The sequence below is a fragment of the Macaca thibetana genome, chromosome 1 (genome assembly GCF_024542745.1).
Source record: "Macaca thibetana thibetana isolate TM-01 chromosome 1, ASM2454274v1, whole genome shotgun sequence".
Taxonomy (NCBI): Eukaryota; Metazoa; Chordata; class Mammalia; order Primates; family Cercopithecidae; genus Macaca; species Macaca thibetana.
In genome coordinates, this window is record NC_065578.1 from 122,013,104 (window position 1) to 122,083,509 (window position 70,406).

Consider the following 70,406-nt stretch of genomic DNA (forward strand, 5'->3'; position numbering starts at 1 on the left):
GCTTATCAGTGTGGGAAACAAACTGAAAAAATGAACATTATTAGATCCTTGGAAAACCCTCATTCTGAAAATCTGAGTGATTCTGTGATACCCTTTTGAGTCTTGTATGACATTCTCTTTCTGGAGCATATAAAAGTGAGTAAATCATTTCTTTTTATCCATTTTCATTAAGAGCTGAACTTACTTGATGTTCTGGAGATTATTAAATTTGATTTGTGGCCAGGCGCAGTGGCTTACACCTGTAATCCTAGCACTTTGGGAGGCCAAGGTGGGTAGATCACTTGAGTTCAGAAGTTCGAGGCCAGCCTGGCCAACATGGCAAAACCCTATCTCTACTAAAAATACAAAAATTAGCCAGGCATGGTGTCGCATCCCTGTAATCCCAGCTACTCAGGAGGCTGATGCACAAGAATCGCTTGAACCCAGGAGGCCAAGGCTGCAGTAAGCCAAGATCGTGCCACTGAGCTCCAGACTTGGTGACAGAGCGTGACTCTGTCTTAAGCAAAAAAAAATATTTTGATTTGTATAGTTGTGAGAAGTGCTTATATTGCTGACTCCATTGTTTATCTGTGATCATATAAATCTCTTTTCTCCTGTCTGTAGTGTGATTTAAACTTAATCCTTAAAGGACATGTATTTCAGCTGGTTAGAGTTTTTTAGCTAGTAGAAACCTGAGTACACGAATCAAAGAAAAGTGCTCCTTACATGCCACAGACTTAGTTTTCTTTCAGTACTAAGACTTCTTTTAGTATAGTAATTTGTCAAAGTCAAGAGCTTGTATGGAATGAGGTTAGGTGGGAGGGGGGCACTGAGTAGTAAGATCATCTTTATAATAGAGATGCCACTCTTGCAGGTATTGACAGCTATTGGGCCCCAAAAATTGTTACCAAACATTGAAAAGACAAGATATGAGCAACTTCTGATTACTGCAGTCTCAAATATCAAGAAATACCATTATCCTCAGGACAATGAATAGACCATCAAAAAAGACTCACAGACTAGATTAGCTGTCATGTATCACCAAACAGGGACTGGATCCTTGTCAAACACCACCCAACAGAGATTGTCCCCAGAAATTCACTTCATAACATCAAAACCAGAAACCCACACTGATGCCACTGATGGCAGAAAACAATGATGCAAAAATGAGAGAGAGAGAAAGAGAGAGAGGGAGATAGAGGAAGGACCTGCCCAGTTACTATGCTTAGTATATAAAAGCAAAAGAGATCAAGTTTTGCTCATGAACACAGAAGAACCGAGGGAACAAGAGCCAATAGCTCTAACGATCCAGGTCTGCACCAGTGTCCTGAGGATTCTGTTGGCTCCAATGATGGGTCTCAGATGGGCTAATTTTTATGGACATAGTCTCTGAAAAAAAATCAGTCAAGAAATAATATAGAGACACTTATCTGCATGCTCATTCTCCATTACTATAGAAGGGAAACTGGCATTAGATGGTTTTCATCAAATAAAATTAAAATCAAGATTTATAAAGAAAAGAGGAAAGGGGAGGAGAAACAAATGACTGGGACCATTGTGACTTTGCTCCCTTTGGATAAGCAACTTGGCAGAAAGCTATCAAAGAGGTCACTGTGACCTGTCTTCTCAGGACCAATGTGACTTGGTCACCACAGGAAACAATTACAGGCTGGGCACAGCGGCTCATGCCTGTAATACCAGCACTTTGGGAGGCAGAGGCGGGCATATCACTTGAGCTCACGAGTTGGAGAGCAGCCTAGGCAACATGATGAAACTCTGTCTGTACAAAAAATACAAAATTTAGCCGGGCATGGTGGTGTATGCTAGTAGTTCCAGCTACTCAAGAGGCTGAGGTGGGAGGATCACCTGAGCCTGGGGAGGTTGAGGCTGCAGTGAGCCATGATTACACCACTGTACTCCAGGTTGGGTGACAGAGTGAGACCATGTCTCAAAACAAATAAATTAAATTTGAAATAGAAACAGGGCCAGGCACAGTGGCTCACAGATATAATCCCAGCACTCTGGGAGGCCATATGGGAATATCACTTGAGCTCAGGAGTTCGAGACCAGCCTAGGCAACATAGTGAGGCCTCATCTCTAAAACAAATATATATATATAAATATATATAATATATAATCAAATATATACATATATTATTATACATAATATATAATTATATATATTTATGTTCATATAATTATAATAAAAATATGTATATATTTGATTATATATAAAATACAATAAAAAAGAAATAATTACAGATGTTGGAGGACCCTAAAAATATCTCAGCCAGGTACAGTGGTTCAGGCTGGTAATCCGAGCACTTTGGGAGACTGAGGCAGGAGGATCACTTGAGCCCAGGAGGCTGAGGCTACTATGATCGTGTTACTGCACTGCCACCTGGGTAGCAGAGCAAGACCCTATCTCAAAAAGTAAAATAAAATGTCTTAGAAGTTTAGCTGTCCATCCTATGCAGCTGAATATCTGTGTGTAATGTCCACTATGTCCTCCTTTTGTACCTCCCCCTTTCTTAAGCCAGGAAGGCACTTGTCCCCTTATTAGAATATCATTGGCACATGGCCGGGCATGGTGGCTCATGACTGTAATACCAGCATGTTGGGAGGCTGGTCAGCAGTTTGAGACCAGCCTGGCCAACATGATGAAACGTTTTCTCTACTAAAAATACAAAAATTAGCCAGGTGTGGTGGTGCAGGGTTGTAAGCTGAGATCACTCCACCGCACTCCAGCCTGGGTGACAGAACAAGACTGTATCTCAAAAAAAAAAAAAAAAAAAAAAAAAAAAGGAAAGAAAAGAATATTATGGGCACATGTATAGAAAGTTTGTTAGGCCAGGTGCGGTGGTTCACACCTGGAATCCCAGCACTTTGGGAGGCTCAGGCAGGTGAATCTCCTGAGCCCAGAAGTTGGAGCTCCTGGGGCCAACTTAGGCAACATTGCAAGACCCTCTCTCTAAAAAAAAAAAAAAAAAAAAAAAAAAGTTGGATTTGATGGTGCACACCTGTAGTTCCAGTAGTTCCAGCTATTCTGGAGGATCACTAGAGCCAGGGTGGCAGGGGCAGGCAGTGAGTTTGCAGTGAGCTAAGATCACACCACTGCACTCCATCCTGGGTAACAGAGTAACACATAGTCTCAAAACAAAAAGGGAGGGGGGGAGAAAATTTGTTGTGTCGGCAAGTAAATGAAGAAAAGGACATTATTAGAGTTGAGAAATAAATTAGAATATGATTTGGTACCTTTCCCACAGAAGATAAGTTTGCTAATGTGCTGAAATTAGAAGCATTATATAAGTCACGGTGCAGTGGCTCATGCCTGCAATCCTAGCACTTTGGGAGACCTCAGAGGTGCCTGAGCCCAGGAATTTGGGGACCAGCCTGGGCAACATAATGAAACCCCTTCTCCACAAAAAATACAAAAGTTAGCTAGGCCTTTCGGATGCGACAACTGATTATTCCACAGAGACACAACCTTAGTGGCTTAGGACTCTGGGAAGATATAATCTCCCATTTATCTAGTGATCAATAACGCATGAACACTTTAAAAGCTAGAGCAGGCAGCTGGGCGTGGTGGCTCACATCTGTAATCCAGCACTTTGGGAGGCCAAGGCGGGCGGATCACAAGGTCAGCTCATCGAGACCATCCTGGCCAACAAGGTGAAACCTCCCTCTCTACTAAAATACAAAAATTAGCCGGGTGTGGTGGTGTGCGCCTGTTGTCCCAGCTACTCAGGAGGGTGAGGCAGGGGAATAGCTTGAACCTAGGAGGCGGAGGTTGCAGTGAGCTGAGATTGCACCACAGCGCTTCAGCCTAGGCGACAGAGTAAGACTCCATCTCAAAAAATAAAATAAAATAAATTAAAAAAAAATAACGTAATGAACTTTTTCATGTCTTTATATATTAAATATTTACATTATTTAAATTGTTCAAAAGCATCAAAGATTCTTCTCTGCTATCAACTTCATTTCATTTATTTTATTGTACCAAACTATCAAGACCATTAATTTAATCTGCAGCTAAATCTATTATTTTTTCATGTTAAAAATTCAACAAGAAAATTTTTCCCTAATGAAACTTCATATTTCAAGTATAAGTAGGCTGGGCGAGGTGGCTCACACCTGTAATCCCAGCACTTTGGGAGGCCGAGACAGGTGCATAACTTGAGGTCAGGAGTTTGAGACCAGCCTGGCAAACATGGTGAAACCCCATCTCTACTAAAACTATAAAAATTAGCTGGGCATGATGGCGTGCACCTGTAATCCCAGTTACTCTGGAGGCTGAGGAAGGGAAATAGCTTCAACCTGGGAGGCGGAGCTTGCAGTGATCTGAGATCACACCACTGCACTCCAGCCTGGGCCACAGAGCAAGACTCTGTCTCAAAAGTAAATAAATAAATAAGCATAAGTAGTAAAAAACAAAATAAAATAAAAAATAAGGCACAGTGTCTTCCTCTGTTATCCAGGCTAGAATGCAGAAGGGCAATCATAGGAGACCAACTTGGAACTTCTGTGCTGAGGCAATCCTCCTGGCTCAGCTTGCCTTGTATTTTTTTAGAGATGAGGTCTTGCCCTGTTGCCCAGGCTGGTCTCCAACTTCTGGCCTAAAGCAATCCTTCCACCTCAGCCTGTTGAGTTTCTGGGAGTAGAGGCACAAGACATGCAGCCTAGCATTGTAGTAAAACAGCTTTCAACAAATTCTTAATTTTCTTTCTTTTTCTTTTTATTTTTTCTTTTTTTTTGAGTTGAGAGTCTTACTCTGTCACCCAGGCTGGAGGGCAGTGGTGCAATCATAGTTCACTGCAGCCTGCCTCAGTCTCCCTAGTAGCTGAGATTACAGTCATGCATTATCATGCCCGGCCAACTTTTAAAAATTAGCTAATACTTAAAAATTTGTAGAGACAGGGGTTTCACTATGTTGCCCAGGCTGGTCTCCAACTCCTAACCTCAACTGATCCTCCCTCCTCAGCCTTCTAAAGTGCTGGGATTGCAGATATGAGTCACCATACCTGGCTTAATTTTCTTATTTTAATTTTATATAAGTGATTATCATTGTTCCTAAGATAATTGGGGCAGTGACTCCTTTAATATTTTAGAGACCTAATTTGTCTATTCACTTCACTGAAAGAGTATGACAGTTTGTTTCATGAGAAAATATCCTATATTTATAAAGCAGGAGAATTCCTTCCACCAAACTAGGGAGCATTATAAAGAAACGAACTGCGCTAAGTATCATCACTTAAGGTGAAAATAGAGGCAATGGTATCTATTAACAATGTTTATCAGTGAAGGAAATAAACTGAAAATATTAGCATCATTAGATCCTTGGAGGGCCGTCATTGCTGAAAATCTGAGTGATTTTGTGATACCTTTTTGAATCCGGCAGGACATTCTCTTTCCAGGGCATAGAACAGTGGGTGAATAACTTCTTTTCATTTATTTTCATTAAGGAATGAACTTCCTTAATGTTCTGGAGATTATTACATTTGATTTGTATCATTGTGAAAAGTGCTCATATTGCTGATTCTATTGCTTATATGTGATCATATAAATCTTTTCTCTCCTTTCTGTAGTGTGGTTTAAACTTAATATTTAAAGGACATGTATTTGAATTTTTCAGCTGGTTAGAAACCTGAATATACCAATCAAAGAAAACTGCTCCTTATATGCTACAGATTTAGTTTTTTTCCTGGACTAAGATGTCTTTTAGATATAGCAAATTTGTTAAAGCCAAGAGCTCCTACGGAATGAAGTTTGGTGGTGAGGGTGCTGGAGATTGAGTAGTAAGGGGGGGACATTGAGTAGTAAGTAGTAGTAAGTAGTAAGGACAAGTAGTAGTAAGGACATTGTAATAGAGATGCCCTCTTGCAGATATTGACAATTACTGGGCCCATAAAATTGTTACCAAACATTGGAAAGACAAGATATGAACAACTTATCATTGCTGCATCTCAAATATCAGGAAATACCATTATTCTCAGGACAATAAATAGACAACAAAAAAGACTCATAGACCACATTAGCTGTCCAAACAGGGACTGGATCCTTGTCAACACGACGCAACAGAGATTGTCCCCAGAAATTCACTTCATAACATCAAAACAAAAAACCCACACTGATGGCAAAAAAAAAAAAAAGATGCAAAAATGAGAGAGAGAGAGAGAGAGAGAGAAAGAGAGAGAGAGAGAGAGAGAGAGACCTGTCCTATAGCCATACTTAGTGGGTAAAAGCTAAAGAGTTCAATTTCTGCTCATGATACTTAATAGAACATAGGGAACATGAGCCAATAGCTCAGTGGGTTCAGATCTGCACCAAGTGCCTGTTGGATGCAGGATTCTACTGTCTCCAATAATATGTCTCAGACGGGCTAATTTTTTTTTTTTTTTTTTTTTTTTTTTTTTTGAGACAGAGTCTCGCTCTGTCGCCCAGGCTGGGATGTAATGGCGCGATCTCGGCTCATTGCAACCTCTGCCTCTCGGGTTCACACACACCACCACGCCCGGCTTTTGTTTGTTTGTTTGTTTAGTAGAGACGGAGTTTCGCCATGTTGGTCAGTCTGGTCTCGAACTCCCGACCTCAGTTGATCAGAAGTAGGTGAGGTCAGAAAACATACCCTGGGAGAGGCTGGCACAATGCCCAGAACCGCCATCGCTAGGCCTGGGGTTTTCTTCTGTAGTGGATACTAGTATTCACGTAGTACAAGGACAAAACCAATTAGATACTTCTGGGAGTTAAAAAGAGATGAATTTACAGTGCCATTTGAGAAGAGGTTTTAAGGAATTTGCCAGGGTACTGACGCGTGTCAGGTGTAAACCGCAGGTTGAGAGAGAGCTAAGTATTTTCTGTCCATGAAGGTGATAAGCGAGGGCCTGAAGAAAGAGGGAAGGGGGGGAGGACGCTGGCGCCAGAAATGGGAAAGGGCTGCTTGGGGGCGGGAAGGATGGGTGGGAGTGCTATCTAGAAAGCTGCCTGGCAATGGATGTAGGATGTGGAAGCGAGACATCAAACAAGAAGCTGTCACTTGAATAAAGTCTGAAGAAAGACTAGATATGTAAACGGCAGGAGACAGCAGGGAAACAGGACCCGGCTCCTCGTAAAACTTCCCGCCTTATATTTCAGGGCGGATCGCAGCGCATTTCCGCCAAGACAAGTGAGACTGCGGGTCTGACCTGCGGGCCTCAATGAATATGCACTAGGGACCTGGGCGCTGGGAGAGCCGTTCCCCTACACAAAGTAAGCGTGTTATGTATACAATCCAGCGGTGACACTAAGAGCCCCAAAGGCCCTGTTTTCTTCCCAAAGAACAGCGCCCGTCTGCGTAGTTTGTACCTGGCTCTATGAAGTGAGAACGCATTCCCCCCTAGCACAGAAATCCTACAAACTACTGTGGGGGCTGCAGTTAAGCAGAAGCTGTATAAAAGGTGACTGGGGGCTAGGGAACAACACGAAGATTTTTACAGATCGTGAGAACCCAAGACACTGGAGACCGTGGACCAATCTCTGCAGAAGGCAGCCCCGCATAGAAAGGGAAGAGCTGTGCAGCCTTCTCGGTAGTTACCTTATATTGCAAGGGCTGAAAGTTCTTATTTCTCCTCTGACAGAGAATCGATATGTTACTTACCATTCTTCGGCCTTCCACAATAAAAATAACATTTACACGCCACACAAAACACAAACCTAGTACACAACCTATTCTTTTAACTAAAAAACTCAGGGGAAAGCGCGAACGCAGTCCCCCACTACCACAAATTATGCAGTCGAGTTTCCCACATTTGGGGAAATCGCAGGGGTCAGCACATCCGGAGTGCAATGGATAAGCCTCGCCCTGGGAAAACCACCTTCGTGATCATGGTATCTCCCCTGCCAGGTAAGTATGAGCTCCGGCACCTCTGCCCAGCCACAGCCTCATACGTCTCACCCTTTACACACAAGGTCACTTGCCCGGTGCACTCCCGAGCCCTTCTAGCCCTGGCACACAGCTGGGACTCTCAGGTCCGACCAGCGGTCCTGAACCCGCTCCCACAGCACGGCAACTCCTTCGTGGGAAGCAGCAGCCCCTGCGCTGCCTCATCTACATAGAAGTCGCCCTATCTGTGATGTCACCGACAGTGCCTTTCCCAGTCCCTGCCTTTCTGCCACTCAGCAGACCAACCCGCTGCGAAGCCAGCAAAAGGAAGTGACGTCTGCCTCTTTTTCCCTCCGCCCCCGCATCTGCGCTCTCTCAAAAAAGCTGGTCGTTAGCCTGTGTTGTGAAGCAACCTTTCGGCGGCCAGATGGAGGTTGGGAACCCTTCTTCAAATAATGGCTTTTAATTCGCAGACTAGAACGTTTAGGATTACAAAAGAAACCGGTTCTCTTCACATCCTTATCCTTGGGATGTAGCATTCGCTTGAAATTGGAAGCAGTTTAATATCAGAGAGAAACCATATTTATGAAAGTAAAGAGACTGCTCAGATGACTGCAAACCAGCCTTCCTTACTGATTTTATCACTGGTAATGTTATAAAGACAGTTGTCCAGTTTCATGAATCTTGTAGTTATTTTTTTTATGTTTTTTTTGTTTTTTTCCAAATTCAGTATTGTAGAAAAATACGCTGCCCCAGAAGAGATTATTGGATACTCTCAAACGTGGTGTTGGACTTTGTCATCTCTTGCACAGCCATCTCCAGACCTTAGTGCTTACTTCATGTTAGTATTTTATATTCTGCAAAGACAAAAACTAAAATAATCCAAATTTGACACAAATACCTGGGATACATCTTATTTGAGATGTTTAACAAATGTCTGGATCATCTTTTCTTATATTGGATTATGGCGCAAGAAACACTGTGAAGTAAGCAAAGTTGGCATGCCCAAGTCAAAGACCATTTTAATATTTCCAAGTAGATTTGAGACAGAAATAATACAGGGTGGTCACAGGATAACAAATTCTAGGCAGCAGATTTACCTGACTTAAGGCTATGAGCTCATAAGACGCTGAAAAACCAGTGTGGACCAAGCTATCTAAGACTGACTGGACACAATGTGGTGCTGGATTTGACGTAGGTTTTACCTAGGCCCTCATTTTATGCTCATTAACATAGTAAATCACACACCCACCAGTGCCATAACAGTTCTGAGACCAATGTTTGATGTAAAAATGGATGGCACCACAGTTCCGAGACATCTCCACCTTTATCCAGGAATTGTCATGAATATTCCACTCCTTGGTTAAAGTAATCCATCAAGATGAAACCCCAGAACCCATTGTTCTCTCTCGGGTATGCCCAAAATCCCCTTTCCTGAGTGTGTACTTTTTGCTTTGCAATAAATCTCTTCTTTCAGTGTTTGCGGACTCATCCTTGACTTCATTCTTGAGATGGTGTCAAGAGCCTGGACACCACAGCTGGGGTCGAGATCCCACCAGTGTCCGGGGACCTCCCCTAGCCCACCAGTATCACATTCTATTCCATCGCTCAAATCACAAAATATCGAGTGGAGAGTTCTCCTTGGAGACCATAAAGTAAAGATTCTGTGGCATGGTGGCCAGTCAGGCCACTGGAAGTCATGGAAAAATATTGAAAATGAGGGATTAGGTGACAGTATAGTAACTGCTGAATACTAAATACTAAAGCCAGGCCCCATTCCCTGGAGACTGACAGGGAGACACACGGTCCACGTAATAGTGGAGAAATACTTTCTGGGTATCTGACCAGCCTTTGTGGAAAGAACTGGCACCATCCTGCAGATGTAACTGCCTGATGGGTTCTTCCTGCCCACTGTACACACAAAATCAATTCGTGGAGACCATGGCATTGCAGTAAAGAGTTTCATTTGACACAGGCCAGCCACAACCTGTGGGAGACAGAGTTACTACTCAAATCGATCTCACTGAAGGCTTGGAGGTAAAGGGTTTTTCAAAGATAGTTTGGTAGGGTGGGGGCTAGGGTTTGGGCAGTGCTGATTGTTGGAGATGAAATCACAGGGGTGTGGAAAATGGCCCTCCCGCATTGAGTCAGCTTCTGGGTGGGGGCTAAGGGACTGGTTGATTTTCGGGCCAAATGGTGCCATCCAGTAGTCAGACATGCAAAAGCCTGAAAAGACATCTCAAGAGGCCAATCTTAGGTTCTACAATAGTGATGTTCTTCACAGCAGTAATTGGGGAAGCTGCAAATCTTGCGACCTCTGGAATAACGGCTGATAATTATTTAACAAGGCATACATCTTAGTAGAATTCAGGCCCCTTTCATCCTTCTAACTTGGTGGCCTTTCATTAGTTTTACAGGGGTAATTTAGTTTTGGGGAAGGTTATCATTTAAACCAACCTTTTTGGCTGTCCCCAACCTTTTTGGCACCAGGGACTGGTTTCATGGAAGACAATTTTTTCATGGAAGGGGATGGTGGATGGTTTCCCGATGAAACTGTTGCACCTCAGGTCATCAGGCATTAGTTACAGTCTCGTAAGGAGTGTGCAATCTGGAATCCCTCACATGTGCAGTTCCCAATAGGGTCCGAGCTCCGATGAGAATCTAATGCCAATGCTGATCTGACAAGAGGTGGAGCTCAGGGGGTAATGCTCCAAAGCCTGCAGCTCACTTCCTGCTGCTCGGCTGAGTTCCTAACAGGCCATGGACCAGTACCTGTCTTGTGGCCCTGGGGGTTGCAGACCCCTGATTTAAACTATAAACACAATTTTTCCCAAAGAGAGCTTGGGAGAAATTGCACAGGAATGAGCAAAGACAGCCAGCCTGTGAGGCTAGAACCAAGATGGAGTCAGCCATGTCAGCTTTCTCTTGTCAGAATTTTGCAAAGGCAGTTTCTGAGGGACTACACTGGACAGTTGTTAAAAACATCAGACAGATTTTATTGTATGTACTACAGTAGGCAACACATTTTATTGTATGTACTACAGTAGGCAAGAGAGACCAGCAGAGAACTGAGCTCAACCTCAAATACAGCAGGAAGAGTTGAAGATTATAGCCAATTGGCAAGATAAGAAAGTTAGTGGATGGAAAATTACTAAGAGGAACTTGATTAGCTATCAAAGGTGGTTGGGAGGACTCTTGCTAAACTAGACTCAACAGTACTCTTTTCTAAAACTGGACTTGGCAAGCAAAGAACTAATAGAGAAAAGGGCTCAGAGGAATCTACTAAGGTTTGGTCAAAGATGGAGTCCTTGTCAACTGTACATTGAAGCTTCTGCAAATAAAGACCAATCAAATGAAAAAAAGCAAAGGCTATTTATTCTGAGTTTGCTATAGGAGGGAGTCAGTCACTGTTACTTGTGTTTTGGCAGAGACTTGAAGGCAGTCAGAAGGGTGGGAAAGCTTTTTAAAAAGAAAAGCTTTAGGTATGCTTGGACTGGAGGCTGTCAGCATGGTGAAGCTGTAGATAGATGAAGAAAATCAAAATATTTTACCCCAGAATATATTTCTTTGGCATATTTTAAGATGGCTGTCAGCCAGCAAACAGAAGTAACTCTGCAAAACTATCTTTTGTAGGGGAAATTTTCACCTGGAGAGAATCTGCATTAATCCAGCCTTCCCTTGTCAGGATTGAGAAATAAAAATAAGCCCTAGGCCCTACAACCAACTGAACCGACCCCCTCTTGGCTGACAGGACCGCAGAGAAACCTTGAAAGCTGTTTCTGGCTGTGACAGGATAGGAGGTCGGACATGCCCCCTTAAAACCCCTCCCTCACTAACTGCCATTATGAGATGAGGCAGGAGAGCAGCAGAGGGAATTGGAAGTTGGATAAAGGCAGAATGAGTAAAGGCAGAAACAGAAGCAAGGAGATGTGGCAGGAGAGCAAGAAGCAAGATAAAAGGCAGAAGTTGAGCAGCCAAAACAAAAAGTAAGATTAAAAAAAGCAAGCAAGGCCAGGCGCACTGGCTCACGCCTGTAGTCCCAACATTTTGGGAGGCCAAGGCAGGTAGATCGCCTGAGGTCAGGAGTTTGAGATCAGCCTGGCCTACATGGCGAAACGCCAGCTCCACTAAAAATACAAAAAATTAGCTGGGCGTGGTGGTGCACTCCTGTACTCCAGACTACTCAGGAGGCTGAGACAGGAGCATTGCTAGAACCTGGGAGGCAGAGGTTGCAGTGAGCTGAGATTGCGCCACTACACTCCAGACTGGGCAACAGAGGCGACTCTGTCTAAAACAAAGAAACAAAGAAACAAACAAACAAAAAAAGGAAGCAAGGACCCCATTGCTGGCAAGATCCAAACCAGTAAAGGGGCAGCTCCTCAGAGATAGACATGTGCATTCGAGAAAAAAAGTATCCTTAACATGACTCTATATGATAATCAGCTCATTAAAACTCAGGCATATGGACTGCATACCATGCATGTACTTAAAATTATGGGATGGAGGCAACATGCAAGCACACAAGCGCCAAAGTAACTAAGCAACCCACCTATCAATCTATAGGCGAACAATGGCTAAAGATTAGGCATCCTTGTGAAGAGAAGAAAAAAAAAATCACACATAAAAAGACCCAAAGTACATCAAACTAATACTGATCTCATCTCCCAGAGGTCAGCCCACTCTCCCCACTCCGAGAGTGTTACTGTACTTAATAAACTTTTGTTTTGCTTTGCTGCTTTGTATGTGTCATGTACAATTCTTTGTTTGGGACACCAAGAGCCTGAAACTGCACGGCACCATCTGGTAAGAATTAGGACTTTTTTCCCTAAGGGTTAACAAACCAACTCTTTGGAAAGACTTGCTTCACTACTGTTATCAACCAGCAGCCTGATACTTTCCCTGCCTTTTGTGGTTTTGACAAAGCAGCCAAGCAGCATTTCCTCCTGGTAAGAGACCACCGACCTAGGAATGATTCTGGCCAGACTACAGAGGATGTGCAGAGAGGGTTTTCATGTCCTCTGCTTCAGCGTTTGATGTCAGAGGGCTGCAAACTCCACTCTCAGATAGCTAATGCCACCATTTTATGAACAGGGTCCCCATGGAGAGGCACGAAACTCAATTGCACATCTGCACGTTTCCTCTTATAAATATTCATATTGGAATATTATTAGGTATTGCTCCAGTGAAAGATACATTTGCAGAATGTACTCAAATTAGAAGCATTATATAAACACTATAATGTAGCAATGGTGCATTCAGTTCTCTACACTATAGAAATATCTGCGGTGTAGACATTTCCACAATGACCAAAGATATGTGTACCAGAATAGTGACTGCAGCATTCTTTGTAATCCTAAAACCATGAAACCAACCTCATCCCAAAAACATTTTTTTTCTTTCGAGATAGAGTCACACTCTGTTGCCCAGGCTGGAGTGTATACCGATCTGAGCTCCCTGCAGCCTCCACCTCCCAAGTTCAAACGATTCTCCTGCCTCAACCTCCCGAGTAGCTGGGATTACAGGCACATGCCACCACACCTGGCTAACAAAAACATTTTGAAAAGGGTTAAATAAATCATGCACAAACTGGGGAAAAATACTGTTTTCAAAAATGATGGAGAGGATGACTATGATGATGACTGATTCCACTGGTCACATTATTGATAGAACAATCAGTAAATCCAGTAACATTCTGGAGATACTACTGGACTCCTATTACTAAAATATGAAAAAATGGAGGCATGTAAATTACTCATCTAAGCGTATAACAGACTGAATTAGAATTTTATCACACCAGAAGTGGGTTCCTAGGTCTCTGTTTCAGCTTTCCTGTGTTACACAGGTGTAACCCCGCCATTTCAGGAGATACCCGGTTTAGAATCTGGTCGGGAAGGTGGGCTGGCCCTTGACATGGAACAGTCATAAATTAGTGGCTTGGGACTGGCCGGCGACATGGATCAGTCATAAATTAGTGGCTTGATACTAAGGGAAGATAACATTTCCCTCATTTGTCTAGTGATTGTCAATGCGTGAATGCTTTAAAAGTTGCAATAAGCGTCCCTGGGTGGGCTCGAACCACCAACCTTTCGGTTAACAGCCGAACGCGCTAACCGATTGCGCCACAGAGACAAGGACTGCTAGTTCTACTACGCGATATATGAAGGGCGCACTCACTAAACTTCCTCTGTCCCGTTTATTCTCAGGGCCCGCCCGGCAGGACGACTGAGCAAGGCCTTGGAAAACCAGAGAGATTAGAGCGGTGAGTTGCGCTGGTCACGTTGGACACCTGCGCGTTAGGAGATTTTGGAGCCAGACGGAGAGCCGAATGGCCTTCGCCTGCCCTGCCCCTCTCCTGCTTCAGAAGCCCCCAGAAACTCCCCGGTCGGCGACCCAGCCCAAGCAGCCTGGGGTCCTAAGGGAAGCTGAACACCCGGCGGGCTCCCGGGATGGTTCTTCCCGTTCTTTGTGCCGCCTTCACCAAGTGAGGGAGCCTGTGCCCACCCTGCCCAGTTGCTTTCGGGGCCGCTGCGGAGCTTTCGCTGCAGTCTTCGGATCCTGTGTTCCGCACGGGGGCTCCACCAGGGCAGGGATGGTGGCGAGGGTCGTTCGTGGGTCCCCTTGCGGGGAGCAGGGTCTGGCACTCACCAGGGCGGACGACTAGGACTTGCCGAATGAATCCATCGTCGCCTTTAGCTTTCAGTCCTTTGAAGAGCCCTAAGAGTGGAAATCAAGAGGTTTTTTCAATGGGGAAGTTCTGTTTACAAAGCGTTGATTTCTCGACACCCCCGCGGGGCGGGCAACTGGCAGGGCCTCCGGTGCACCTTCTGCGCGGTGGAGCCGCGGGGGCTCAGCTGGGCGGTGGTCGGGTCGTGGGACCGTAGGGCGGGAGCAGCGGAAGGGAAAAGCAAAAGCTGGGAAAGAAGCCGGGGAGCGGCGGACCAGACCTCCAGACCTCCTGAAAGGCTCGTGCAGAGGCACAGGTGGGATCTTCTGGAAGTGAGAATTGTTTTTGTTTGTTTATTTATTGTAGCAGAATGGGGAAATGGAGAGAGAACCTGAAAGATCCCCAAACTCGAGGACCTGTTGCTCCCATAGAATAACATCTTCCAGAACTAGACAGAAACCTAGGCGTCTGGGAACCCTGAAATCCATGGAGGAGTAGCATCATCATGACCCTCTGTGTTCCTTTTTGCAAAGGACTTGCTTCCATTGTTTGTTTGTTCAATTGTCTGTTAAATAAATAAATAAAACCCTTTTCATATCTCTTTAAAATTACTTTGGTTCTATTATTTTATGATTACAAATAATGCTGCAGTCATCATTCTTGTACACTTCTCATTGCCCACTGGTATATTTCTATAGGGTAGAGGCCTGGAGAGCAGTTGTTTCAGCATAGTGTTTACATAGCTTTTATTTCATTCCATTTTCTTTCCTTTGTTGCTTTATTAGCTATAACCCTTTTCTTATTTCAGTGGCTGCATTAGGGTTTCTGGGATACATCTTTAATTTATTACAGTCTGCTTTCAATTGTCATTATACCTCCCTTTCTGACCTTTATCCTAGTGTTATGTAATTTTACTTTATTTATTATAAGCTTTGTGATTATTATTACTTTTATTTATGTCAAATATCTTTTAAAATATTTAAATTATAAGAAAACATATAGTACATGCTTTCTAAATGCCATTTCCAATATTGGTTTCTTTGTATGGGCCCACATTTTTATCTGGTATCCTTTTGCTTCTGCTTGGAAGACTCTTAAGATTTCTTGTAGCATGGGTTGGTGAATTCCTTTAGCTTTTGTATGTTTTTCAGTATCCTTATTTCACTCACAGTTTTGAAATTTTATTTTTGCATAGAATTCTAGGTTACTTTTTTTTCTCTAGGTACTTAAAAAATGTTGCCATTTATGAAGCATTGTCATTATAATATCATCTTTCTTTCCTGTGTTTGTAAAAATGGCATAAAGCCAGTTTCTCGTGCTGGTTATATAATTTTCGGATTGTGTATTTAAATTTAAAATATTAAATTTTACTAAAAAACTAAAAATATTAATCATGAATGTCCTAGATTCATCTTAAGTTCCACCAACAGTGCGCTTAAAATGTGCCCAACCTGAGAGTCAAACCTACCTGCTGACGTGTAATTTGTGTTTGTGAGACATTCTCAACAGCATTTGCTTTCCCCAGCCGAGTGATTTTCCTCACATCTGAATGTCTTCAGTGCAAAAGGAAACCTTTTTCTTTGCAAAAATACTTTAAACTATTCTTACTTCAAGTAAGTGCATTAAAAACAACCTTCTCAGTTGCATCCCTGGAATCCATGGAAAGCCTGAGAGAGACACTCAAGTGCTTCAGGATCAAGAGCTAAACAGGGGAGGACAAAGCGTGGCTTCTTCACTAGGAGTCAAGCCAAAATCAACTGATTTGGTCACCAACGGAGACTGGAACTCGGTTCACCAGTGAGGTGAGGATCCGGCCCAGAGGAGGTGGACTTTCTCTTCGTGGTGCCTTCAGATGGGAAATCTCCTAGGATTTCTTTCTTTCCCTTTGATCTACTTCCAACTCTCCCGTTCTATTTCTTCAAGAGTTTTTTCGGATTCCTACTGAGAAGGAACTAAGGGCCGGTGCCCTTCCCTACCGGTCCCTCTCTGGTTGGGTGTCTTTGGCGCCCAAGCTCACCTGGAACTTTGTTGCTTGCCTGAGACAGCGAGAGGACCAAGGAGGGCGGCGGGTGCGGTGGGAACCCCAGAGTCACCTCGCACCTGCGCCTCCTGGGTTCCTAGCAAATTGAATAAATGCCCCCTGGAGCTTCTCTGCAGGTCATAGGGAAGGGGAGGGTGGCTGCTGACCCAGCGGGAGAAGCTTCAAGAAGCATCGGGAGGACCTGGCCCTGACCCTGGGCCTTGAAGACAGGCCTGACCAGGCTGATTTTGACGAGTAGGCCCAAAGAAAAGGTTCAAGGGCGGCCCAAACCCTGACCCCGAGATTAAGGCTCTTAAATAAGTCTGACGGTTTTGAGAATCATCCTTAGAATCGATCCCGCCTGTATCAGGAGACTCCTTTGCCAAAATTCAGAGACCAAGAAAGAGAAAGATTGGGCAGATCAAAGTCTGTAATTAACCCAAACAGGAAACATAATTCTTCTGAAAAACAGTATGTGTGCTATGAGAAAAAGACTAGCCTCAAGGAGAATCTGTTTTTTTGGCTTGAGTGTAGGGAAGAATGGAGTTGCCACCAACAATGGTGCATTGAAAAGGTAGGTGCATCAGGATGTAGACATCAAGGAATTAAAAATAATTTACCTCCAAATACATTGCTTTGACATATTTTGAGATGTCTGTTTAGAAAGCCAGCTGCAGACGTAGCCCTGCAACGTTATCTTTTGTTGGGGAGATTTGCATATGTAGGGAGTCTGCACTGATGCAGCCAAGTCTTTCCTTGCCCAGATCTAGGAAAGATGAACTGAGAGTCTGACACCTGTAAAGGTCTGAAGGAAAGTTTTAGGGTTTATTCTCTCTGAGCGCTGCTACCTGTAAGGTTTCATTTACATATTAAGACCAACTTTGCTAGCCAAGCCTCCTCTTCTCTGCCTCCCATAACCTGTCTTGCCCACAATAAATGGATACACCACTGACTCTGATGGAACCTGGTTTTGGCCATGCTTTGAGCCCTCATTCATTCTGTTACCTTGAGATGGTATATAAGCTTCTGCATCCCATTATGGGTAGGGTAGGGTAATCACTCTGTGGCCCTCCCCATGTACATGTCAGTACATTTTATGCCTTTTCTCCAACTAATCTGCCTTTTGTGACTTGATTTTTGAGTGAAACTTCAGAGGGTTAAGAGGGAGGGATTCCACTGACCCCTACAGTTTTGGAGCTGTAAGCAGGATAGCAAAGCTCTGCTCTTCTGGAAGCTGCAGTGAAGAACCCAGGATCTGATCAGTTGTCATAGGGTAATAAATTTTTACCAGCCAGGCTCCCGGCCTCCTTCTCTATGTGGAATCTGATCAAGTGGACAGGAAAAATCACTGTTTCTTTTCCCTCTCCAAAATCTTGATTAATGGGAGAAAAGGATTTGTGTGACTAGTCTTGGGTGTAGTGACTCTGGTGTGCTTTTTGGTACTTTGTGGTACCAATTCAAATTGTTTAATCCCTTTCTTCCCAGAAATTGTCTGTTCCTTTGTCTTTGTCTCTATGTGTTATTCTGTCATAAAAGGGGATACTGGTTGAGGTTCCTTCTCATCTTATTTGATGCCCTTGAGAGCTTGACTTGTGACCAAGTGGGAGCATTTTCTCTTGTTTTCCCCTATCTGGTAAGAGGTGGTAACTTTCAGGTTATAGTAGGTGGCCTGTCTGAAAATGGCTGGGAACCCGAGCACACTTTTTGTTCTGACTATGTCAAGTTCTTGGGGTTTGTCTTAAGAAATCTCATCCCTTCGAGGCTTTTGTCATCTTAACTCTTATTGCCTGATTAGTCCTAAGAAAGCTCAATCCCAAGAGGGCCTACATGGTATCACAGACTCACAAGTCTGTGACTGGAAGCCCCCACAAATATGTGGGTTGCTGGAGGCAAGTATCATCCTTAACCATCTGTGGCCTACTCCTTACATTGAACTTTTCTCTTGGAGGGCAATCTTTGGGATTGCCTCTTCTATGACCTTCCCAGGAAGTTAACCTGGAAAATGACATCCTGGGCTTTCCACAAAGAGGCTATTTGGTTGCATTGCTATTGGAATAATTACACCATTGGAAATTCTAGTTGCCAGTGGACTGAAGATGGATCCCTTAAATTAGACACTTGAATTTAAAAAAAATTAGAGATCTCTTATTTTAAAAAGTTGATGGAAGATCAAGTTAAAAGAAAGGCACATGCTAGTGTCATAGCTACCCTTAAAATGCTCTATCTTGCAGTTCAGTACTTAAAGTTCTGTGCTTTTGCTGCCATAGCCTGGGTTCAATTTCCAGTCAGGGAATCAGTTTATTTTGGCTTGATATTTGTGTGGCTTTTGATTTTTTGGAATACCCATTTATTGATCTTTTCCCCTTTCATGGGCAGGTTTTGTTTGTTTGTTTGTTTGTTTATTAAGACGGGGTCTCACTCGATCACCCAGGCTGGAGTGCAGTGGTGCAATCTCGGCTGAATTAATCAAGGACCTATGGCTTCCAACACCATCAGTTGCCTGTACTCAGCCACCTTCAGCAGTGCTATCTGGCTCTAGTGAGCAATAGCATTCCAGGAGAGGAGAGAAAGCTGCACAAAGGCCTGGTTTTTGTGTCCCCCCATCTAGACAGACATAGTAGCATGCAGGGACAAAGCGAAAGAGAAGAGTAGGCAGAGACAATGTGAATCTGTTCACCGCATATTGTAAATGCATTTAAAAATATTCTTAGCTCATATTTGCAGGTAGCACTAACTATGAAGTTGTTGGACTGAGGACTTCATTTGTGACTCTCACCATCTTCAAAGTCAGCAATGAAGGGTTTCTTCCTCATTGAATCACTAACATATTTTGGATCTCTCTGACTTCCTAGTTCACTGACCTCTGACCTCTAGACCCAGACTTTAAAGGCCCGTGTTATTACATTAGTCAACCTTTATAATCTCCCCATTTTAAGGTTAATTTAATTGTATCTGCAAAATCCCTTTGCCATGCAATGTAACATAATTATGTAATCAGCAACCATAAGAAAGCTGAAGTGAGTTTTAAACCAACCCAATTGTCCCCTAGAACTGATGTTTACGGTTTCTTTTGAATAAACATATAAATTGACCCTTTCAGTCTTGAAATTTGAGAAAGTTACATTTGTATTATCTGAGTTCCTTTCTCAGGAAACCAACCATCCGGCCTTCCAGATAGTATCAAAGAACTGAAATTTACCAGAGTACCACATCTGGACAATGAGATGTCAGACCCCTTATTCCATCATAATTGCCTAAGTGACCACATGCTTCCTGTTGACCAGTTCCTCTTTCTTACCTCTCTGTAATTCCTGTTTTCCTGCATGTAGTTCCATTTCTTCCCTGCTATCTAAACTCTGAATTTTCGTTGATCAAGAAGATGGATTTGAGACTGATCTCCCATCTCCTAAGTTGCGGTACCTGATGAAAGCCTTTTTCCCTGGCAATACTAGTTGGTTCAGTGATTGGCTTTCTGTGCAGTGAGCAGCAAGTATTAAGTCAAACCTCTGGTGTTTCAGTAACAATTATCCTAATACCAGACAAAATAAACAAGAGACTTTAAGACAAAAAAGTTACCAAAGACAATGAGGAATATTTTGTAATGATAAAAGGGTTAATCCATCAGGAAGAGAGTACAATTATAAATACACATGAATCTAACAGAGCCTCAAAATGCAGGAAGCAAAAACTGACAGTATTGAAGAGAGAAATAGACAATTTAACAATAGTAGATGGAGACTTTAATACCACAACTTTCAATAATGGATAGAGCAACTACGCAGAAGACCAATAAAGAAATAAAAGATTTAAATAACATAACCTACCAGACATCTATAGAATACTCCACTCAACAGAAACAGAATACACTTCCTCTCAAGCACACATGGGACGTTCTAATGAATAGACCATATGCTAGCCCTTAACATAAATCTTAATAAATTTAAAAGGACTAAAATCATATAGCTTCTGATATATCTCATAAACTAATACTATTAAACACTATAGTTTCAGGTTAGCATGTAGGGTATGCAGTTTGTTGGTCCTGCTTCCTTCCGTTTGTCATGAATGTGGAGGTGACCATGGTTACACATGTGTAGGCCAATAGCCCAGGAAAGTCAGGCAGCTGAAGGGAAAGGACAGATATTCCATAAGAGTCTCCCTATCTCAGTCTCACAAAACCAGGGAGGAATTGATACATAGGAAGCGAAGAGGTATATCAGAGGATCACTTCTCTTCTGTCTATCTATGCCTGTCTTTAAAACCTCAGTTTCTCTCCCACTAAACCCCATTGCACAGGAATGCTGTTGATCACCACCAACCACCACAGACTCATGACTTTGATTTTTACCATGATCCGTCTGAGAATATATCCTCAGGCCAATGGCTTTGGCTCAATGCAAATCATTAGTGTTCCATAAAAACTGCTTCAAACATATAGTTACAGTTTATAAATCATTCCAAATTAGGTGGCCACTACATGTATTTAAAGAGATATACATACATTATTTCAGTGATTGTGATAAATTGGAAAGAAAGCCTGTGGAGTTAGAATGAAAATCATAAGTGACAAGCAAAAAATATGTACATAGAGATTATAACACAAAGCAACCCACACATAGAAGAGGAAATTGGAGTTAGGAGTTATGAATATCAAACTTGTCCTCAAGTTAAGTGAAAAGCCAACATGGGCCAGGTGTGGTGGCTCACGCCCATAATTCCAATACTTTGGGAGGCCAAGGTGTGAGAATAACTTGGGCCCAGGAGTTTGAGACCAGCCTGGGCAACATAGTGAGACCCCATACACAAACACACGCAAAATAGCTGAGGGTGGTGACATGTACCTGTAATCTGAGCTGTTCAGGAGGCTGAAGCAGGAGGATCCCTTGAGCCTGGGAGTTTGAGGTTGCAATGAGCTGTGATCATGCCATTGCACTCCAGGTTGAGCAGCAAAGCTAGACCCTGTCTAAAAAAAAAGAAAAAAAAAAAACCTAACATGGGTCCCCAGTGGGGGAAAAGATGCCACTATAACATTGGTTTGCAGCAAGAAGTATATTAAGACACTGACCAAAATCCTTGTATTACTTATTTTGCTTTTATTTTTTGAGACAGGGTCTCACTTTGTCATCCAGAATGGAGTGCAGTGGCATGATCTTGGTTCACTGCAGCAAAAAACACTTGAACTCAAGCGATCCTCCTACGTCAGTCTCCTAAATAGCTGGGACTACAGACACGCCACACTATGCCCGGCTAATTTTTTTTTTTCTTTTTTTTTGAGGTGGAGTCTCACTCTGTTGCCCAGGATGGAGTGTAGTAGCGCTATCCCCATTTACTGCAAGCTCTGCCTCCCGGGTTCACGCCATTCTCCTGCCTCAGCCTCCCAAGTAGCTGGGACTACAGGCACCCGCCATCACACCCGGCTAATTTTTTGTATTTTTAGTAGAGACGAGGTTTCACTGTGTCAGGCAGGATGGTCTCCATCTCCTGACCTCATAATCCACCCGCCTCGGCCTCCCAAAGTGCTGGGATTACAGACATGAGCCACCATGCCCAGCCCTATGCCCAGCTAATTTTTAAAAATTGTTTGTAGAGGCAGGGTTTTGCCCTGCTGCCCAGGTTGGTCTCAAACTCCTGAGCTCAAGTGATCCGACCACCTTGGTCTCCCCAAGTGGTGGGATTACAGGTGTGAACCACTGCACCTGGCCTCTAAATCCATATAAATCAATTATTCACACTCTGAGCAGAATATTCAGGATTTTTTTTCTTATAATATAAATGATGTGGAAAACTGGAGGACCAAAGAAGAACATCAAGACTATCTAAAAGTGTTAAATTTTTCATTAAGAAGAGAATGACTTCATGACAGTCCTTAAGACAACGATAGAACTTGAGGAAATATGTATTCCTTGATGTTGTCTATGCATTTGCCATAATAAACAATGAAAATATGGTTAAATTTTAGAAAGAGATAGGCCTATGGTATTGTCACAAGAGTATACAAGTACTGAGAATGACTGCTGAGGGAGTGGTCTCCATTGGTGGTGACCTTCAGAAGAGACCTTGTGTTTCCACATGGCCTAGACACCTGGAAGGCAGAGATCCTAACATTCCATGACACCCCCACCTTCTAATTCTGTTATCATGACTCCAGACTGTTACCTGGCACTGGGTCTTACCTCTGGCATTCCTATCAGAGCCTGAACCACAGACAGTACCTTAGATTCTAAGCTCAGGCACTTTGTGCCTTGTTTTTGTGGCTGAGGATTCTCAGAGTTGTGGGATGCTGACAAAGTTTATCCCAAAAGTAAGTAATGAATCAGATCTGCTTTCTTTTGACTCATTTAAATCTTTGTTTAATGTAAAGAAACTTTATTGAGGTATAATTTACATACTATAAAATTTACCCATTATAATTGTACAGTTCAATAATTTTTAGTAATTTACCCAAGTAGTGCAACCATTACCATAATCCATGCATTTGCTTTTAATGTATTATTTGTTTGGGTTTATTCTCCCTAGGCTCTGATTCCACTTCCTCCACAAGCTTCAGCATGGCCGTATCTCCCACCACTTGTTCTGGTCCAAGGGCAGAAACGAGCATCCTGGAAACCAATCAGTACTTGCGCTCTGAACTGGAAAAATGCAAACAGAACTTCCGAGACCTCACAGAGAAATTCCTGACATCCAAAGCTACTGCCTACTCCCTGGCCAATCACCTGCAGAAATACAGTAGGTCCCATAGGGGCAAGGTCACCAAAGTGATAAATGATTGTCCATTTTCCTCTGTGAAATGAAACACTGCAGACTTTATTCTCTATCACAATTAATTTTATCCTGACTACTCTCCCAAAAAGGTAGAAGTGGGCATTTTACTCTCAATTTGCCAAGGACAGAACAACTGAGGCACAAAGGTGTAAAGTTTGCAGGGCGAGTGTAGTGAGGAATAGAGACCAAAACCTTGGTTTAGGCATGAAACTGTCTTTCCCTTCTCAGCAATGAGTATCAGCTTCTACAAACATGTAATATCACTGTTGGTTAAAACAGCTCAGGATTCAATTTAAACTTTTTAAAGAACACCCATTTGCACAGCACTGTGCCAACAGCACCAGGGGTGAAAGAAGAAATAGTATACCCTATCTGCCCTGAAGGAACTTAAAACTACTTATTCTCAACTGAGTCACAGATATGTGGAGATGCGAACTTCAATAGCAAACATGGAGAAAAGTCTTTATTATACCTGGATCAATATTCTCTTCCCACAAAAGTTCAGATAAGCCATTCCTCATGCTGTGGTTAGATTGAGGGTATTTCCAGAAAAATCAGAGACTTTGTAACACCCTTTCTGTCTCTCTCTGAGTATCAACTTTACGGACAGCAAACAACTGCAGGTGGACGTCCAGGATCAGAGCTATGAGACATATGGCCAAAATGAGAACAAGGCCAAGTGGAGCAGACCGCCGTTCTCAGTAGAAGGCCAGGCCAGTTTAAGAGCTAGTCCTTTCCTCTCCACAGTTGGCTCTCACATTTTTAAATTCACTGTAAAATCCAAAACCTGTTACTAATAGTCGGGGAAGGGAGAAGCTGTAATGACAGGGAAACATGGGAACAAGGGCATGAGAGGAACAGGGATATTAATTAGAAGAGGATTCTGGTTAACATTGAAATTGAATTTGCTTTCAAATTTCTGCAATTATTTTAAAATAAATCATTGTGTGGGAGGTAACTAAAAGTTGCTGTCTAACTTACTGTGATAGAAAAGTAAAGCCAAAAGCCCACTTACTAAAGAAGTGAAAAGATGAGCTTTGGTGTGTGGAAAAACTAGTTTAAAAAAAACTTCATTCATTATAATTGTAGGAAAAAAAAATTCTCAAGCTAGAGAAGAAGAATCATATTACCTAAGACCTTAGTATAAAGGTATTATTGTGCAGTGATTAAAGAGCATATACCCTAGGGCCAAATTTCCTGGGTTCAAATCTTACTCGTCGTCACTGTGCCTCAGTTTCCTCATCTGTAATGGTAATAGAGTAGTAACTACCTGTTTGGATAGTGGTGATGATCATATGATGATAATTCTTAAAAACCTACTGCAACAGTACCATGACAAACACTACGTGTTGGTTCTCCCTTCAAAATACCACCTATTAGCTTTTGGGCATATATCATTTGGATCTTTCTCCTCCATATACAGCTTTACACAGTTGTATACAGATAAATGTTTAAATCTTTGAAATATTTTGGGATTATTGAAACTCTTGAAGCAGGAGAACCATCAGTCCTACAGTTCTTAGTATCTTCCCAAACACAGGAAGTGACACAGGAAGCCATTATTTCTTGGCCTTATGTTCATGTTTTATTTAAGAGGCTGTAAGGTTTGGTAAATTGGCCTTAAGATTTGAAGTCATGGCCAGGCACATTGGCACACTTACTGTAATCCCAGCACTTTGGAAAGTCAAGGTGGGTAGATCATTTGAGGTCAGGAGTTCGAGACCAGCCTGGCCAACATCGTGAAGCCTTGTCTCTACTGAAAATACAAAAACTAGCAGGGTGTGGTGGTGCACACTTGTAATCTTAGCTATTTGGGAGGCTGAGGCAGGAGAATAACCCGGGAGTCAGAGGTTGATGTGAACCGAGATCATGCCACTGCACTCCAATCTGGGCAACAAAGTGAGATTCCATCTCAAAAAAAAAAGAAAAAAGAAAAAAAGATGTGGAGTCAGACCTCAGGGGATGTGAATTCTGACTGTCTCATTCCAGTTGAATCATCTTGTCAAGTTGTTTTATCAGCCTATGGGTTCTTCTTTCCTCATCTCTAAAACGGGGAGTAGTTGAGAGACTGAGGAATAAAGATATGGAAATCCTAGTGTAAAGCCTGGTACTGGGGATACTTTTATCCTTGAAATAGACCCTGCTTCCTGTCCTGCAGGCAGTGACCACAGCAGCACGTCCAGCCTTCCATGATGCAGGCATGTCTGCCTTTTCTCAGAGTGTGAAGAGTGCAAAGACCTTATAGAATCTGTGCTGGAGGAGGAGCTGCAGTTTCAGGAGAGGGAGCTGGCTGAATTGCCGAGGCCAGCTGCAAGGGTACCTCTGTGGGAAGTGTATAAATACCGTTTGAAGTGGGGCAGCCTAGGCTGGTAGAACAAAGAGAAAATTTGTGCAAGGAGAAGGGCAGAAATGTATGAGGCAGACACCTGTAGTCCCAGCTACTTGGAAGTCTGAGGCAAGAGAATTGCTTGAACCTGGGAGGCGGAGGCAGAGGCAGAGGTTGCAGTGAGCTGAGATCACATCGCTGCATTCCAGTCTGGGCAGAGTGAGACTCTGTCTCAAAAAAAAAAAAAAAGAAAAGAAAAGAAAAAGAAAGAAAAAAAAAAGAATTCAACTTGGGAGTTCCTCACAGGGATTCTAAGAGATCTCTCCTCTGAAACTTCTATAATCTATTATTCACTACATTCCCTCTTACTCCTCTTTCCCACCTTAAGATACATGATCCCTTAATTCAGGCTCAGGCTAAAGAACTGACCCACTTTCTACAGAAGATACAGGAAGGGAGAGGTGTCTGCTACCTTTTCACCCAGCATGTGAAGAACACAGTCAAGTCTTTTGGGGGCCTTCTCAGGAACACCGGCATTGCCTACTACCAGAGACAGAGATTCTGTGAGCAAATGGTACAAGGAAGTCAGCTGACAGAGATCCTTGTCAGAAAACTGGCCACAGGTAAGTTGGCTACAGGCTCTGAAGACCCTTAGCTCCTCCCAAGTGCCCCAAAGTGGGGAGAAAAAATGCAGAGTTATCTCCATTGTAAATTTTATCTTAGTTTTGACTATGGTCCTTAATCTGCATTCTATTGTTTTCTCTTTAGAGCACTCAGGTAATCACTTTGCATATTCTTTCAAGAGTTCTGAGTTTTGTTTTTTATTTTGAGACAGAGTCTTGCTCTCTTACCCAAGCTGGAGTGCAGTGACACAATCTTGGCTGACTGTGATCTGTGCCCCCTGGGCTCAAGCATTCCTCCAACCTCAGCCTCCCAAGTAGCTGGTACTACAGGTGTGTGCCACCACGCCTGGATGACTTTTGTATTTTTTGTAGAGACAGGGTTTCTCCATGTTGCCCAGGCTGGTGTTGAACTACTGAGCTCACGTGATCCACCTGCTTTGGCCTCCCAAAGTGCTGGGATTACAGGTGTGAGCCACTGTGCCTGGCCTGAGAGTTCTTAGTTTCAATCAGTAAGAGAGATAGAGTGTAGTGGATTACTTCATCTTGATGAGCATAAGAACTCAGCTTCACTTCTGGAAGATATTTTCACTGGGCGTAGGATTCTAGTTGACAGTTTTTGTTTTTAAAGTGTTTGAAAAGTGATATTACACTGTTTTCTGGATTACATTGTTTCCAACAAGAAGTCTGCCATAATTCTTATTTTTGTTCCTCCGTACATAATATGTCGTTTTTCCTCTGGCCACTTTTGAGATTTTCTATTTATCACTGGTTTGAAGCAGTTTAGTTAAGACCTTGTATAGTTTTATCTTTTACATATTGTTTTACTTTATCTAGTTTCTTGCATCTGCATGTTTATAGTTCTGATCAAATTTGAATAATAATGACATATATGTCTTATACATGGCATATACAATATATTATATATGGCACATGTATATCAAATCTATATAATATATATTCTCTTCTTTCTCTCTAGCCTCTCATTCAAAGACTCCAGTTATATTTGTATTAGCTGCTTTGAAATTTTACCACAGCTGACTAATGGTCTGTTCATTTTTGTTGTATCTTTTTTTTCTCTCTTTGTTTCTATTTCCATGTCTTGAAATTGGTTAATCTTTCTTCAGCAGCATCTGCTGTTAATCCTATCCAGTGTATTTTCATCTCAGACTTTATTTTTCATGTAAATTTAATTTATATCTTTTTTAAGGCCTTCTATGTAACTCTTCATCATTTCATATTTTCCCCTAGCTTGTTTATTTTATTTTATTCTATTTTTTGAGACAGAGTCTCGTTCTGTTGCCCAGGCTGAAGTACAATGGTGAGATTTCAGCTCACTGCAACCTTCGCCTCCTGGGTTCAAGTGATTCTTGTGCCTCAGCCTCCTGAGTAGCTGGGATTCTTGTGCCTGCAGCCTCCTGAGTAGCTGGGACGTGCCTCCACACCCAGCTAATTTTCATATTTTTCAGAGAGATGGTGTTTCACCACATTGGCCAGGCTGGTCACCAACTCCTGACCGCAGATGACCCACCCACCTTGGCCTCGCAAAGTGCCAGGATTACAAGCATGAGCTGCCACACCTGGCCTAGCTTCTTTAATACAAGGAATATAGTTATATTTGTTTCAATGTCCTTGTCTACAGATTCTGTCATCTGTGTCCTTTCTATTGATTTTTTAATTCTCACTTGATGTGTCCTTTCTAAGTCAGTTTAAGCAGATTGATTTTTTTTTCCCCCTTCTTATCATGGATTACAGTTTTCTGTCTCTCTGCATTCCTAACATTATTTGATTTGGTGTTAGACATTGCGAATTGTAACTTATTGAGTGCTGGATTTTTTTGCATTTTGTGTTAAAACTATTTTAGCTTTGTTTTGGTATACAATAAAGTTACTTAAAATCAATTTGCATCTTTTAAAGCTGGCTTTTTAAATTTTTTAGGCAGGATAAGAGCAGCTAGTAGTCAACCGCTATTTTTTTTCCCACTATGGAGGCAATATGACTTTTAAGAAAATAGACCTTATTTTTTAGAGTAGTTTCAGATTCACACCAAAATTGAGCAGGGAGTACAAAAAGTTCCCATATACACCCTGCCTGCACACATGCATAGCCTCCTAGGCTATCAGCATCTCTCCCCAGAATGGTACATTTGTTACAGTTGATGAACTTACATTGACATGTCATTATCACACAAAGTCCATAGTTTACACTGGGGGCAACACTCTTTTGAAGGTTCTAAGCTAGTGATCTCCCACAGATTTGGCACCAGGGACTGGTTGCATGAAAGACAATTTTTCCGCAGACAAGGTGGGGGTGGGATGGTAGGGGTTGGGAGTTGGGTGGTTTCAGTAGGAAACTGTTCCACCTCAGATCATCAGGCACTAGTTAGAGTCTCATAAGGAGCGTGCAACCTAGACCCGTGGCATGTACAGTTCACAATAGGGCTTGTGCTCCAATGCTAATCTAATGCCAGTGCTGATCTGACAGGAGGTAGAACTCAGGCCATAATGCTTTCTGGCTGGCTGCTCACCTCCTGCTGTGCGGCCCCGTTCCTAACAGGGCATGGACCAATGCTGGGGGTTGGCGACTCCTGTTCTAAGCAATGCTCCCTCTATTAAAAGGGATTTTCACTCTAGCTAATGGAAACACCAAATGTTGCAAACTCTGTGTGAACTACAGAGATTATTCCTTTTGGGAAGTTCTTTTCCCTGCTTTGCATAATTTCCTCAAATTCATGTACTAATCAGTACTTAGCTGAAGATTGAAGACAGATATCCAAGGCATTCTGTCTGTGCAGCAATCTAGTCTCTAGTCTGTCCTGTGATGTCTACCCACCCTGACTTCTTCAAACTTACTACCAGGCTCTGCCTGGGTCCTCCCTCCCTGCTTTGCAGTTGACAATCTCAGGAAGTAAACTGGAGCAGTCACAGGACTCATCTCTTTTATTTTCTCTCTCTCAGGGATCACTGTACTGTACTGCACTATATCCAATGTTGAAGCTAGAGTTTAAAATACTTTTTCCAGTTTCTTAGTTGCTTAAGGTGGAGGACAAATCTGGTCCCTATTACTCCAGCTTGGCCAGAAGCTGAAGTCTCCGTTCAATCTTTGTGGTCAGAAAGAACAGTATGACAGAAGGCAGCCTGTTAGAATGGGAAGACCCCTGGACTAAGAATCAGAATTACCTAGGCTCTAGCCTCAGCGCTGTATTTACTAACTTTGTGCAAGTGATTGATCCTTCTTGAATTTCTGTTTCCTCATTTGTAAAGTGGGTCAAATCATAATTCCACGGCTGCTGTACAGATCGGTTGAAGTAGTGTCTTAATGTTCATGAGTGTATTTCTCTTTCAGGGTTATTTATTTATTTATTTTCAGGTCCCGATAAACTGTCCAAATCTTTTGGAGTTAGTTTAGGGACAAGATATAGTAGAAACTGATGTTAGAAAAGTTGATTTATACTGGAATATTTTTCACAGAATCACCCCCAATTTTCACTAACAAACTGAGAAGAAGAGAAAAAGAATTACCCCCAAGAACATTGGAGGAAGCACAACAGGGACAGACTTGAAGGCACCTGGGCAGTCCTCTGGTTTTGCAGTAGGGGTAGGACAGGGCTATGTGTCCTCTCAGAGACTGGAGCAGGTTCTGTGTGTGAGTAGCAATGGGAACAGTCATGGTCTGGCAACCAGCCTGTGGTAGGAAGGAAGGTTATAGCTGGAGAAGTCCAAAGGGCAGCCAGGCAAGTATTCTTTGAGCTGGGGAACAAAAGACATTTTAAACTTTTTGCTCTGCTTCAGACAGCTGATGTCATGGTGATGATTCACCACATCAGGAACACCCTGTCCAGTGGGCTCAGGGAAGCCCACCAGGCCACTTCTCTAAAGACACAACCTGAGGCCTCCTGCAAAAATTCTCACAGAGCATTCTGAACACACATGTAAAGTGTTATGTCCCTGATCATATAGGCCCCATGTGTGCAATGTGTGAAATGGGACCTGCTTAATTTCTGACCAGCTCTTTCTAATTTTGATTTGCAGAAAATCACAATGGTAAGAAAAATGAAGACAGGCAAAAGCTACTGGCTCCCAGGTAACTCTGAATGATGAAGGGGCTGATAATGGACTGACCAAATCTAAAGAGAATTCCAGAAACAAGGGTTCAAGAGGTTAAAGGTCCCAGATCTAGAAAAAGCAGAAACTGCTGAGTGTACCTCTTTTTGTTGACTGATTATACAATGTACCCTTTAAAAAATGGTTCTCTGTTCTCTTTGCAATTCTTGTATTGGTTCTTATTTCCTAGTAATTTCTCACACTTAGTTAACTAGTCAGTCTTACTGAAAAGTAAACTAACCAGGGATCCCTGGTTTCTGTATCTTTAAAATCTATATGGTTGCAAACCAAAGTGAGATGCCTATCTGGTTTCTGCACAGTTTTCCTGAATTATGTTGGCAGACGTTTTATAGCCAGAAAATTACCTTGAAAATAAACTGAAACCATAGCAAGTATTTAGAGCTAGGGGTCTAAAATCTGCAAAAGCCCTGGGATGTTACGTTGTCTCAAGAGCTGGTATTCAATGGACCACTCCACATCATATGAAATAAAATTTGAACACAGCATTTTGAAGCCAATAGTATGAATCTCTGTGTGTCCTGTGTGCCCTGAGTGTATTTTAGAGTAGTTGTTGAGTCTGCCTTCTTATCTGTGTGTTATGAGGTCAAAGCACTGATCACTTGCTGTTTTCACTTCTATACTAACTCTTGGCCCACTATACTCCCAGTCAAAAGTGGATTGTATACTTCCTCTTTGATATGATGGTCCATTTGGTTTTGGTGCCTCTTCCATGAGCTTCAGATCAGAACTAGCTATGAAGCTGTGGTTCCAGGCTGCCTTGGTTTAATCCCTTGTCTTGCCTACTCCACCAGGCTCAGGAGGAAGGTCTAGGAGGAAGAAATGGATGAAGTCCTGGAGGACTCACTAGATGAACAGCATTTGACTCATTCCAGCTGCCATGTCTCCCACCAACTTCCCAGCAGCAATGCCTTCCTCTTTGATGCACAGGAAGACTCCTCTGCTCTGGATATACAGTGAGTGCTCCTTTGATAAGAAAAATAAAGCTCCATCAATCTCTCAGTAGCTCCTACATTCTACATGCTCAACAGCTCTGTCTAAACTGAGAGATGTTATTCTCTGCATGCAGGTCCTAAATACTCACTTTAAAAAAGTGATTAGGCTGAACATAGCTCTGGGATCAAGTCTCAAGTACAGTTCCCTGTTGGGTCAAGTAATTTGCTCTGCTCCTGTCCTCACCTCAGTTCCTCTGACCCCAAATGGCATCTGCAAGCTGGTATACTCAAAGCAGGCCAGAATGGAGAGAGTGAAGAGATTATGGCAGACTCTCTGCCACTACTGCAGCACATGTACAAATCCGTTTAACAGATCTCCTTCTTTAAAATGGGATATCTTATCTTTCCTGAAGAAAAAAAAAATTTATATATATATAAATTATATATATATAAATATATATTATATATATAATATATATAAATTTTATATATATAAATATATATTATATATATAATATATATAAATTTTATATATATAAATATATATTATATATATAATATATATAAATTTTATATATATAAATATATATATATATAGAGAGAGAGAGAGAGATAGGGTTTCTTGTTCTGTCATCCAGGCTAGAGTGCAGTGGCATGATCTCAGCTCACGACAACCTACAACCTAGATCAAACGACCCTCTCACCTCAGCCTTCTGAGTAGCTGAGACCACAGATGATGCCACTACTCCCAACTATATTTTTGCCTTTTTGGTAGAGACAGGGTCTTGCCTTGTTGCCCAGGCTGGCCTCAAACTCCTGAGGTCAAGCAATTCGCCGACCCCTGCCACCTAAAGTTCTGGGATTACAGACGTGAGCCACCGCGCCCAGCCTTCCTGAAATATTCTTGATGATTATAGTTCCTGAAGAGTTTTCCCAAGCTGTTCTAGCCATCCCAAGAATGTTGGCAGGCTTGTCCATATGTTTGGAGGTGCAATTATAATTTCAAGCTCCAGTCTCCATCTCCCCTCAGGTGCTTGCTTTCCCATAAGGTTCCATCTGACTACTAGAATATCAGGGGACTTCCATAAAGAAAAGACTTTGGTCTTGGCAACCCTTTGGTAAATAGCCCGGATTCTCAATCTTTGTGCAGCACCAAGGTATTTTTACGATCTCTGTTAGTTTAGTCTCAATGTTGTAATTCAATCTAAATAAACAACGAGGCTATCTGCTGGAGAAAAGGCTGAATCTAACAGCAATGCCACCAGCATGCCCTCTTCCCAGAATAACTCCACACTAGCCATTGGAGCTTCTTTAGGTATGTAAGAGCCCTTTGAGTTGGTAGTCTCACTGCTGTGTGTATAGATTAAAACTTTGACCTATATCTCCTCTCCCTTACTTGAATGTTTGACTTGACTTTGGGGCAAAAGTTTGGATTGTTAGGGAACTATATGCTTTATATACTCTTCTATGCAATAGAAAGAGACTCATTGAGCTTTCATAGTAATATAAACCATATTAGGTTTGTCATTTTGCCAGGGATGGGTATAAGTGGCTTTTATTACTCATACCATCCTCTGACAAAGGCATCCTTATTACTCTTTCCAATTTCACAACAAGGTGCAGAAGAAGGTCTTTACCATCTGTTAAAGATGTTCAGGGCTGGGCACGGTGGCTGACACCTATAATCCCAGCACTTTGGGAGGCCTAGGTGGGTGGATCACTTGAGGTCAGGATTCGAGACCAGGCAGGCCAACATGGTGAAACACCGTCTCTACTAAAAATGCAAAAATTAGCCAAGCATTGTGGTGCACACCTGTAGTCTCAGCCACTTGGGAGGCTGAGGCATGAGAAACCTTTGAACCTGGGAGATGGAGATGCAGTGAGCTAAGATGGTGCCTCTGCACTCCAGGTTGGGCGACAGAAAGAGACTCTGTCAAACAACAACAACAACAACAACAAAAAAGATGTTCAGGAGAGATATTTTGTAGAGAGCAAGATATTCCCTAGTACCTATAAGTTATCTCAAGGAGGTGGTCACACCTTTCCTAGTGCTAGAAAAGCCCTACTCAGGGACCTTCAGTGTTTTCCCACCTCCTGTCAACCTGCCTTATACTTCCCATATCTCCCTGTGGGAGGCATCCCTGTGGAGTCTGCTTAGCACTTGGCCATGCTTTGTTTGAAACCTTAAAAGCTCTTAAAGAAAGTTGCCTTATGTTCCCTGATGAGAAGATGAAGTTGGCAAAAGCATGGTGAAGGGCAGGGATCTTGATGAGAGGCCCCTGACTACCCCTTTAGTGATTGGCATTCTTCATTTCCCATCTCATTCCATGTCCTGGTGGAACGGCTGCAGAAGATGAGATCCAGAGCCAGCGGCAGCACCTGAAGGAAACCCTTTTCATCAACAACTGCCTGCGAGAAAAGCTGGAACGTCATCTCAACAGCTTTGATGAACAAAATGGTAGGAGAAGCCCAAGTCGGTCTGCTTCTGGCAATATGTATTGTTCTAAAGGCATGTGACTGGGGCAGAGTTTTATAGATTTCAAGCACTTTGACATACTTTACTTCACTTATTCATTACAAATGTCCCAGCTAGAGAGTTAGGGCAGCTACTATCATTCCTATTTATAATGAATATATAGGCTTAAAGATTTGCCTCCATCTTAGAGGTGTCTACCTCTAAAATCATTCTTGTGATTCCCAGGCTGTCTGCTGTCTTCTCTCTGCTTCTGTACACCGCCTGCTGTCTCTCTGCTTCTTACGTGATTGGCATTCAGTAGAACCCAGGTTTCTGAGCACCTCATGTAGCAGAATGAGAGTCTCCTCTGCTGCCATCCTCATCAGCTTCCCTTATGTCTTGATTACTCTTCATTCTACCACCCCAAGGTGGTTCTCTCCAACCCCCTCCTCTTCGATTGCTCTCACACAGAGGCCATCATTTCGTAACATTGTGCTGGGCCAGAAGAACAGTAACCAGATCCCTTCCCATACCAAAGCAGCAACTATTTCAGGAAAGCCTCCTTCATATTTCAGCCATTGGACATGATAATACATGTGACGTGCTGGCATTGGTTGAGAATCATGATTAAGCTTCTGTCCCATCACACTAAAGTTCCAGCCTTGAGTCCCCATGGTTTTCTCCCTAGGCTAAGATAGAGAGGAAGAACATGGAATGTGCAGAAAGCATTCTCTTAAGCAAACGTGTATGACTTGCCTAAATTGTAATTATTACCTGGAACAGGATGCACCTCTAACCTCTACAGGCAGATCATAGATTCCGTTGTCCAGCTGTATAATGAAAACAGAGTTCTCAGAGAAGAATACCGGAGACTCCCCCGGCTTGCCTGAATCAAATTTCCAGAGGTAAGTGGTGAAAGGTCACAATATGAAGTCACTCCCAGATGGGTCCCTTCTCTTGTCACACCCCACTGTAGAAACAAAAGAGGACAGGGAGGCCAGAGCTGCTCAAAGCCTTATAACCCACAATTCTCATAGTTATTCTCAACTTAGAGACGGCTGCTTTCTAGATGCACCCCCTCCAAGCCCCCAGACTGCCAGCCTCCAGGATTAAGTAGCTCTAAGAAATATAGTATTTCAGTGTACTCACACTCCACTATTGCAAATTGGAGAAGAAAAGGACAAGCTTAAAAGGTGAAAAGATTTAAGAGAACAACATTGTGAAACCCCGTCTCTACTAAAAATACAAATATTAGCAGGGCGTGGTGGCACGTGCCTGTAGTCCCAACTACTCGGGAGGCTGAGGCAGGAGAATCATGTAAACCCAGGAGGTGGAGGTTGCAGTGAGCCAAGATTGCACCACTGCACTGTAACCTGGGTGACAGAGTAAGACGAAAGAAAAAGAAAGAAAGAAAGAAAGAAAGAAAGAAAGAAAGAAAGAAAGAAAGAAAGAAAGAAAGAAAGAAAGAAAGAGAGAGAGAAAGAATGAAAGAAAGAAAGAAAGAAAGAGAGAGAAGAAAGAAAGAGAAAGAAAGAAAGAAAGAAAGAAAGAAAGAAAGAAAGAAAGAAAGAAAGAAAGAAAGAAAGAAAGAAAGAAAGAAAAGAAAGAAAGGAGGGAGGGAGGGAGGGAGGGAGGGAGGGAAGGAAGGAAGGAGGGAGGGAGGGAGGGAAGGAAGGAGAGAGAAAGAGAAAGAAAGAAAGAAGAAAGAAAAGAAAGAAAGAAAGAAAGAAAGAAACAAGAAAGAGAAAGAAAGAAAGAAAGAAAGAAAGAAAGGAGGAAGGGAGGGAGGGAGGGAAGGAAGGAGAGAGAAAGAGAGAGAAAGAAAGAAAGAAAGGAAAGAAAATATTTAAGAGAACAATTATTTTAATTGAATACATTTTGTCAAGATTAAATCAACTTTCCCCTAGAGTACTGAAAGAATAAGCAATCATAATTTAGATTATAAGTTACCAGTCTTTGAGAAAGTGTGAAAACCAAAAAGGTGCCATAAGCCAATAAAGGAGCAAAAGTCTTAATTTTCAAACTGATGAAAATAAAGTACTAAAAAATTGAAATCGTCATAGTTCATCTTGGTCCTTGGCAAAATAAAAATGTATAATGTATTGATTCAAATTATAATATCCTAGCTACCTTATTGTGCCTAGCTCTTACCACTGAGGAGAAAAACCAATGTTCAGATTGGCACAAATGTTTACAAACCTGCAAAATCTCTTCAGCCTATCCCTTAAACTCCAGACTTGGTATTTACTAAGCTCTGCTGTGTACAATACCCACCTTAAATATCCATTCTTGCACAAGTTCTGTTAGGTATAAACCAAGATCACATGGGATTTTTTTTTTCCCCCTCTCATGCCTGTGTTTGTTTTTGCTTCCAAAGACCCTTCTGAGTTAGGACTGTCCTCAGACTACTGGAGTCTCTTAGTCACAAGCTTGCCTGAGGCTCAGAGCTGGCAATACCTGGGAGTTTATGTCAATCCCACAGCACCCAGCAACCCCGCCTGCAAAGTATTTACCCATGATTGTCAGGTGCAGGTGTATGAAGGTCCAGCTCCTTGACTTGAGCAGTGCCTTTGTGGTGAATTAGCTTTGAGAAAAGGGAATCCAGAGGCCAGCTTTGTAAAAATCCAGATAGATAAATGGAAAGAAATCTTTGCCTTGGCAGTCCAATTGAGAAAGATAGTGATTTACTTGAGACTGTGAAAAGAGAGACTGACATCTTCACTTTCACATGGGAAAGAAGCCTATGGTGAAAGAGAAACAAAGACAATGGTGGGAAATAGGGTGGGTCTACTCAGTAGCTTTAAACCATTCTGTCACATTATAAAGACTGGTGAAGTTTTTAACTAACACAAGTGCCTGGACTGTACACACAGAGATTCTGACTTAAATGCTTCCAGGTGGATGGAAGCCACTAGTAGTCTTAAAAAGCTCCCAAGTAATTTTTACATGTGGTTAAAGATGAAAAGGACCATCTATCCACTAGAATCTCAAGTCACCAGCATAGAGGTGTCCCAAATGTGCAGCTATCTCATAGAAAAGGCTTAACACCACCTATTGATGGAATTTGCCTTCCTCTCTCCATGGTCTTGTTTGCATAGCATGGAAAAAAGAGAAGAGAAAAAGAGGTCGATGGATAGATTGAACCTATAATTTGCCTACATAGAGCAGTTTCTCAAACTTTTCTGACCACAAGATGCAGTGAGAAATATCTAATTCTTTGTGATCATTTTTTAAAAAACCTTTTGCTATGTGTAATCCACCCTACCTAGTATTTAAATAAAGCCTGTAGTAGTACGCAGTCCACTATATTGATTTCACAACCCATAAGTGGTTAAGAATTGCAATTAGAAAATTTTTACTTTTGGCCAGGTGTGGTGGCTCGTGCCTGTAATCCCAGCACTTTGGGAGGATCACCTGAGGTCGGGAGTTTGAGAACAGCCTGACCAACATGGAGGAACCCCGTCTCTACTAAAAATGCAAAAAAAAAAAAAAAAAAAAAAAAAATTGGCTGGGCGTGGTGGTGCATGCCTGTAAATCACAGCTACTTGGGAGGCTGAGGCAGGAGAATTGCTTGAACCCCAGGGGCGGAGGTTGTGGTGAGCTGAGATTGCACCATTGCACTCCAGCCTGGACAACAAGAGTGAAACTGTCTCAAAAATAAAAAAATAAAATAAAAAGAGAAAAGAAAAAGAAAAGAAAGAAAGAAAAAATTTTCACTTTTGCTCAGATTTTTTATCAAGCAAAATCACAAAAGAACATTTACTGTAAAAGAACATTTACTATAAACATCTTTCTGTGAATCCTTATTTCTGTCCCAGCCACCATGACCCAATAATCTCTAGAGCCTGTTAGTGTTCTCCAGATTGAATCCTTCCCTCTAACTGCTCCTGAACTCTGTGATGTCGTGGAAAAGGTTTGAGGCCTCGATTCTCATCCCAGGTTTTTCACCTACAGATCACATGGTCTTAGCCTCTTGACACCATTGTCTCCTTATGGCCAAAGATGGAACTGTACTTGGGTGATATCTGAGCACCCTGTTGGCTTTGATGTTCTAGGGCATCTTCCCTTGGCACCACTCTCTTAATTAAAAGGAATAGGATGTGGACTTAGGAGGGTTATTTCTCTGCAAACTGTCCTCTCTTTGTTACAAGCTATTTCTGAATGTGCACATTTGAGGCTAAGCAAATCCCTTCCTGGAGGTGGGAAAGACCTTTATTTCTCTTCACAGGAGTATTATGGAGAGTCAGTTGATGCTGAGGAGGTGGTAGAGACTTAGCTAACTCATCTGCAGTGGCTTTGAGCAAGGCTTTTAGAATCATAAGGTGGCTGAAGTCCTGTGTCCTACACCACAGGCCAGCTAGTTCATTTCAGGAGACTTTCTTTTCAATCTATTATTACTATCTTTTTCTAGGCCAGAGATTATCTTCACTACCAGAGATTATCCACTTAACTGCACTCAGTTTGCACCTGGCCTGTATCACCACTTAGCTCTCAATCCAGCCTCAGTTAAGTATCAGCAAGACCTCACCAAAGGTTATTGTTTCGCTGTGTGTGTGTGTGTGTTTCAGGTAACAACTAATGTTGGAACTATCAAAAGCTCTTCTCTACTTTTAACAAAGCTTAGTCACAAACAGCTCCCCAGTTGATGAGAAAAACTGAAACAACAGAACGATTGAAAGTCCAAATCTGAAAGCTCCATCCCTGAGAAGCAAATTTTACAGCCACTCCAGATTTGTACTCCAAATAGATAGTTTGATTGTAGAAATCACATCCCTTCAGCCTGCAAATATGATAACTGCCCAAGAAACAGTGATACCTAGATTCATAGATAATCCCCTTTCCCCCAACCTATATATAACTGGAGTCAACAGCAGCTGGAGGAAAATGGCAAGGACTTGGAATCAAGATTAAGTTAGAATAACACTGCTGTAGACTGTTTATCAGCTCTTCAGCGTATGTCCGTTTTCCTTGAAGGATGAGCGTTTAGAAACCTCTGACAATAAAGTTTATTTTACACACATTCTCTTGCCTATGATTTCTTTGTACAAATCACAATTATAAAACTTTCTTGCTCCAGCTAAAAGCAGGAAACTCAATCACGAATGTATTCACTACATGTATACCACAAAATGATAGCAACCAGTCTGAATGCATCACTTGATTCCAAAATTAAATGTTAGCCCTCAGTAGTGAAACTACATGTATCTCCAACTCTGGAAGCCGCAGGCAAGATATTCCTGTTTCCTTGCAAGGAAACAGATCTATAAGCAGGGCAGCAGTGTCACACATGTACATTCCTGGGAAACCCAAGGAAACAATGACAGTGACGCAGGGCAGGCGAGCCCCAAAACTGGTTTGTAGCCTGGGAAATTTCTCCCAGACTGTTGTAGCCAAGGAAAGAATTCAAGGGCAAGTCGCTGGCGAGAGAAAGCAACTTTTATTGAACTGGTGCTGCTTCTTGCAGAGCAGGGCTAATCCATAGGCAGTGTGCCCAGAGTTGGTGCCTGTGGGCTGCTAGCTAGTTGTATTTAGACCCACTTTTAATTACATGCCTATTAAGAGGCAGGCTATTCAGAACTTTCTGGAAAAGGGGCAGGGAGTTTCCAGAACCATATAAAGTAACTTTCAGGTCATTGCCAAGGTTTGTTGCCATGACATTTGTAAACTGGCCATGTCCCAGTGGTAGTGTCTTTATGCTCATAAGCAGTGAGGGCAACTAGAGGTCACTTTCGTCATCATCTGCTGGTTCCAGAGGCTTCTTCACTGCGCCCTGTTTTGACCAGATCCTGCTCTGTTCAATGGGGTTGTGACTGGAAAACAACACCTACTGGTCTCCTACCTCATTTCCCCATCAGAGATTCTATACTCCTCCTTAATCTTAAAGGGCTTGCAGAAGGGTGGAGGTTCATCTTCTGTAACTGCTTCCTGCTGATGTTATGGGCATAAACCCTGCCTAGCATTGGAGAAGTAAACTCTCTGGATACCTGTTCTAAAAGGCCCAAAGGCAGGATGTCTTTATTTTCTGGGTCAGAAGAGGGGATGGGTTGAAAGCCTTGTGCCAGCATCATCTTTACATGGAATTATTGTAATCTAGAAGACACAAACTTTACAAGGTACAAGCAAGGACCAAAGATTAGTAATAATCTTGGTTTCTTCCAATGCCAAGAAGCCTTAGAGAGTCAGCAGCAGTAAAAGTGGGCAATGAATCATAACTTTTCTCACTGTTCATAATATCCCCCATAATCCCAGTATAATATGAAAATGGTGTTATCCTCAAGCCCTTCACCGTAATATCCAATAGATGTTAAGGGTACAGCATGAGATGATCTCGGCTGTACTTTAGCAGTTCCTCATTCATCTTTCTTGACATGTTTAAATTATAGATAATTTCCACCATCCCAAAAAGGTCTGTAGATGCCAGGCACGGTAGCTTATGCTTGTAATCCCAGCACTTGGGAGGCTGAGGTGGAAAGATTGACTGAGCCCAGGAATTTGAGACCAGACTGGGCAACATGGCAAGATCCCCATCCCTATAAATATTATTTTTTCATATTTAAAAAATAAAAAAAAATTAAAAAGGTCTGTAGAGTCCCTTTCCAGGCAATCCCACCCTTCTCCCCTTAGTTAATTACTATTCTGATGTTTATCATCATAGATTATGTTGCTCTCTTCTTCAAATTCACATAAATTCATTTTTTGTGTTATGCATTTTTTTCATGTCTTTGAAGTGTATTCATATTATTATATGTATCTGGCTTATTTGGATGTTACTGGTGAGTGTTATTCCAATATGTGAATACACCATATATTGGAATATGTTGGTGGACAATTTGGTTATTTCTAGTTTGGACTATTATGAAGACTGCTGTGCATGAATATTCTTGTAGAAATCTATTTATCAACAAATACTCTGTGTTTTCTTAGATTTTGTATTTGTCTTTATTTGGCATCTATTCATCACAGGACAATTACAATAACTGTATTTTCTTATTTTCTTTCTTTCTTTCTTTCTTTCTTTCTTTCTTTCTTTCTTTCTTTCTTTCTTTCTTTCTTTTCTTTTCTTTTCTTTTCTTTTCTTTCTTTTTTTGAGATGGGAGTCTCGCTCTCTCACCCAGGCTGGAGTGCAGTGGCACGATCTTGGCTCACTGCAACCTCTGCCTCCCAGTTCAAGTGATTCTCCTGCCTCACCTTCCCCAGTAGCTGGGACTACAGGCGCCTGCCACCACGCCTGGCTAATTTTTTGTATTTTTAGTAGAGACTGGGTTTCACCGTGTTAGCCAGGATGGTCTCGATCTCCTGACCTTGTGATCCGCCCACTTCGGCCTCCCAAAGTGCTGGAATTACAGGCGTGAGCCACCATGCCCGGCCCTTTACTTTTTTCTTAAAACAATTTATTGATGTATGCTTGGTATACTAAAAGCTGTACATATGTAATGAACACAACTTGCTGAGTTTGGAAATAAGTATAGACCCATTAAATCATCACCACAATGTACACAATAAAACTATTGAGCTGGGTGCGGTTGCTCACACCTATAATCCCAGCACTTTGGGAGGCCCAGGCTGGTGGATCACTTGAGGTCAGGAGTTTGATACCAGCCTTCCCAACATGGTGAAATACCATCTCTACCAAAAATACAAAAATTGGTCAGCACGGTGGCACACACCTGTAATTTCAACTACTCGGGAGGCTGAGACATGAGAATCACTTGAACCTAGGAGATAGAGGCTGCAGTGAGCTGAGATCGCACCACTGCATTCCAAGCTGGGCAACAAAGGGAGACTCCATCTCAAAAAAAAAACCAAACTATTTGCCACCTCCAAAAGTTCTCTCCCGCCCTCTTTGATTATTATTATTATTATTTTAAGTTTTATATTCTAATTGATACAAAACAATTATACATGTTTAGGGGAGTATATATAATATTTTGATACATGCCTACAATGTGTAATGATCAAATCAGGATGTTTAGGATATCCATCATCTCAAACATTTTATCATTTCTTTGTGTTGGGATCATTTCACATTCTCTCTTCTTAGCTCCTTTGAAATGTACAATATACTGCTATTAACTGTAGTCATCCTACTGTGCTGTTTCTTTTCTGAGACTCTACCTAACCCCTTGATGTTCCAACTGCTGTGGTTGTCTAAACTTTGTCCTCTATTTCTTTAACTTAGGAAGACAGTTTGATTTTGTATTGTAATTTAGCTAACCCAAGTAAGGTGGAGCAAAGTTTGTTTTATAAACTAAAAATAAAATCCTAAGTCCCCTAACTGACTAAATGGACCCCTGTTGGCCAACGAGACCCTAGGCAAACCTTCAAAACTGACTCCCAGGCCAAGAAGGAACAGGAGGCCAGAAAAGCCTTATTATATTCCCAGCCTTTTGCAGTTTAGACAAAACTGAACCGATATTAATGTTATCACAGAGATCATAATGCTGACAGAACGGACTCTTTATGGCAATAAGACACCAAATGATAAATAAGACACCATGCCAGGCAAGGTTAACTCATGCACCCCCTACATGCAAAGAATAAACTATGTTCTAACTGCCACAAGGTTTTTTTTCTAGCAGCTAAACAAGCACTGGCCTTGAGAATAGGGAGTGTTGAAGCACTTGCTGCTCACCCCTCACCAGATACTGAACCCCACTGTTCCACAAGCCATAACTACAGCCTTGACTGACAAGAGACTGATTTCAGTAACTTTCTTCTGATGAGAAGACCAGCAACCATGGACTGGTTCTGTCAGTTTTACAGTATCTGTGCATTTGAGTGCCTTTGTGTCCTGAAAAGACCTTTGTGTATAGGGACTAATTGTAATGCATTTAAATGCTAAGTATCCATAACAAGGTGAACAAGGTTGTATATTATGTGAATGTTTGTTCAATAAGCATGCATCAGGATCCCCTTCATAAATATTCATGAATCTTCCTATAACTTGTTGAATATGTATGTTAGGCCAACCCATTCAACTTAAATTCCTGTCTTGCCCCTCCCTCCCTCAAAGTGCCTGCTTCTGGGCTTCCTGGTTTCCCAGCCTGTCAGGAGGACCACCTTACACGCTGTAACTCTTTACAAGAAATAAATTCTCCTCTGTAACCTCACAAATTGTGTGGTTTTTCGGTTAACAGCTCTCTGCCGAAAGTTTGCAAAATGGGAAACTCACTACATGCCGTTCTTCCACATGTCTGCCTGCTTTTGTTCAGTCTTCCAGCACCTTCAAATATATATATATATATATATATATATATATATATGTTTCTAATTTATAGTCGTTATCTGTGGGAGAGTTACTCTGAAAGCAGCAAGCAGCCATTGCCAGACGCAGAACTCATTCTGTCAGTAATGACAGCCCAGCAAATAAGGCAGGAGCCCCACCCAGCTGTGGATCAATGCATGGCTGTATAACCTTGAACAAGCTGTTTAGTCGACCTCTGAAGTCAATACTGATGTGTGAGCAATGGAGATATGAAAAGAACTGGAGTGCTAGGGTGCCCAAAGGAGAAAAGAGTAGGTAACAAGGTTTTCGGTCGGGAGCATGAGAAACAGGCCGAGGGTCGCCATTAACTCCCCTTCTTCACCAGAGTTTTCTGAAACCCAAGACTACAGAACCTCTCCTGCATCTGAGCCTCGGGGCACATCGCAAGTTCCAGCAAAACGGGGGAAGATTGCCTGCTTTTTGGAGACCTTACAAAACACATATTCCATGACCGGGAATCGAACCCGGGTCGCGGCACTGAACCGAATCCTAGCCACTAGGCCACCAGGGAAGTGCCAGCAAGCGTTTTTCATTCCTGTTGCCTTCCGAAGGTTTCTCCAAAAGGTGAACCTACCCGCAGTGCTCACGAAGGCTGCCAAATGCACAAGTCAAAACTGATCTAGACGCTCTGAAGTCTGCTGTGCTCCCTGAGGAGTGCGGAGCCACTGGAATCGCAAGCAGCTTCAGACAGGAGCCAATGAGGCCATTAAAACCCTCAACAGAGGCATCTGTGAGTTCACTGTGGTGGCTGCAGACACCACGCTGCTAGAGAACATTCTGCACCTCCCACTACTGTGTGAAGACGAGAATGTGCTGGGTCTGCCTGGAATGTTTGTGCACTCCAGGCAGGCCCTGGGGCGGGCCTGTGGGGTCTCCAGTCCTGTCATCACCTGTTCTGTCACCATCAAAGAAGGCTGATTCAGTCCATTCAGCACTCCATTGAAAGGCTCCTAGTCTAAACCTGTGGCGTCTAAACCTGTGGCGTCTAAACCGGTGGCCTCTGCTGCACAATCTCTGCTGACTCCTCCCCCTGAGGTTATTTTCAGCTGCTTTCTATTGTTATATTATAGTACTAAGTCTGGTTTCTGGGGTTTTGTACAGTTTTTGTTCTGTTTTACAGGTTGTTTTCCCACTTCTCCCTGCCCACCCTCTCTCTGCCATCCTTCTCCTCTTATCCTCTCCATTGAAAAATGAAGAAATGTTCAGAACAGAAGAAGTACAGTGGTGGCACCATCAAAGGCAAGAAGGGCCAGGAGAACCTGATGGGAGCAGGGATACGGACCTGGTTCTAGCTTCCAGTCACTAACTTTCGACTGTGTGCAGGGTACAATGGAAGTAAACACCACCCACTATATACCCCTGTGCCTGGCATACAGAATCATTCATACATGTTAAAATGATCGAGGGGTTTCCTTTGCTTCTAGGGGACTATGGATCATATTGGGAGGAAGCATGTCTTCTGTGAGGTTGTTTCATTTATGTCCAAGTGTCATTTACTAATGTAGCCCTGTTGTTTGCTTTTGTAAGATGTTGTATGTTCTTCCTCCACCTGACAATTGTGCCGCTGATGGCGGCCGGGCAGCAACATACCAAACAGATGTGATGCAAGATTTCAGAGGCGGGTGAGTGAGACATGGGTCAGTGGACTCAGGTCTTGAAAGAGTCGGGAGTGGCAAGGGCAAAGAACATGAACTGGTGCTGGAATGAAGGATTCTGAAAGATTGTGGAGACCTGGCTGGTAGCGACAGCAGAAATGATGGAATCCGAGGAAACAACCTCTTTCTGATGAATCGAGATTTCTTCAGTGGACACTTAGTCCCAGCTCTGATAGCCCTTACCCCTGTTTCCTGCCACAGTGTGGGTCATGTGTATTCTTTATCACATGAGGGGAGTGCTAATTCATGTGTCATTTATTTTGTGAGCATCCTAATAAATGTATTCATATCCCAGTTTAATGAAAAAAACCAATCTAGAGATGCCCCATTTCGAGGTGACAGCATGGCTGTGGAGAGATGGCCACAGGAGCCATGGGAGTGGACCAGGATGCTGGGAGATGGCAAAAGGGGAAGCACCCAAGCTGGGAAGGGGCTAAGCGCTCAGCCCCTGGGACCACCAACAGCAGGCCTGAGAGACATGCAGGAAACCAGACAGCCTGGAGGAAATTTCTTTTAAGCAAGGCCCGTAGTCCCTGACAGAACACCACAGGTTTCCCCTAAAACCTTTCACATCTGCACTGTTTCCTTCTTAGTTGGAACTCTTTTGTTCTCATCCTTGCAATACACAGAGAAAACAAATCGCAGGTTTTTGTATGTTTTAAGGTAAGGTCTTGCTCTGTCACCCAGGCTGGAGTGCAGTAGCGTGATCATGGCTCAGTGCTGTCTCAAAACCCCTGGGCTCAAGTGATTCTCCCACCTCAGCCTCTGGAGTGGCTAGGACCACAGGGGCACCACCACGGAGACAGGGTATTGCCATTTTACCGACAATGGTCTCAAAGTCCTGAGCTCAAGGGATCAGCCTGCCTAGGCTTCCCAAAGTAGGGGGACTACAGGCATGAGCCACCTTGTCCAGCCAACCAGAGTTCTTTTTAATGCCAATATTTTACTCGGATTCCACATCTAGGCGGGAATTCGTGTTTTGAAGTAAAGATGTTGCTCTACACAATCCTCTCCTTTCCTGATCACTGAATGACTGTCCTGAAGAAGGTACCCTTGGGAGAGTGGGTTGGCCTGTCTTTCCACCCTTTCTTGGCTCTGCCCTCACCTTCAAGCCTCTTTCTGGCCTCTGCTCAAGGTCCAGAGACATGCTAAGACCTCTCTGTGTGGCTCCTCTGGAAGAGTCAGGAACCCCACACTTCCTGTTCAGTCGGCAGAGAAGCTTCAAGCCGCACACTTTTGGGTATGACAGGATCCCACAGGGCACAGATACTCAGTGGCCCACGAAGTGAGTTTGTGGGTCTCCAGATACCTGCAGCCCTTTCTGCTCCTGTAGGGTAAAGGGCAATTGCCTTTTTTTTTCTGTCCAGGAAGGACCCCAAAATGTTCTGAGTCAGAAAGACAGTGAATCCTCTCTTCCGGGTCAGTGGAGAGGGAGAGAAAGAGATTTCAGAGGGAAGAAAGCAGAAAAAGATGCCACAAAATTGCCTAATCAAAAGTTCCCATGATGCCTGCCTCATCTGGAACTGGGCTCCCAGTCTCTAGTGAGGGAGACACAGTCCAGTCCAGTTCCAGTCTCCAGTCTGAGCCAAAGCAGAACAAAGCTGGACACTGCAGCCTGGCATCCAGCGAACATTCAGTCACTTTCCCCAGCGTGGGAGCATTCGAACCTCGGATGTGATGTGAAGGAAACATGGTAACCGCTGCAGTAAGAAAAGCAACTGCTGGAGAAAATGGCACTTTCTTCCCCAAATTTGTTTCTACACTCATGTCTAAAGAACACCTTAGGAACAACATTAACATCTTTCAGCAAAAGGAAATTCTGCCTGCTGACCTTTTGCTGTGAGACAAACTTGAAAACTTCACAGACACTGCGTTTCTCTGAAAACTGCCCTTACCTCTTTGTTACAATTCACTTCAAGACCTGTTGAGCAGGAACATCAAAAAGGCAAATAAAAAGTTTCAAGGATTATGAAAGAATGCAATAAAACTGCCCTTAAAAAAAAATCTCAGGATGGAGGTGGAGATCCTGTGATCATGAAATCTGAATAGGCTGCTCCTATGTCCTTCACTGGTGATGGCTCTGAAACCCTTGTGTTCTATAAAACTTGTGGCCTGCTCTTCCAACCAATTCAATGCAGGCCAAGAAGCACAGTTTGGCCTGGGTTGGATGTTCTATATTTTCAAACAGTCAAATGCCTTGAGACACAGGCTTTGCTACAGTACCTGCTAAAACTTCAATGTGCGAATAAATACAGCCTAAACTGAGTCGAACAGACTAAGCGAGAGTGGCAGTGAAGGATCCCCTTTGGAAGACTTCGAAGTGCTGAGGCCAAAGGGCTGGCAAGGAAAAGCCTGTGGGTCAGACCCCTCGGCCTGAGAGAAGGGCAGGCAGGGAGGGTCCTATGGTTCCTGGAAGGACCTGAAGCATGCTCTCCTGTCAAGAGCCAAGAGCCCTGATGGCCAGCACCAGGGAAAAGGCCCCCGAGGCGCAGTCAGCAGCCCTGCAGGGGCGGGTCCACACTCCTGTGTGGCACGGAGCATTCAGGGCTCCAACGCTCAAAACCCACCAGCTCCTGAAGCTTCTGGGAGCCAGAGAGAGTCAGCCGGGAAATCTGCCAAACACGGGCACTCAGTTCCTGGAAACCCTGCATGAGATGCGGCATGCCGAAGCCAGATTGGGGGTCCCTAGGGTCTTGGCTTCGGGGCTAGGCGTGGAACTATAAATGAGGGTTCAGCCTGTCTGCCTGAGGGATTGTGATTCCTGGCATCTTTTCACTCAAATTTTGAAAAGCAGTCGAATTTCTTATATTGGAAACTCTAATAGTTAAAAACAGTAGACGCTAACATTTTCAGGAATGTGTCTTGTGCCAGGAGCTGGGAGGGGTTTGTGTAGTGGAGTGATGACATGTTCGCCTCACATGTGAAAGGTCCCCAGTTTGAAATCGGGCGACAACACCCTTGCTTTCCTGAATGTTGGAAATACGTAGGTGATTCTAAAGAAACATGAAAGGAATGCCATTGCTAATCAACAAACCTGCTCACAGCGAACCTCATTCCTTGTCCTGTTAGTCAGAGTGGTGAGGAGGGAAGGGCACATTTGCCACCCGGCAGTCATTTCAGCAAGGGAGGTTGAGGGCGACACAACAATGTGAAGTTTTAGATCAGGAAATCTCACAAAGTTTTCTTCATTCTCTTCTAATGCCGGAATTTCTCCATGGGCTGACAATGTGATTACATCTCTGAAAACTCAAGAGTTATTTCCTGGGGGTCCTGCTTGGCTGCCCTCCGTCTCGGAGCACAGATGTGGAACAGGTTGATTTGCCTGAGAAAACCAATCAGAAGCTGCATCTGGATCTCAAGCCAAGGATATGGAGTCAATATTCCATATTCACACCAAATAAGAACAGATATAGATAGAGATAGATAGATAGATAGATAGATAGATAGATAGATAGATAGACAGATAGATAGATAGATAGATATGTTTTTTCTTTTGTCTTGTTGTTTTTTGTTGTTCTCGTTGTTGTTGTTTGAGATGGAATCTCGCTGTTGCCCAGGCTGAAGTACAGTGGTGCCATGTCGGCTCACTGCAACCTCCATCTCCCAGGTTGAAGTGATTCTCCTGCCTCAGCCTCCCGAGCAGCTGGGATTACAGGTGTGCACAACATGCTCGGCTAACTTTTGTATTTTTAGGAGAGACGAGAGTTTCCCCATGTTGATCAGGCTGGTCTCGAACTCCGTACCTCAGGTGATCCACCCACTTCAGCCTCACAGAGCACTGGGATTACAAGCGTAATGGTAATACATTGTCTCCTCATCAACATATCTGCCTTGAGGGCAGGGTTGTGATACTGGAGTAATTAGTGCTTGGCCTGAAGGGCAGCAACAACCCCTCCAGCCCACACCATTCACCTTCCAGAGTGGGAGGTAAGTTCTGGTGTGTTTCTATGGGTTTATAACCTTTAGAACTAGTAACCTTTTCACATTCGTCTATACTCCTGCTGGATCCATGAAGTCCGGACAAAAAAATCATAAAGTCATGGTTGATCCATGACATTTGTGCTGGCTCTTGGGCAGATACTGAACCTCCAGGAAGATGTGTATATCTGGAGCGGGCTGGCAGAAAGCTGTGAGGAGAGCCCTTGGACCTTTGACCTGGGTAAAGGGCAGATCCCTGAGGATTCAGACGCCTTGGTCTGCAGCTACACCAGTGCTGGCCACTCAGTGGTTCCAAGCAGCAGTCTGGCACTCAAATGCCTAAGTGCTCCCTCCAGAGAATAGAAGGCAAAGCAAGCCCTGGATGCAGTGACCCCAGACCTGTCAAGGAGAATAGAAGGCAAAAGCAGGAGACAAGGTTGGGAAAGGGTGGGAAAGTAGGTGAGAGCCTTCCGGGACCTGTACTGTGCCTTGCAAAAGTAATATTTTTAGGCCAGGCTCTGCAGCTCATGCCTGTAATCCCAGCATTTTGGGAGATGGAGGTGGGTGGATCATCTGAGGTCAAGAGTTTGACACCAGCCAGGCCAACATGGTGAAAGCCCATCTCTATTAAAAATACAAAAATTAGCTGGGCGTGGTGGCGGGTGCCTGTAATCCCAGCTACTGGGGAGGCTGAGGCAGGAGAATCGCTTGAGCCTGGGAGGCGGGGGTTGCAGTGAGCCGGGGTTGCAATTAGCCAAGGTTGCAGTGAGCAGAGATCACACCACTGCACTCCAGCCTGAGCGACAGAGTGAGACTCCTCTACAAATAAATAAATAAATAAACAAACAAACAAATAAATAAACCCCAATGGGATTTTTCTTTCCCACATTTCCTTGACTGACAGGCTCACAGTGGCCCTGCTCCTGGATGCTGAATCTCTATGTAGACCAGACTCACCAAGTGAATAATAAACATTTCAACAGATGCAACAAATGAGGTTATGTTGACAGTGAGAAAACAAAACAAAACAAAACAAACTACATGCTTTCGCCAGAAACTGAACCTAGGGAAGAGGAAGAAATTCCACCTGAATCACTAATGCTGTTAGTTTAAAAAATTCTCCTTAGCTTATGATACATTCAGTACTTCTAGATCTGATTTTGTCCACCATTCACATTAGCCCTAGGGTTCATCTTCCAAACTCCTTTACAGACATGCAAATCAACTGGTTCAAACTGAATGTAATGGCCCAAATGTTTTCAGTTACACTGAATCCCCAGTTGCATGTGGGATGGAAGGGAATGCCAGCCTGGTGCAGAATTGTTTCCAGGCTAGGCACAAAGGAAAGGATCGGTGGCAGACTCCCTGAATTGAGGAAGTGAAGCTAAGTGTCTGGGGAGAGCAAGACAGAGTTCATAGGACAAAGATCCAGTGAGAAGATAACTAAGCAGAGAGAGAATCTGGGCATATGTACAGGTTCTGCCACCAGTATTCAGCAGAGCACTAGTCAGTGCATGATTGTGAAAAGAGTAGCTGACTAGTACCAGGGAAAGAAACATCCAAGAATGGCATCCATGGAATGGCGTCTGGTACTCACACAGTGCAGAAAACAGTATCTGTTCGCACCAGTCAGACTGGAATTATTCACAATTCATGATGCTTTCGTAACGGGATATAATCAGCCCCAGACTGAGCACTACTCCTGAACCACGTAAAAGTTCATAAAAGCAAGATCCAAAAGGATCCAACTGTTTACAGGTCACTTAAGTGCACCCCAGAAAAAATTCAAGACGATTTATAGGAATTATAAAATATAACTTCCTGCTGGCAAGGGAAAAAAAGGAATTTAAAAATAGCTAGCATGCAAAAAGGTAAACTTCACAATGTCCTGCGTCCAATTAAAGAATACCAAATAGGCAAAAAGCCAGGAAATGATGACCCATAAAGAGGAGAAATAATCAGTTAATCAAAATTGAACCAGACCTAACATGATGTTAGAATTAACAGAGAGGACAGCCAGGCGCAGTGGCTCATGCCTGTAATCCCAGCACTCTAGGAGGCTGAGGTAGGTGGATCACCTGAAGTGAGGAGTTCGAGACCAGCCTGGTCAACATGGTGAAAGCCCTTCTCCAGTAAAAATACAAAAATTAGCTGGGCATGGCGGTGCATGCCTATAATCCTAGCTACTCGGGAGGCTGAGGCAGGAGAATTGCTTGAACCCAGGAGGCAGATGTTGCGGTGAGCTGAGATCGTGCCATTACACTCCAGCCTAGGCAACAAGAGACTCCGTCTCAAAAAAAAAAAAAAAAAAAAAAAAAAAGAACACAGAGGACTTTAAAACAGTTATGATAATTATGACAATATTCTATGGGTCCAAAGAATTAAGCAGAGTCATCAAACATATAAAAATGGTCAGAATCTAACTTTGGAGATTAAAAACTACAACATTTGAGATAATAAATTAACTGGAAGCAATTAACAGCAGATTAGACACTGCAGAAAAAAAGATTAAGAAACACAAAGCCTCCAGGTGCAGTGGCTCATGCCTGTAATCCCAGCACTTTGGGAGGCCGAGGTAGGTGGATCACAAGTTCAGGAGATCGAAACCAACCTGGCTAACACAGTGAAACCCCGTCTCTACAAAAAAATAGAAAAAATTAGCCAGGCCTCATGGCGGGCACCTGTAGTCCCAGCTACTCAGGAGGCTGAGACAGGAGAATGGCGTGGACCCGGGAGGTGGAGCTTGCAGTGAGCCAAGATCATGCCACTGCACTCCAGCCTGGGCGACAGAGTGAGACTCTGTCTCAAAAAAATAAAAAAAGAAAAAAAAAAGAAACACAAATTCTCGAATGATTGAAATATCTAAAATACAACTCATGGTAACAATTTTTTGTTTTTTTAATGAACAGAGCATCAGTGAATGATAGTGCAAGTTTAAGACACCTAATAGACAAGTAATTGTAGTTCCCAAAAAGACTGGGGAAGAAGAAAAATGTATTTAAGAAACAATGACATTTTTCAATCATAGTGAAAATTGTTAACCTACTTATCCAAGGAGGTGAATAAACCCCAAGCACAAGAAACCTGAAGAAAACCATATTTAGTAGGCACTTCATAAATGAATTGCTCAAATTTATTGAAAAAAAATCTCAAAATCAGAAGAAAAAGTCATAGTACTTACAAAAACCAGAAAGATTATATCATTGAAAGTCATTCAAGTGAGAAGGCAGTGGAGCAACATCTTAAAAGCACTGAGGGGAAAATGTCAATGTCAAATTCTACGAAAGCTGAAAATTCACTACCACCAGCCTACACCACAAAAAAAAAAAAAAAATTAAAAGAGTCCTCCAGGTAGAACGAAACTGACACCAGATGAAAATCTGGATGTACAAAAAAAAAAGAAAGAAAAGAAAAGAAAAACCACTAGAAATGACATCTACATAGGCAAATCTATAATTTTAACATCTGACTCTTTAGCCAGGCATGGTGGCTCATGCCTGTAATCCCAGCACTTTGGGAGGCCGAGGCAGGCGGATCACTTGAGGTCAGGAGTTTGAGACCAGCTTGGCCAATATGGTGAACCCCCCTCTCTACTAAAATTACAAAAATTAGTCGCGTGTGGTGGCTCATGCCTGTAATCTCTGCTACTCAGGAGTCTGAGTGAGGAGAATCGCTTGAACCCGGGAAGCAGAGGTTGCAGTGAGCCAAGATTGTGCCACTGCACTCCAGCCTGTCCAATAGAGCGAGACTAGTCTTAAAAACATCAAAAAAAAAAAAAAAACCCCAAAAACACATCTGACTCTTTAAATAAAAGTAATAAAGATGGATTGTAAGGTTTATAACACGTGTAAAGTAAAATGCATGACAATAGCATAAATGCAGAGAGGAGTAATGTGAAGAGGTATGACACCACTTGAAGGCAGACTGTGATGGGTTAATTTTTGTGGAAAGCAAGGCAGAATTTTTGAAGTTTCTTTCTTCGTATACTTTCAGGTTCCCATACATACAACCTAGTTTGTTCTGGAGGGATCTTATTTTCTAGGAGGCTCGGAGAGGGACCTTCTGCTTTGTGCCCTTATGGGATGCACAAGACACAAGGGAACAGTCTCTCGCTTTTAAATACAGTCATAGGCCTGAGGAGAAATAACTGCAATTTTTTTTTTTTTTTTAATGAGATGGAATTCTCCCTGGTCTTGAACTTCTGAGCTCAGGCGAGGCTTCCGCTATGTCGGCCTCTCAAACTGTTGGGATTAATCAGCGTGAGCCACCGCACCTGACCGCAACTACCAACATTTAAAACGTCCCTGGGTGGGCTCGAACCACCAACTTTCCGGTTAACAGCCGAACGCGCTAACCGATTGCGCCACAGAGACAACCTCGATTGTTCGTTTTTATGTCAACATAGATTAAGCAATCACTAACCTCTAGGGGTTGCCATTCGCTTTCTGCAGGACAAGTGTGCAGACTACAAAGTTTCGGAAAACCGGAGAGGCTGAGTCGACTAATCGTGTTGTTGCACGTTAGAAACGCTTGCATTGCGTGACTCTGAAACCAGAAGAGCGGCCGAATGGCCTTCACCCTGCGTTGACCCTCGCCTGCTTCAGAAGCCAGTGCATCTGGAAATGCCTGGATCTGCGACCCCACCCTGAGCCTAGTAAGGCCTAAGGGAAGCTGAACGCCCCGACGGCTCTCCTGGTAGCTCTTTCTGTTTTTTTGCGCCGCCTTCAGGCAATCATCTGCTCCGCTTGCTCTCGTCTCACTCAACTCGGCTTCAGTAGATGGAGTCGGTGGGGCGGGAGCGGGAAAGAGGCAGGGGAGTCAAAAGGGAAAAGGTGAACAGGGGAGACCAGGACGAGACAAAGGGACAGCCCAGGATGCCCGTCAGAGGGCACCGACTGGATGCAGAGAAGATGGGAGATGTATCAGAATGGAGAGGAGAATACGAGAGAGAAAATCACAAGAACCTGTAGCTGCCCAGTAATAAAGAAGTAAAATCGCATAAATGTTTTTACATGAAAAAAAAAAAATTTTCGGGGGACCGGGCGCCGTGGCTCACGCCTGTAATCCCAACACTTTGGGAGGAGGAGGTGGGTGGATCACTCACTTGAAGTAAGGAGTTCGAGACCAGCCAACATGGTGAAAGCCCGTCTCTACTAAAAATACAAAAATTAGCCGAGTGTGGTGGCGCAGGTTTGTAGTCCCAGCTACTCGGGAGGCTGAGGCAGGAGAATCGCTTGAACCTGAGAGGCGGAGGTAGCAGTGAGCCGAGATCGCGCCAGTGCCCTCCAGCCTGGGCGACGAAGCAAAATTCTGTCTCTCAAGAAAATGCATAAATAAATAAGAGGGGTGGGGAAGCAAAACGATGGGCAGTTGGGATTCTATAGTGGTTAGTACCCTGCCTTGTGCCTGCAGCAACGTCTGTTCTAATCCGAATCCTGGTACAGTCAGACTTTATCTTGGGCCCACTGGGGCGAACCCACGTGTCTTTTGGTTTGCTTTTCATTCCTGCACCAGTTGCGGCCTTTATCTGCAGCCAGAAAGCCAGAAAGCAGGGTTTACCGCTGGCCCCACAGCGCCATACTGTCTGGGGAAAAGAAGGAAACCCAACAGCACACAAACAACGGCCCAAAGAGAAACCTTCGAAGTGCCCTATGCCTCACTGTTTAGCAGAAAATATCAAGCAACTCTCAACCTAGCTGGTCTGTAGCTTCCACGAATGAAATAAGGTATTTATTGGAGTCTTTCTGGTTGAGATATTTCAAATATTTGGTGGAGCTTTTAATGAGAGAGAGAGACTCTCTCGAGTGTGGAAGAAAAAAATGAGGGAATGTGAGGATGAGGCGACTTTAGGACAGAAAAAAAAGAGAGACGAGGAAGCCACGTAAACGTTTTTGGGTAGGCGTGAGGCGATGTCAGTCTTGAACCCCGTTATGTTAGGTAAAGAGGGCAACCCTCTTCTAGCACAAACACCGTTTCCCACATTGAGGAAATCACAGGGATCAGCAACTCTAGAGTGCGATGAAGAACCTTCATTCTGGGAGAACCCCCTTCGTGACCACAGTCTCTACTCTGCCAGGTAAGTGGGATTGAGCGCATGCCCTGCAGGGACAGCACAGCCTCCTCGCCCTGGCCGAACGCTCAGGGTCACCCTCCCCACTGCCTCCCCTCGCCATTCTTCCAAACCACTCTCCGCCAAAGATTCCACCGACAGTCACCCCACACCACAACCCAGGCCGCCTTTCAGCAGCGGCTCCCGCCCCACAGCCACCGCGCCCTGTCACCCCCAAGGTTCTGCCCGACGCCTCTGCCCAGTTTGTGCACTTCACCTCCCTGGCTCCCGCTCTCCCCTGAGCTTACAGTGGACGCGGGGTTTTTCCAAACCCCTCTTGGGAGTACTGAATGGAAAAGGGGGAGCGTGCGCAAGTGCTTGGTAGAGTGTAGACACTGTGGGATTTGACTGTGGTACCATCGCTTCCACGTCCTAGTGCTGATTTTTACACCTGCCTTCCGCTTAGGGCACCCGCAACAGTTTTCCATTTGTGCCTACTCCACCTGCTGTCTTTGTTGGCTCAGGGAACATCGCCTCCCTCTGCCGCTCAATCAGCAAACGGCACCGCCCTCCAGGACCTCACCTGCCGCTCACCCAACTCCCAACTTCGCGGGCATCGCCTCCAGTCACCTCTTCCGACGGCCTAACGAGCACGTTAGCTGCGAAGGGAGGTGAGGAGGCTCAGCTGACTGGCCCGTGCCCATGTCCAGGGCACGCACAAACAACACGACTTGGTTTGGCCTCTCAGTTATTCACAGCTCAGCCCCATAGGTGCCTCCGGGGCGGCGACGGCAAAGAGGATGGCCTTATTGGGTACAACTTCACGGGGGCTGGCACCTCTGCACGGCTGTGTACACCTGAGCGAGACGCTCAGGCGCTCTCTAAAACCTCTTCAGCGGATGACAGACACGGAGATAAACGTGAGAGCTGGTCCACCAGGACTCGCCCTTCTTCGATGGGGTTTGCCCCTCGCTGCGGAGACTGTTCTGCATCTGGCCCTTGGAGCAGGCTGGCTGACAGCGTAGTAAAGAAAGACTCCTGTGGGAGTGCGACCAATGCAAACAAAACAATTCCCTGACCGGGAATCGAACCCGGGCCGCGGCGGTGAAAGCGCCGAATCCTAGCCACTAGACCACCAGGGAGACACACGAGGCTGCTTTCTCTTCCTTCTTCCGTCTGAGGCGACAGTTCCCCTGTGCTCTGGGAGGACGTGGGCCTTGTAAGGGTCGCTCTTTGCTCCTGGAGTCGTCTCACAAGGCCTTTCCCTCCCTACTTTCTTCAAAACAAAGAGCCCGCAGGCGACACACCGAGGGCTCCGCGAGGGACACCAAGGCCACGAGTCCCGAGTCCTGGAGCGAGTTGCAGCAACCCGGCCGCAGCTCACCACTGGCCTAGAGATGCGCCTTTGCGAGGCGGCAGCGAATGACGAGACGGTCGCGGGTCGCCAGGGCCGGAGCCGCGCACCAGGTTGCCAGGAGGAGGCGGGAGCGGGGAGGGGCCCGGGGTGAGACGGGGATACCCTCTGCATCATAAAGGACCCAGACCCCGGCACCCTCAACATCATAAGGAATCAGACGGATGCGGAAACCGAGACGGGCTGCATGGGAAACTCTTTCCGGGAACTCTCCGGGGCCCTCACCTGGTCTCCCACCTTCCCCTGCAACCTGTGACACCTGCCATTTTCCCATTTTAGGCGATGGCAACGCCACCCTTCCGTTTGCTCCGGGCAAAACTTCCAGAGTTCCCTCTGACGCTGGAGTTTTTTCCTCAGATCCAAAATCCAATTGGTCACCAACTCGTGATTTACCATCGGGCAAGTGCGTGGGCATTGATCTACAACCGAGTTTCTCCACCTCCGCAGAATTGCTACTTCGGGGTGGGGGAGGGGCCCTCCCGCGGTGGATTGTAAGGTGTTTAGCAACATCCGTCGCCTCCGCTGACTAGATACATGCCAGGGGGTTAACATTCTCCCTCCCGCTTCCCCCAGTCGTGGCCTAGTGTCCCAGCGGGGATGGGACAGGCGTGTGAGAGTGTAGTTGCCCCCTGTGGGGAACCATTGCTGCGCGTTGTCCTGCTCTCTGAACTTGTGCAGAGGACCCTCCAGGTGAAGACTCAAGGGTCGATCCAGCTCAAGACACCCTCGCTCCCCCTCACAGTCAGAACTTAGGATTTAGGCTTTAACATCTTGACATCATGAGATTCTAAACCTTTAGGTCCTCCAAATCGGCCTCTTCCGAGCCTGTTGACCAGGACCAGCCAGGCAGAGGGCTGGGTTCGCTCAACGAGTCTCCTCTCGCCCCTCCTGGAGCTTCAGGCTTCTTTCGGTTGCAGAGAAGCTTTATGGGCCACTTCCTTCAGCACCTCCGGGGGCAGGTGCGCGGTGCTCAGGGAAGAGGGTTTGACTGCGGTTCGCAAACCCCAGCGCCCAATCTCCACCCCGGTGCGAGCATTCTTCCAGGCTCCTGCTGGTCCCACTCGCCGGGAGTTAGGTCTCAGGTCAGCCTGAGCTCTTGTGACGCCCAGGCCCGGAAGGAAGCGTAGGGGAAACCAGCTGCTCACTTCGGTCCTGTCCGGAAGGGATCCCTTGCTGACGCGAAAGAAAGGCTGCAAGTCCTGTCCTGTTGGGTAGGCGGAAAAGAGATCAAAGGGAAGACAAGAAAAATCCTGTGAGGTTTCAGGATCTAAAGTTACCATGAAGTCGACCTAACCTCCTCTGGAGGTCCTCCCGGTCCTCCCGTGGCTGGAGAAGGTGAATCGAGTTTCCGTCTCCAGTTTGCCGAGGCGGACAAAGCCGAAGACAATGGGCCTGTCCACTGTCTTCTTTCATATGCACAAAATGTCAGCTCTTCCTGTTTCTAACTTACAACATCCCACCTGATGACCAGCTTAGCAAATTAGAGACCCTCCATGGGATTCCATCTCTGTCTTAGTTCGGGTTTCTATAACGTACCATAAACTGGGTGGCTAATTCACAACAGAAATTTATTTCTCACAGTTCTGGAGGTTGGAAGTCCGAGATCAAGGTGCCAACATGGTAGGGTTATGGTGAGGGACTTTCTTTTTTCTGGCTGTACACTGCCACCTTCTCATTGTATCCTCAGGGGGCAGAAAGAGGGCGAGAGAGCTCCCCGGGGTCCCTTTTATAAGGGCATTAGTCCCATTCAGACTAATGGGACTAAATCCAGACTCTGTGCTGAGTGTTGTGGATTTTTTGCATGTTCATCCTCCCCGCAGACAAATGGAGATGTATTGTCCCCAGAGGGTACAATACAGAATCTTCGGTCACAAGTCAGCAACCAGTCTAGTGAGTGAGAGCATGTGTCTGACTCTGAAATGAGAGTGTATTGTCGGTTTTCACGCTGCTGACAAAAACATGCCAGAGTCTGGGAAGAAAAAGAGGTTTAATTGGACTTACATTTCCACATGGCTGGGGATGCCTCAGAATCATAGTGGGAGGCAAAAGGCACTTCTTACATGGCAGCAGCAAGAGAAGATGAGGGAGAAGCAAAAGCAGAAACTCCTGATAAACCCATCAGATAGTGAGACTTATTCACTATGAGGAGAATAGCATGGGAAAGACTTACCCCCACGATTCAATTACCTCCTCCTAGGTCCCTCCCACAACACATGGGGATTCTGGGAGATACAATTCAAGTTGAGATTTGGGTGAGGGCACAGCCAAACCATATCAGAAAGGGATGAAGTGACAGCATGTCCTGATGTGTGTGATGGTTTTATGAGTTATTACCTATTTCAAAATTGATTGCAATGTGTGAAAAAGAACAAAGACTTGTACTATCTGACTTTAAGGCTGACCATAAGCTATTATAGACAAGGCATCAGGAGTGACAAGTAGATAAATGGACTGAGTTAAGAGACCTGAAACTGATCCATAGCTATACAGTCAATAAATGGGTTTTCAATGAAAGCAGTTCAATAGAAGAAAACAAACCGTTTCAATTAATGGACTTTCATATGGAGGTAGGGGAGGCCAATGATGTTATTCTCCCTCACTCTACACACAAAAGTAACTTGAGACGCATTATAGACCAAAACTTAAAAGTTAAAGATATAAAACATTTCAAGGATACTTTGTGACTTGTTGGTAGGCAAAGATTTTCAAGGATACTTTTTGACTTGTTGGTAGGCAAAGATTAGCCTAATCCTGTAATTATTATTACTGTGATCTGGTACACTGCACCCAGTTTCTGCTGGAGTATTTCCCGGGTGTCTCTAATAAGTAAGAGAGGGCCCCATAGGATATTCCTACAGTTCCCAGATGAACAGTGGGAAAGACTCCACGCTGACCAACCCGGGGGGCCTGAAAACTCAGGTCCTCAAGGAGGGTAGAGGATACCTGGACCCTGACCCAGACCCCTGGATGGGCTGTGCCAAGAGACCCAGCAAGGGAAGGGATTCCCTCCTGCCTCAGGTTCTGTATTCTTCTGTGGTTAGACGACCTGAACCCAACTCCCTCCCCAAGCACTGGAGTTGGGGCTTTTCCAAGTGCTGGGGATCTTGCTGTCCTAAGGATAGCTGAGCAAGGGGGTCGAGGAGGAGCTTGGGTAGTGGAAGAGGGGAAACCGGGTAAGATGCATGAAGCAGTCGGCTATACAAGGCACAGACAGGACCTACTGGGACCCGAGCACCTTCATGTGAAGCTTGGTCTTGGGCCACCTTGTTCCTCAAAGGGGTGCCTACTTCCATGGGGTCTTCAAAGGGACTGTGGAAAGAGAGGCCTTCAGCCCACACCTCTGAATGCTTTTCCACCACAGCATGCCCTGTGGCCTGTATCCTGCTGGTGTGGAACAGTCAGACCCCTGCACGGCTGCAGAGCCTCTGTACTGGGTGGCATCCCAGCCTGAGTGCCACAGCTCAGTGGGTAGGCCCCCAAGCAAGTAGAGAGGAGGGCACCTTTTGAACAGAATGTGTGGGACAAGAGCGATGGCTCATCCGTTCAGGTTACTCACAAAATGAGAGTCAGGAAGATCAGGGCACAGACTTGATTTCCCACACAGGGCTGAAAGCAGACAACCGGAGGGAGAGCAGCACCTGGGCCAATGAGGTAGAAGACAGAAGACCACAGTATACTCCTGCCCTCAACCTCAACCCCTCCCACACACATCCTCCACGCCCCCTAACCACCTTCCTCAGAAGTGTAATAGGAATCCAGATATCCCCTGGCCTGGTTGCTGCAGGAGGCACAGTGACCTGGAGGATCCTGAGGCAGTTGTGGGAAGATGTGGATTGTCTAACTGGAGGTTGGGAGTCCAGGGTGCAGAAGGAAAAGCTTGGAGTGCAGGATTTGGTGGTATGTGTGTGGCAGCAGGCAAAAGAAAGAGACAACTAAGCCACTTGAAATACCATAAGAGATCAAATTTAGAAAATTCCCGGGGACGTATGCATGTAGGCATTCACGAGATCCAGAAAACAGCTGCTGCATAACTGCATGTTGTGTGCAAGCCCTAAGTTGCTGATGTTTAAACAGCCTGATGGGTTCACAAACGCAATTTCTGAATAGTCTTAAAAGCAGAGGTGCACTAAAGCCACTGTGCCCTGCAGCCCAGGATCCCAGTAAGTTCTTTGACCACTTATGGAAGATTTTTGGAGTTGTCCTTGGTAACCCCCAAGAATGTCTTGGTTAGGAGTAGAATTTTAGATGTCATCATTTTAAAAATTAAAAGTAAAACTGTGGAACTTATAGAGAGATAAAATTAAAAGAATACATTCACTATCCTGAGTAGAAAGATTTCCTATAGAACATAACAGGCTTTAAAAATAAAGAAAAAATCTCATCAAATTAAATGCTTTGAGAACTAAAATTAAAATCCAAAGCCATCCAACCAACTGGACAGACCTCATCTTGGCCAAGGAGATCCCAGAGAAGTCTTAAATACTGAGTTCCTGACCAGTATTTGGAAGATCAGACACCCGTCTGACCTTCTCTCTCCCTTTTGTGGTTTAGACGTAACTGATCAGCATTATTGTTAAAATAGAGATCATAAGACTGACAGAACAGACTCCTTACCATAGTAAGATACTATATTATAAACAAGACCTAAGGCTATGCCAGGCAAGGTTAAGTCATGCACCCCTCAACTTAAAAAATAAACTATGTTCTAACTGCCAGGGTTTTTTTTCTTCTTTCTTTTTTTCTGTAGCTAAGCAAGCACTGGCCTTGAGATAAGCAATGCTGAAGCACTTGCAGCTCACCCATTACCATAAACTGACTGAGCCCTCCCTACACAAGCCATAACTACAGCTTTGATTGGACAAGAGACTGATTTCAGTAACTTTCTCCTGATAAGAGACCACTGGCTGTGGACTAGTTCTGGACAGTTTACAGAGGCTGTGCACTTGATTGCCTTTGTGTCTCTGCTTCACCTTTTGAAGCATAAGGCCTAACTATAATGTATTTAAATGTTGTCTCCACCCCAAAGTGAACATGGGTTGCATGTGACAGGCATGTTTACTCAGCATGCATGCAGCAGGATCCCTTCATGAATATTCAGAGCTCCTCCTATTCCCTGTTGAATATATGTGGCCAACCAGATCAACATAAATCCCTGTTCCCCCCTCCCCTCCCTGGAAACCTACTTTTCAGGTTTCAGCAGGAGGGTATGCCTCCCAGTCTGTCAGAATGGCCGCCTTGCAGGCTGTAACCCTTTATAAAAAATAAAATCTGGCCGGGCGCGGTGGCTCAAGCCTGTTCCCAGCACTTTGGGAGGCCGAGACGGGCGGAAATTTATCGAAATCCTGGCTAACATGTGAAACCCTGTCTTTTTCACTTGACAGCTTTCAGGAGAATGGCGTGAACCCGCGAGGCGGAGCTTGCAGTGAAGTCCGGCCACAGCACTGACTGGGGACAAAAGTCCAAAAAAAAAAAAAAAAAAAAAAAAAAAAAAAAAAAAAAAAAAAAAAAAAAAAAAAAAAATCTTTTCTAAATTTATATATTTTTCACTATCACTGAAAAATGCAATATATTTATTTGAAAAATGACTGAATTCCTGAATATATAAGAGAAATTTCATAAATCAGTAATATAGAGCTAAGCCAAATAAAATCAGGCAAAATATTCGAATAGGCCTTTGCAAAGGAAAATTTCTTATATGCTGGAAGCCATAAGAAAATATGCTTCATAGTATTGTTCATTAGGCAAGTACAAATTAATTCCACACGGAGACACCACTAACCACTCATCAGTGTATGGGTACTTTATTTTATTATTATTTTTTTTTTTCTGAGACAGGGTCTCAGTCTGTCACCCAAGCTGGAGTGCAACGGTGCGATCTTGGCTCTCTGCAACCTCCCCCTCCTGAGTAGCTGGGACTACAGGTGCATGCCACCATGCCCAGCTAATTTTTGTACTTTTAATAGAGACGGGGTGTCACCATGTTGGTCAGACTGGTCTGAGAGCACAGCTACATTTAACAAAGTTAGCACATCAAATGCTGACAAGAATTTGGTGCCACTTCAACTGTCACTGCTGGTGAAAAAACATTCTAGAAGACTGGCAATTTGTACTAATGTTAAACTTATACTCAGGTCATGACCCAGCAACTGAAGTACTTCCATGAATCTCAAGTGCACAAAAAGACTGTTACAAGAATATTCATCACAAGAATTCAGTAACACCACAATTGAGAAGTCATCCATGAAACTACGTGGATGTATCTCATGAGTATAATGAACATAACTGCAGAAAAAAGGCCAGACACAAAAGATATGTCCATTTACTCAAGAGAACTTTAAGAACAGGCAATTGTAACCTATGGGAATAGACATCAGAATGGCGATTAACTAAGAGGACACAGGGTGGGAATTGCCTGGAAAGGGGCTCTAACAGGCATTTCTCAGATGATGGCAATTTTCTAAAACTTGAGCTGGGTGGTGATTACATTTATCAAAATTAAACAAATTGCACTAAAAATTTGTGCACTTTATGTGAACTGTAGTTTATTTACTGTTCGCATTGCTTGAACCCGGGAGACGGAGGTTGCAGTGAGCCAAGATTGAGCCGTGGCACTCCAGCCCGGGTGACAGAACAAGACTACGTCTCAAAAATAATAATAATAGTAGTAATTTACTGTTCTCATAAAAATTAGTGGATGCGGAATGGAGGCAAGCCGGTGTAGATTATGACAAGCAGTTTAGATTTTATTGTAAACTCATTAAAATCTCGTTCTCGTTTTGTGTTTTTAAAAATCCCACTGATACAGCTGTTTTCTCTACCAGAAAATACTATAACCACATTATTTCATCAGTGGAAGCTACAGACAAAGGGCTCTTGAGAGGTGGCATCTTCACCTATGGGAATTTTTTCTGCTCAATTGTGAGACAAAGGGCATGTCCAAGTTTTCCTTGTGGTCAGGCCGCCCCCCGTAGTTTATGCACAGTGGGCTAAACTCCAGAAGCTGGAGCCCTTCCAGGCCAGTGGTTTACTCTGCTCTCTGGAGGCTGCTAGGATTAAAGGCAAAGCAAATGACAGGTCTATTAGCTACAATCGCAAGATAGAAAACATTGCTGTGACTCAGATTTGAACCCAGGTTGTGGGAACCACAACTACAGGTATTAACCACTACACGACCACAAGGCCTGATGACAACCATTGTACTTCTTATCCTTTTTGTGTAAAAACACTCATACTACTTTCTCTGCTTTATTCTTGAACATCTGGAGATTTTCATGCTTTTCTCTCTTTCATGCGCTTCTCTGTTTCTCTCTCCCCATTCTGCTACATAATTAAAAAAAAAAAATCTCATCTCTCAGGATCCGGCCCCTGCCTCTACACCAAGCCTCCTGGGAAGTCTCCTTGTCCCATCAACACTTCTGCCTTCTTTCACTCCTTTTTTTTTTTTTTTTTTTTTTTTTTTTTTTTTGACGGACTCGCTGGAGTGCAGTGGCTCACTGCAACCTCCGCCTCCTGGGTTCAAGCGATTCTTCTGCGTCAGCCTCCCAAGTAGCTGGAATAGCAGGTGCATGCCACCACAATCGGCTAATTTTTGTATTTTTAGTAGAGACGGGATTTCACCATGTTAGCCAGGCTGGTCTTGAACTCTTGTCCTGAAGCTATCCATCCGCCTCGGCCTCACAAAGTTCTGGGATTACAGGTGTGAGCCACCGTATCCGGCCAAATTTCAGGCCAACACCTGTTGACGCACATTGCCAGACACACGGAATCCCTCGCGGAACACCGATAGGCCCACAAAACACGCCGGGGCCAAGGTGGCTGACGATTTTAGCAAATTCGGTTCACAGTGTCTGGGGTACAGCCCGGAGGGTCCACTGGCCACCCCCGCGCAAGGAGCAGTCTCCGCTGCTCCCTTCATCTCTACGCAGATTCCTCCCCACACACCTCCCCTTTCTTTGGGCCATGGAGGCCTCTTGGACCTCTGACGTGACTACCCCGCCTGCAGCTCCTCTTCTTCTGGGAGCTTCAGGGTAAAGAACTGTGGAGAAGAACAAAAACCTCTTGCATTGGCCGGGAATCGAACCCGGGTCTCCCGCGTGGGAGGCGAGAATTCTACCACTGAACCACCAATGCCTTCCTGTACCAGCTTCCTCTGGGAGGTGAGAATTCTACCACTGAATCACCAATGCCTCCCTGTACCAGCTTCCTGGAAGATAGCTGAAAAGAGTATCCAGGAAGACTTAGAAACTTGCAAGCGGCTTTTTCAAGTGTCGACTAAAAGCTAACAAAGACATCCAAAGCAAATGTTTTTACAGGAAACTTTTACTAGACAAAGTTATAAATATCAAAATAGCTCATTTGTCGGATCAAACTCTTAACTCTGAAAAAGGTCTTTCTACCTGCATTACAAACCCCTATAATAAAACATCAGAAATTCATTCATGTTTCTTTTCTCTAATCCTAAATCTTCAACTGTCAACCTCAAACTGCTGCCTTAGTGGTTCTGAGAAGGTAAACTAACTGGTAGTTTAGGTAAGTAAAGTTCTAATTCAGGGAGGAAATAAGAAGCAGAAGCAAAATTAGAATTAGAGGAAAGAGGAAATAAAAGGACAGAATCAAGGTAGAGATAATGAAGAAACAAAAGTTGGTATACTGAGTTAGTCTTTTGTCGCTGTTTTTTTGGCAGAAGAGTAATGATCGGTCTTGTGATCATTATAATACTGTTATTTGTCTGCTTGAAGATGTATAAAGCACTTGAAGGAAATGTGATATAAAAAGATTAATAATGCTTGCAGTCAATATTTCATTGTTATGGAGAATCCAATTTCCTAAGTTAACATGCTTTGATGTATTAGCTATGTAAGGAGTAGACTAGTTTAAGGAAATATTGACAGTCAAAATATTAACATATTAGTCTTTTGATGAAGTTCAAATAGTAGAGAGATTTCTTTCCTCAATTTTCCCTGGAGAGAGTAAACTGAAGAGAAAAATCCAGAGTTTGCCCCACATGTTGGGACTGGGAGTCATTATGACTTTTTCAAAGACAGAAGCTGTGTGTGACATGGAATCATGCTTCTTCTCTAGCTGAGAGGCCAAGCTAGGTCTAGGCTGAGTCATAAACTTGAGCCCAACAAGGAAATCACCCTTCACATTGACCTGGAAGAGCTTTGACCGTTCTCTGTTCTTTGCCCAACACCCAAGACACACATCAGCTCTGGCCAACAAACCTTCACATATTATCTGTATCAACCAGAGCTACATTTATTCCCAAATCACCTTCTAAAATACAAACCTGTACTTTCTACTCTCAAATTCTAAATTTGCAAAGGCCTCATATGCATCTCAGAGTCACAGATGCTAAAACTCAACACACCAGTGAGTTCCCTGTCAGCATCATGTACCATCGTCTATCTCAAAACCCAGTGATCAGACCCAAGTACAGCATCTCCCAAAGAGTAGTGCACTGTCCTGGGTGTTTCAGTGATCACTAAAACCTGTTTCTAGCCCTGCCTAGCACACTTATCCTCGCCACCATCCATCCTATTTGCCAAGCCAGATCTTTCTTTGGATAAACTCTCGTTTTCACAACACAACAATTTCAGTTCAATTCAAAAAAATAGTGTTTAGGTTTATTGGATACTCCACAAGCTTACTGCCACTTTATTACCACACTTTTCCATCTATCAGCTCTTGCATCCATTAACATAAGCAGACAAAAAAAAACTGGACTCCTGGCCAGGTGCAGTGGCTCATGCCTGTAACCCCAGAACTTTGGGAGGCCAAGGCAGGCAGATCATGAGGTCAGGAGATTGAGACCATTCTGACTAACACGGTGAAACCCCGTCTCTACTAAAACTACAAAAAAAAAAAAAAAAAAAAAAAAATTAGCTGGGCGTGGGGGCACCCGCCTGTATTCCCAGCTACTTGGGAGGCTGAGGCAGGAGAATTACCTGAACCCGGGAGGCGAAGGTTGCAGTGAACCGAGATCACACCATTGCACTCCAGCCTGAGTGAAAGAGCAAGACTCCGTCTCAAAAAACAAAAACAAAAACAAACAAACAAAACTGGACTCCCTACAGCCAGTGTAGTACGCACCACTCACTTGCCACACTGTATGCTAAGTGACCCTTCCACAGCTGAAATCTGCACATAACTTCAGCCTAAAACCATGTAATGTCCCTTTATTTCTTCAGTACAACGATACAATGATGAATACCTTATTCTCTGTACCCTTCTTCCCTCTGTGCTCATCACTCTAATAGTTCTTGCCAATACTCAAATTCAGGAGCAGCAAACTACTTGACGTGTCATAAACTTTTCACAGGTTCATGCCAGTGGATTCCCCGGTGAACCAGCTATCTTAACTTAGGCTTCCATAACAAAATACCACAGACTGGATGGCTTAAACATGAGGAATTTCTTTCTCACAGTTTGAGAGGCTGAGAAGTCCAAGATCAAACTGCCAGCTGATTTGGTTCCCTGGTGAGGGCTCTCTCCCTGGCTTGCAGACTGCTACCTTCTCCTTCTGTCCTTGCATGGTGGAGAGAGAGAGAGCACTTTGATCTTTCTTCTGTTTCTTATAATGACACTGATCTCATCATGGAGATCCTATGGTCATGACCTCATGTAAGCCTGATTACTTCCCAAAGGCCCTACCTCCAAAATACTTTCACGTTGGGAGTTAAGGCTTCAATATATAATTTGAAGGGAACACAAACATCCATTCCATTACACTAGCACCTGCAATTGCAATCCAGCCTCTGGGCCAGCCTTAGCAGTGCAGAGCCCAAGGCTTCAATTGACAGGATTTTTATGCTCCCATGCTCTGGCTCCTTGGCTCCGGAAGCTTCATAGAACCAGTAGGGTAATACATCATTTAGCAATTATACTATAAAACACATGGTGGGCAAAAGAGTGCCCTATTAAGTATTTCGGTTATGTCCCCATTAGTGTGCTTGGCTCAACCTATTAACAGTAAATAGTGGTTAGCATCCACCTCAGTACAATTCCCTGCAGTCATCCTATCCATTCCATTTTCCTATCCTTGGCTTGCTGATTCAATACTCTTAAGTGATGTACTCCTGGTGCTCTCCTTTTTCCCTCGGAGATATCTTGTGATTTCTTTGATTCTCTCCACCTCTACAGGTTAATAAATCTAATATTTTAAAAAATCTGTAGAGGGATGTTGGGAAGCTGTGAGGAGAGCCCTTGGGCTTTTCGCCTGGGTAAAGGGCAGACTCCTGAAGATTCTGGGCCTTGGCCTCCAGCTGCACTAGTGCTGGCCACTTAGCTGTTCTCAGCAGCCTCACCTGGCGCAATGGTGCTGAAGCGCACTGCCTCGAAGCCAGAAGGCAAAGCGAGAGTCGGTGGCTATGACCTGGAACCCATTTAGGCAAAATTGAGGGCGCTTGGGGACAAAGCAATAGAGAAGGGTGGGCAATACAGGATGTGTACACTACACATTAGGAATTATATTTACTAAATTGTTGATTACCTAAGCCTTCGGAGAGTAGTTTGGACACTTACCGGTTTGCTGAGGATTATTTGGGGAAGGGGTATGCATGCAAATGTATATACATAATTCGTGTGATTTTGGAATATTGACTCTATGAGTTCCAGATGCAGATTTAGAACCTTTTTAAAAAATGTTTTGTTTTGTTGTCTCTTAAATCAGCCAGATCTGCAACTGGATCAGAGTAAAGCGAAGCCAAGCGGGACCCTTAGGAAATGCGCTAAGATGTCATCCACTTTCAGTGTCAGCCTGTGAAAATTCAGGCGATAGAAGAGAATGAAAAGAACCCTAAGGAATTTCTGGAACCAAAGCTAACATTAAGCAGGCCTGCTGTGACGTACTCTTACTGGCAGACCAGTGGAAATTGTAGCCTGGTCGACAATCTGTCTAGATTGATGAGGTGTAAAATGTAGGTCACAGGTTCAACAACTTTTCTGTTTTTCAACCTTGAGTAAACTCACTAAATTTAAAGGTAAAAGGAGATCTGTTTCCGCCCGGTTTCGAACCGGGGACCTTTCGCGTGTGAGGCGAACGTGATAACCACTACACTACGGAAACCACACACTTGCCAAAAGAGGCAAAATATAATCATGAAAATCTTAGATCAGCCATTTCTACTATAGTTTACAAATCCAAGATCGCGCCACTGCACTCCAGCCTGGACGACAGAGCGAGAGTGTCTCAAAAAAAGTTTGGAGAAGAAGGTGCCATTTCCCCTAGTTGCTTTTCTTACTGCAGTAGTGACCGCATTGCCTTCACATCTGAAGTCCAGGTGCTTCCACCCTGAGGAATATGCAGATCGCTAGGTCACTGGACGCCAGGCCGCAGTGCCGGCCGCGTTCTGCCTTTGGCTCCAAATGCAGTCGGGGGACGCGACTGAACCTCACCAGAGGCTGATGGGATGTTACCCTTACCAGCGACTGGAGAGCCGAGCTCCCAAAGAGGCCTACTTCATGATAGCCTTAAATCAGGAAATTTCATGAAATCCCACCCCTCTACCGCCCCATTCCCATATTCTATCTCCTCCCCTGCCCACTCTGAGAGGATTCGCCGCCTTTCTGTCGCGTCTGGACTCTTTGGAGTCCCACATGGACAAGACAAAAGGGGCATTGCCTTTTCCTACAGGAGAGGGAAGAGCCGTCACAGCGGAGGAAACACAGACTCACAGCGCGCATCCCCACATACTTGCACCCTGCCGGACGCCAGCAAACCCAGCAAAGCACTCTCTGAAGCTTCTCTGGAAAAGGACGGAGTGTGAGGTTTCTGATAAGGCAAGAGGAGCCAAACAGAGGGGACCCAGTCCTTCCCCTGGCTCGAGAGAACAAACCCAGGAGAAGGGCAGATTCAAAGGAAAAGCGCAAAGGCGGCCCAACCCCACGACCTGAGCGAGCCAAGGGTCGCGGTTTAAATTGCGTTTATCAGAACAGTTGTTTGCTCACTGTCCCAAAGCCCTCCAAGGGACAAAGAAAACACTGGCATGGCACCAATCGCAGAAGGGGGCAGCATTGACATCCAGGAACGGGCGTAGAAAAGCAGGGATCATCTCTCCCCTATCCCCTGTATGGCTGCAGACGTAGCAGTGGTTCTTTTCTCTAGGACCCAGTGAGTGTGCACTAGGACAGAACACTATTTATATTATTCATGGTGGCACCACCCAGGCTGAAAGTGAGCCTGTGCTGCTTCAGCTTTCAGGAAGGACGGGCCCAATTCTCCCTCCCTATACAAAGCTGCAGTGCCCTGGCAATGGAGGATAGATCATGGAGTTGCCTGCCCTGGACTCGGGGAAGAGGCTCTGCCCTAAACCCCATTTTAGTGGTAGCTGTCAGAGTGGCATATCCATAGACTTCAGCTGCACCACAGCCAGGAACCAAAGGACAAAGTCTTTATAAAATGAAGGTTATGAGCTCTGTGACAGGGGCATGATAGGGAAGCAGATCACATTCTTGCCTACTCAGGAGGAGCTAGTGCACCTCTGCCCCTTCCCCTGAGGCCTCAGCACACCCCAACATGATCTCTTGCCACCATCCTGTCAGAGCAGGTTTTTCCACTGGACACCAGCCTACCTACCCACCCTTACTCTTAAGCAGCATCTACTAGACTGCATCCTAAACTGGACGACTGAATAAAAAATCCCTGCTACCCGAAGGGCTTAGTGCTAGTCCATGAGATAAGCTTCCTGAGAATTCCCTACCCTCAGCCCCCAACAGGGGTCAGTGTGTTAGCTTTTACTTCCAGTACATCACCACAACAAGCAGCATCTGAGAAAGCTACTGCTTAGAAGCTACCTACAACCAAGAAACACATACAGAGATAGGGCCCCCCAAAAGCACCCAGAAATGAAGCCAAACAATCATACACAACACATATCACAGTCATACCATCAAGAAAAAAAAAAGAATAAAAAAATTAAAAATCCTCATCCAAACAATACCAAATTCAAAAATAAGAAGCAACAGCTTCCTCAGATGAGAAGGAATCAGTGCAAGAACTCCAGTGTACTCGGAGTATTTACACACTTCCAAAGGATTGTACTAGTTCCTAGCAATGGATCCTAGCCAGACTGAAATGTCAGAAATGACAGACAAGAATTCCAAATACGTATTGCAAGGAAACTCAATGAGATCCAAGAAAAAATTGAAGTCCAATGCAAAGAAACCAGAAAAACAATACAGAATATGAAAGACAAGAAAACTATATTAAGAAAAAACAAATACAACGTCTATAATTGAAAAATTCACTAAAGGAATTTCAAAACACATTGAAAGCTTTAACAATAGACTACACAAGCAGAAGAATGAATTTCAGAGCTTGAAGGTTGGTCTTTCAAATTCACCTAGTCAGACAAAAATAAAGAAA

The 70,406-nt window shown here is 44.0% G+C and overlaps 2 protein-coding genes, 6 non-coding genes and 1 pseudogene across 9 annotated transcripts; 2 read left to right on the plus strand and 7 right to left on the minus strand.

Moving 5' to 3' along the window:
* Positions 1-7,702: 7,702 nt before the first annotated feature.
* Positions 7,703-7,866, minus strand: LOC126944180 (U1 spliceosomal RNA). Its single transcript, XR_007721970.1, has one exon. It is a non-coding gene; the product is annotated as a U1 spliceosomal RNA (small nuclear RNA).
* Positions 7,867-13,892: 6,026 nt separating this feature from the next.
* TRNAN-GUU (transfer RNA asparagine (anticodon GUU)) lies at positions 13,893-13,966 on the minus strand. The gene has a single exon. It is a non-coding gene; the product is annotated as a tRNA-Asn (tRNA).
* Positions 13,967-23,069: 9,103 nt separating this feature from the next.
* Positions 23,070-33,794, plus strand: LOC126952390 (neuroblastoma breakpoint family member 6-like protein). Its single transcript, XM_050786969.1, has 6 exons — positions 23,070-23,247; positions 25,502-25,599; positions 25,959-26,232; positions 30,261-30,312; positions 31,145-31,306; positions 33,636-33,794. Exons 1-5 carry the CDS (start codon positions 23,070-23,072, stop codon positions 31,161-31,163), a joined length of 621 nt encoding a protein of 206 aa, XP_050642926.1. The 3' UTR covers positions 31,164-31,306; positions 33,636-33,794.
* Positions 33,795-52,877: 19,083 nt separating this feature from the next.
* TRNAN-GUU (transfer RNA asparagine (anticodon GUU)) lies at positions 52,878-52,951 on the minus strand. The gene has a single exon. It is a non-coding gene; the product is annotated as a tRNA-Asn (tRNA).
* A 2,746-nt stretch (positions 52,952-55,697) lies between these two features.
* Positions 55,698-55,769, minus strand: TRNAE-UUC (transfer RNA glutamic acid (anticodon UUC)). The gene has a single exon. It is a non-coding gene; the product is annotated as a tRNA-Glu (tRNA).
* Positions 55,748-56,593, minus strand: LOC126932418 (uncharacterized; annotated as a pseudogene). The gene has a single exon (XR_007718171.1). The product of XR_007718171.1 is annotated as an uncharacterized LOC126932418 (transcript).
* A 2,732-nt stretch (positions 56,594-59,325) lies between these two features.
* LOC126952441 (protein FAM231D-like) lies at positions 59,326-59,977 on the plus strand. Its single transcript, XM_050787097.1, is given in 1 exon segment — positions 59,326-59,977. A coding segment is annotated over 1 exon segment (645 nt). The 5' UTR covers positions 59,326-59,332.
* A 4,123-nt stretch (positions 59,978-64,100) lies between these two features.
* On the minus strand, positions 64,101-64,171 carry TRNAG-CCC (transfer RNA glycine (anticodon CCC)). Its single transcript has one exon. It is a non-coding gene; the product is annotated as a tRNA-Gly (tRNA).
* Positions 64,172-68,035: 3,864 nt separating this feature from the next.
* Positions 68,036-68,108, minus strand: TRNAV-CAC (transfer RNA valine (anticodon CAC)). The gene has a single exon. It is a non-coding gene; the product is annotated as a tRNA-Val (tRNA).
* Positions 68,109-70,406: the final 2,298 nt, after the last annotated feature.

Bases quoted from the DNA above. Each gene is read 5' to 3' on its own strand.
- LOC126952390 (XM_050786969.1), top strand. From the start codon at position 23,070: ATGGCCGTATCTCCCACCACTTGTTCTGGTCCAAGGGCAGAAACGAGC. The intron at 25,600-25,958 runs GTACCTCTGTGG...TATAATCTATTA, and splicing joins TGCCGAGGCCAGCTGCAAGG to TTCACTACATTCCCTCTTAC. The intron at 26,233-30,260 runs GTAAGTTGGCTA...TTTGATTTGCAG, and splicing joins TGTCAGAAAACTGGCCACAG to AAAATCACAATGGTAAGAAA.